The sequence below is a fragment of the Setaria viridis genome, chromosome 3, assembly GCF_005286985.2.
Source record: "Setaria viridis chromosome 3, Setaria_viridis_v4.0, whole genome shotgun sequence".
In the NCBI taxonomy this organism is placed as follows: domain Eukaryota; kingdom Viridiplantae; phylum Streptophyta; class Magnoliopsida; order Poales; family Poaceae; genus Setaria; species Setaria viridis.
In genome coordinates, this window is record NC_048265.2 from 44,132,755 (window position 1) to 44,197,392 (window position 64,638).

Consider the following 64,638-nt stretch of genomic DNA (forward strand, 5'->3'; position numbering starts at 1 on the left):
ATAATTAATCAATATTTGATAATAATTCATAAATACAAACGAAACGTTACAGTGTGCTACAGTGTTAGCACAGTGATTTTGACACCCAAAATCAAGCAACTAAACAAGCCTCAAACGAGCACGAGCCAGGACTCAGGAGACACGGACGACGATGCCGCACTCACTGCAACCGCGCCCCACTGCCAGTGGGCCCACCCATACAAGAAACACACGTGCGTACAAGGCTTGTCTTCCGACCCCACCGGTCTGTCTCACCGAGTCTCTCCCCTAGTCGGCTAGTCCCCTTCCTCCCCCTGCCCACCCGCGCCGCCCCGCCCCGCTGCCGCCGCCGCTCACTAGGGTTTAGGGTTCTCCCCGCCGCCAGCCGCCGCCCGCGATGGAGGCGCTCCGGGAGGCGGAGGCGGAGCTCACGGTGTACGTGCACCCCTCCAACGCCGCCGACGTCCACCGCGCCGTCCGCCGCCAGCTCAGCGCGCTCCTCTTCTCGTGCGTGCCCCCCTCTCTCCCTCCCCCTCCCTCACCCTCCGGTTCTTGCGGGAGCTCATTCTCTTGCTCCGGCACGTCCACCTAAGCCAGGACCCCGCTCTTTCGCAGCGTAGCAATGCCAATCCGCGTCGATTTTTTTTTGGTTGGTTGATGGGGGGGGGGGGGGGGGGGGGGGGGGGTACTAGCCTCCGTCGCTTGGGATGCTTACGAGCTTAAGCCCGGGGCAAATCGATAGGCGCCGCTACGATGCTAGATTACGCTATTGTCATGTCCGCGTATCCGTTCTGTAAGCGTAACAAGTTCGGAGGGAGATTACCATGAACTGCAGGGCCTGTCATCCACGGACCGTGCTTCTCTGTGCTTTCTTGCAATTTTTATTTTTCCCTTTCTGGGGTGGCAAGTCTCGGTATTCTGTGATCGATTTTGGATCATCCTCGTTACAACACAGGTACGAAGAGCGATTTGATGGCGTGTTGCTGGCTCATGAAACTCAATTAGTCGAGGTCGAGGAGTGTGAGGTGGAAGATGAAACTGTAGTCGAGGGTAAGAAGAAAACCAATATCGTAAAAGCCAAAATCCTGAATGGCTTGGTACCGTACTTCGGCCTCCGCGTGCATGCGAACCTGCTGCTCTTCTCTCCCCAGCCAGACATGATCCTGGGTAAGTTGGTTTATTTTGGGCACGCTTGGCTGTAAAAGTTCTTTTGTCGACCTGCCCAACTGCATTTTGCATCAGCTCATACCAGTAGCCAGAAATGTTGCTCTTGAGGATACCACATCATTTATAACTTTCTATCCTTATTTTAACATAGCTTATCAGTGCTTTTGCTAGCGGCTGATCTGCTTTCATATCTTGTGTGATGAAAATATAAATTAGCCTGGTACAAGTTTGAAAATGCTTACCTCTGATGTTTAATTGTTTGCTAACTTCAGAAGGGAAGGTTGAAATGCTCGGGAAGGAGTCAATTCATGCCATTGTGTTGGGGGTTTTCTCAGTGGCCATTATGTCTGACGATATTCATGAAAAGTTCAAATTCAAAAGGGTAAGATCAATTGTTCTCTTGATATGATGAAAACAAAAAACGCAATTTTGCCGTGATGGTTTCAAACTCCATTTTGTTCTGTTTCAACTTTATAGGTGAAGCTCTTTTAGTTTCAGTAATTTATTGTTGACAGTATCCGTGCCCTTTTTTATGCCTCATAAATTGTGTTCGATGAAACAAATGTCCATAAAAGTGGGAACAGAACTTGGAATTGTTTGTTATCATAAGACAGCAGCAACTCTGTTTATTCTTAATTTATTTTCTATTTCTAAATGTTAGCATTTGCTTGCATTCATTCATTGATACCTATTGCAAATATGTATTAGACTATGACGGCTATAGTTTGCATATTTGTCGTAGCTAGGCTTGTGACTTTGAGTGTTTTATTTATACAGTAGAGCTTTGAAGGTTTTGATGACTATATTAGGATCAGCCTTACTCTGTTCTGAAAAACTATGCTTGTGATCAGCTTGGATCACAATGGTTTCAGTAATTTATTGTTGATGTATCCATGTCCTCCTTTCTGCGCCTCATCATTTGTATCCAGTGAAACGATTATCGATGGAAATAGGAACAAAACATGGAATGCATGTTACCACAAGGTGTCAGCGACTTTGATTGTTCTTAATTTGTTTAACGCTTCCATATGTAAGCATTTGCTTGCATTTGTTCATTGACATCTATTGTAAATATGTATTAGACTATGATGCATTTGCTTGCATTTGTTGTAGCTGGACACTCTTGACTTCTGTCTGATTCTTTTTATGCAGTTTTAGAAGTTTTAATGACAACATTAGGACCGCTTTACTCTGTTATAAAAAAAATGCCCAATTCTGGAAAGAATTTGAAGCTAATTGATGGTGTTTTACAACTATCAAAAGTCAAAAGATTCTTCTGAACGTGCAATCCGAGTGAAGCTTGAATTTTTTTTATAAAAAACTTTCCTATACCTGTGTGTGCACAAATCCTTTGTACTTTTACATGTTTGTGATGTTCTTCAGACTATTGTGCGGATCTTCTTATACTCTGCATAACTGTTAATTTTCATCAAACCTAATCGGTCTCTTAAAAATTAGCCTAATTTTTTTAATATATTTTTAACTTCTGCACAGAGAGGTGATGGCGGAAGATTTGTCAGTCGCTCGGATAGAGAGCACATGATTAAAAAAGGAACAATGATAAGGTTTTCTGTCAAAAGGTATGGGCTGATCTTGTTCCTGTTTTGTCAGTCTAACATTGTTTTTATCAACCTTTATTTTATATAGATATAGATTTGAAACACATCATTTTTTTAGTTGTCAAATAACTGTAATTTTCTACATTTTGTATTTTTCGCCCCATGTTAGTTGGTTGTTTGCACCATATATATGTTGCTCTTGTTACAACAGCACAGGATAACATGCCAGGTACAAGATGGTAGCTTGTAGCTTTCTGAATTATCATGGTTCAGGAATCTAGCAAGATATTTTGCTCATTACATCATATACTTGAGATGCGCTTGAGTTCATACTTGCAATGTGTATATGAGAAGTGAAGGACATCATAGTTGCTGAAATGATTGGAATCGGTTCGTGGATGCTCCACATTCTGAGATTAAATTAAATTAATTAATTATGTTTCTTCTGATGTTCAATCACAGTGTGGATACAGAAATGAATTGTCATATTACTGGATCTTTGATCCCACCCCAGACTGGATCCATGCGTTGGCTGTCAGTACATGATGCTGAATATGCTTCACAAATCAACAGGTCTGGATATACACTCGCATGTTTTCATGATGCTATTAAAACTTTATTTTAAACCATTTAGCCTGTTCAAGCTTTGTGATAATAAGTGTGCTGCTCAAATCTTCAGTGGTAAAAGGAAGTCAAGGGATATCAGCATCAAAATTGAGCAGAATGAACAAGAACACAGAATACTCCAGAATGAAAATAGCATGGTAAAATCTGAACGGCCACACAAGTCCCGAAAGAGGAGCATTGAGGACCGATAATTCATTGAGGTTGTGAAGAATTTTGTTTGAATACAAGAATGTTGCTGAATAGTTGAGAAAACTAAGCAAAGGGTGATGAAGGCCAAGCACTTGTATGTGGAAGTAATGTTTTTCTTCAATGATTCTGCTGTCTTTTAATGCTTTTTTGGGGAGAAGATGCATCTCCAGTTCAAGGAGTGGTGCTTAGCCTATTCAGAACATGCTTCCCCAGTTGCTTTAGAGAAGTGTACGATGATGTAAAACAAATGATGATTGCATTTGTAAGAGATCCACTTTGCCCACCAAACAGTTACTGATCTCATCGAAGAAACTAATGTTTAATGGCAAACGAGGCTGCTTTTTTGTGGTATTTTTATTTGTATACAACTCCTTTTTTTCAAGACAAAATACTGTCATCAAGGCAACTCAAGTTGCACATGACTTTAAGAAAAACTTATTCCATAATCAAGCTGGGTGTTGTCTGTATTTGAAGTAAGCATAATTGAATGATTTGCCCACCCAATATATCCAATTTGAACCAAACAAAATCTGGAGTTCATACCCCAAGTTTCTAAGATGATGTACAGGACGCTCTTGCACCTTCTCACATATGCACAGCTAGAACACGAATGCTAAGAGTAACACCACCAACAAAATCAACATGATAATTATGCTTCTTGGATGCTGCTTATCTACTTCCCCCATGACCACGGTTTTAGGGAGAGGATGATGACAAGTACGATTATCAGGAGGATGATTATCGCTATGCAGGTCCATTTTCGTGTGTTCTTCTGCAGCTTCTTCGCTTTCTGGAGGAGGTTTGTTCCAGTCTGAATATGTTCAGCTGCACCTGTGACCTGAGCAGAGACATCATAAGTGAGAACAACCTGAATCTTGCAATAAGTATGGTACTGATAATTTCTTGCTGCACGTTCTCGAAAATAATAATATATCTGTGCCAAGCACCCATCACCATACCTGTGTCTCAATGTTGTCCAGCATCTCTCCTTGAGCTTCGACCAAGACAGCCAAGTCGAGGAAAATCTGCATTAAGAGCATTTTAATATGTCTGGTAAAAGTAGGAAGTCCTTGAAAGCTTAATGTTGAGAGATTGGCCATTCATTACCTGATGCAGATCAAGAAGCTTCTTCTCGATCTCTTTCACTGTATCATGTCGCTCCTGGATCTCCTGCAGTGTGTCCAGCACCTGCAAAAGCGAGAAATTTAGGTAAGACAATTTAGCTTTGTCAGCATCCAGGCTGCAATCTTTTTCAGTTACATAGATCAAAAGAATCAGTACCCGTCCCCGCCCTTGCTCCTGAATTGCTCTCTGAAAGATTTGCTCGCCATCGCCTGTTTCTATCAGCTTGTCAATTGTCTGAAATTTAACTCCATGTTAGAAACAATGCTGATGCAGATTTCGAAAACTGATAACTTGAAGTATAGGATTTATGAATTTTCTTACCTCTTCATCAGCACGCTCGCCAGTCACTGTTGATTTAGATGTTTGCACAACGAATGAATGAAATAATTCAGGCTAAAATGTAACTGTGAACAGCTGAACTGTGTTGAGAGTTTGAGAAAACATACCAGTGAAAACACGGCGCTCCACTACACCACGGTATTCCTTCTGGATTTCTTCTCTTAATGTCTGGACATATATCTCATATTAAATTCACATTCCCAATTACAAACAGATAGTTATAACCTTTAAGTAGCATAAACTGCCATTTTCAACTCCTTTTCAAGCTTCATAAGACTAAATGGTCTACAGCAAGAAAATGACTGAGCGCACAATTCTACTGTATTTTTAGCAACATTTTTAGTTAAGATTTAAGAAGCACATAAAAAACAAGTTCAGCATGTAGATTGTGCAGAAGACATAGAATTCAAAGTTAAAAGGATGTACCTGAAACTCCAATATACGTTCTCTCAACCTCTTTGTCAACGCACTGTGACAAGATTATGAAGCAATCGATCATATCAAGAATACCTCAAGAGGGCAAGGAACAAGCAAGAGAATGATCACGGGGCCTTACACAGTTGTTGTCGTCCGGGATCGGTCCACACCTGAGCCCTTGCCAAATCCTGGCTTTTGTCTGTTTGCAGCATTCTGGAGAAAGGAAATGAGCGCAAGATAACATGGATGGTGAAATCTATTAGCAAACATAAATAATTATCTGTGTAAGTTCGCATAAATTTGTAGAAAAGAAGTGTCAGGAAGGGTGCAAACTAACATCTTTGTTCAGTTCCTCTACTTTTGATTTTGCCAGCCGTGCAACCTTTGTCACTTCATTGACATCCTTCTCCATGCGCTTTTTTACCTCTACATTGCAAAGAAACCAAATACGCATTACTGATGTCATATTGGGGGGAAATAAAATGCTAATTGCAGAAAAGAACTGATATCCATGTGGTACCTTTCATCGCAGATGCCTTCGTGACAACTTTTGACTCCTCATTTGAGTTCTGCATAAAATTGGACCTTTTTAGATGAAGGCTAATATTGTTCGGTCAACAAGTGTGCAAACAACTTCTCAAACACATATACAAGATAGATCCTGAAGTACTGCTGTGATATGATATCCCCAGCTCATAACAGGAAGTGATATACTTGAATTCAAATGTATTTAGTGAAAAAAAAAACTCCAATATGGTGGTGGTAGTCACCTGAAGGTCCTTCAGTAACTTTGTCAACGTGCTGAGCAGATTTTCGATATCCTTGACCTGTATGTTATGATAGCACAAAGTATTAAGTTGTTGACCACTTCAGATGTTAGTAGCAGACATATCAACTCTTCCAAAAAGAAACATACGGACCTGTTCAAAAAAGCCCTCGAAACCAGGCTGCGCAGAACTTGTCAAGTCACCCTGCAGCCCGAGCTCGATGTCGACATTTCCAGGGGCCAGCTCCCTTTTGCCAAGCTCAAACGAGTCCTGTCAATTTGAGATAAAAAAAAATGAGATTGCAGAATACGCATCTAGTTTTCACAAAATCGCGGAGATAGAAGCCTCCTATACACGAAGTCAAATATGGACTCTGAATTAACACAAGCTTGGACTAGAAAAGTACTCCAGTGCCATTTTTCATATAAAAATATTGGAATTTTCAAACCATGATATTCTGTCAAGGGAAACAGAATGATCATGCCAAAGCTGGAACTGCCGCACGAACAGAGCATGCTCTGAACAATTCCAGATTACCACTGACAGCTACACGATGAAGCAATAGCATCAACTGGCACCGAATTTTTATCGAGAGAAAAAAAAGGATTATAATTCCAACTGAGCACGTTCTCAGCGTATCAGATTTTCCATAAATAACAACACGGGTAAGAACACCGGGTAAAGATCATCTGCTCCTGCCGAAGTTCACCAAGAACAAAAAAATGGCAACATCTCGAAATTTCCTTAAAGAGCAACACGAGCAAGAACATCAGGAACAAGATCATTGATGCTCATGCCAAAGCTCATGAACAATTAAAAAAGATAAATTAATTAACTGGGACACATGAACTGATCAAGGCCGATCCAGTCGTAAAACCACAACCGGAGCAACACGAGCCTCTGAAGAGTGAAAACCCTGACCGCCACGACTCCTCGCAGCAACCGCAACCCACGAACCCATTCTTTTTTGCGGCAAGGACATCCCACGAGCACAACACAACCAAGCGACGCGTGCAAGGACAGGGAAAGGCAAGAGGCGTTGGGAAATTCGCACCGTGAGAAGGTTCCGCATCGTGGCCACCGGCCGGCGGTGCGAGAGCGCGCGGGATCGGCGCCGGAAAACCGAGAAATTCTTCGCAGGCGCGCGTCGGGCGCGCTCCCGGCGGGCGGAACGGGGCGGGGAACAGAGGATTCAGTCGCGGATTCGTGGGTGGAGAGGAAGGAAGGGAAGGAGGCGAGGAACGGAGAGGCGCGTCAGAGGAGGTTTATTGACTGCAAAGCAGCCAGCATTCGGCAGCGGTCTCGTGGAAGACTTTCTAGAGGGTTTTTTTCCCCCTTTCCTTACGTGTGTGGGGTATGCTGAGAGTGATGTGTCTAGTTTAGCGAGAACGGAGTAGCACAATAAAACAAAATCGAACACTACTTTTTGTTTGCATCGAAAGGTCTCTAAATGTTCAACTTTTTAATATAACTAAAACATAGTATTAGTTACTCACTAGTTCTAAATTGTAGGTTGTTTTAACTTTTCTAAGTTTAGATAAGTCAAAACGACATACAATTTAGAATGGATGGAATATTTTATATTATTTTTACTTATCTGTACTACATACGGTTATATCTTTTGTACAAGCCTGCAAGCCATTTCTTTCCTTTCCCTCTTTCTCCTGAGCCTAGGATAAGGCTGGCTCCCTCTATATAAAATCATAGTCATTTAGTTTTATCGACTTTCTTTTGAAAAATAAAGCTTTGCATATATGATTTAAGTATTTAGGAGTGTTTATGTTTCAACCTTTTTTGTCCTCATTCATAATTAGCTCATCACTCACCTACATGTACTCGATCACTAGTCACTAATAATCTTTTTGGTACCAGACTTTTTAGTTATTGTTTGCACACCTAACAAGCTTTATAAGTTAAATTCGGGAGTAGCATTTCAGAGATGAGATGAGGCACGAAATAAAACCACATATACCCAATTTGTGTAACCATAACATTATTGTTTTGGAAAAAGAAACATAACACTATTGCGTCTTAGTAGATGAGATGAAAGAAACAAGAGAAGAGGCATGGTTCATCATTGCATTACGTTCCGCTCTTAGCCAGGAGTCCATTTAGCACATGCAAGGAGCCGGGAGAAAATTTCCAATGCAGGAAATTTTCTTAGCCACGAAGGAAGCACATCGATTTGGAAATAAAAATAAACAGCCGGAAGGGCTAACAACTACCATTCTCTCCCTCCTGCGATGTGTCAGTGTCACAGAGGTAGTTAGGGTCAAATTGTTAGAATAATCAGAATTTCTACGTACTCCTGTCACATGACTTTCCTTTGTTTATCTGCTGTTCCATCAATTAATTAGCATATTTGGTTTATGAAACTGAAGGTATCATTTTTGCCAAATAAATTTTATAGATATGGTGCTATGTTTGCAATTCTGCAGTAATTTTCCAATTATACGACCTTTTTTTCTGGAGGTGACAGTGACACACAGCAATGAAGATAGAGCCTGGAAGTTTGACGGCCTTATCAGCATTTCAGGCCCATCTTTCGGCTCCATGGGCTTGTTAGGTTTTTCTTTTTCTGAACCTATGGGCTTGTTTAGTTGGGTGCCAACTCTCAGAATGTCCAGCAAATGTGCTAAAAACTGGATATAAAACTTCCTATACCTAGCAAGATTTTGACAACTTTTAGTGAAATATAACTGGGTATGGAAATGGATAAAATTTTTCGGTGAAATAGTTGAGACAGACGGGTGGTCTTGCAGCAAGGGCGCGGAGGCTTGCAGAATGTTTCCACGTGAATCGCGTGTTGGGGAAATCACCTTCGGAATCCCCTTCTGAAGGGAGAAGTTCTCTCGTCACTAACTATGACGGCTTGGTTGTGGCGAACTCTGAGTGCAGGGAGGAGGAGAATGGAAAATGAGGGACCTTAGGAGTATGAGGAGCCTTTCGGGGCACGACGATGGTGGGACAACCCTCAGGACTCCATGAGTGGAAGCTGCTGCGATCGGCTCATCTTCGACGTGAGCTATCAGAGGAGCAGAGTGATACCTCGACCTCTAAAGCAAGGCGAATGTCGAATGTCGAAGGGCCATGCTGTCCGTCACGTGAGGTGAAGAAGCCGTACGAGGAGCCAACTGGAGAAGTCCATACGAGGACCGTATTTCCCGTTGTACCCTGAAATATTCTGGGAATCCGACTGTTGAGTAATGGTAAATTGTAATTGTGCTTTATGGTGGTTGATCACATGCACATTGAGGAAATGCACATTGAGAAATGGCATGTTAGTTATTGGGTCAGTGCAAAATGAGGGGAGGAAAGTCCAAATCCAGCAGAATAAAAATAGTAGGGGCATGTGCCCCACTTGGTCTCATGTGGGTCGACTCCTATGTCAGAGGAAACAAGCACATTTTTTTTAAAGATTGCAAATCGGTCTCAAGAATCTAGAAAATGCCATTAAGTGGTCAGACATCTTGAGTGGACAAGTTTAGCAAGGAACTACCTTATGTCTTGGAAACACCTCGTTCTGCCGGTTAGCTCCCTTATCAATTTCACCGGTCAACAGAGTGTTTTTGGAGAATCTTGAATATTTTAAGATACCTACATATATTGTTTGTATGTTACCAGCTTCAACATTACGACTATGCATTTCCAATCATCTATCGAGTACTTTCAATAACTATGTGTTATTCGAGAATACTGACAAAATACTCCCTGTGTCATCATTATTCATTAGTGGGTGTAGTTTGTCTATCAAAGCTGTAAATTATTTCTACAATATTTTATTAGTAGTTACAAAGTTATAAGCATTAGGTCGTGCTTTCAAATTTAGGGTCTGTTTGGCATGGCTCCACTCCAGAATTTCAGCAACTCCACCAAAAAATCCAGCCAAACACCTCAACTCCAAAACTTCATGGAGCAGCCAACTCCATGGAGCTGTAGTGCAAATGGAGGTGGAGTTTTGGAGCACCTCTTTTGCTGCTCCAAAACTCTCTATTTCGAACCTCCTTGTGGAGTAATTACCTACCATTGCCACTGATTACACAAAAAAAAGTTTCATTCTGTTCCTCCCGAGCTCCCACCCGTGCCTATTTCCCCACCCCCGTCACCTGTGGCCTACCACCTCCCCGCCGCCCGTTGCCGCCCCGCCTGCCGCCTCCCCGCCGCCCGTGGCCGCCCCGCCCCCGTCGCCGCTGTCGCCGGCCCCGTGGCCGCCTCCCCGCCGCCCTTCGTCGCCCCGCCCCGCCGCCCGTCGCCGTCCCGCCCCCGTGGCCGCCTCCTCGCCGCCCGTCGCCGGCCCCGTGGCCGCCTCCCCGTCGCCCGTCGCCGTCCCACCCTCGTCGCCGCCGAGCCCTGCCGCCCAAGCCCCGCCGGCCGACCCCGTCACCGCCTAGCCTGCTGCTTAAGCCCCGCAACAATGGCAAAAGAAGAACCTGGACAGCACTGAGCAGAACGTGGCAGGAGAAGAAGATGGGATAGAGAGGATGACAAGTGGGGCCTGAATTGGGGGCAACAATGGCAATCCATATTGAAATCGATCTTTTTTAGAGTTGAGAGCACCCATCTAGCCAAACACCCCATTTTTATTCTGGAGTTCTAGAGTGGAGCTGGCTCCACTTGAAGTTCTGGAGTGGAGCAGCTCTACTCGGAGTTGGAGCCATGCCAAACAGAACCTTAAATTCAATTATATCAACCTTAGGTGCATAGTTCACATGTTCCTAGACTAATTGTGGAGTAAAATGTGATTATAAAGGTGAAGTTAAATGGCACCACTAAAAACAAACGTAGGGAGTACTTCTTAGCAAAGTCGGTACTAGTTGAGCAGCTTTGTGACTGCACTGCTTGAAGAAGAGTTTGCGGTGACTATGTCATGCATCCACACGTAGACCACCAATGAATCACTTCTGAATTACACACATAAAGAATAAAGTTACTGGTGGATTTTTTTATAAAGAAACACGATTCTTTTTTTACATTGTTATATGTACACAGCCTTCGAGTTTATTACAATGTTATGATAAAAAAAACCAACACGACAACCCACACCACCGCTCACACACACTGCGGGCCCCCAGACTCAAAAGAAAACTAAACCATTGAAATTCGGCACCGAGCGACACGTATTTTAGTACTTCGGAAATGTGTCATTTCTTTCCAAATCCAAAATCGGTATTCCTTGGGAGATAAAAGCAAAATCTGATCAGAATCGCCAAACATTTTAATTTTTTTAAAAAGAATTTCGCACACAACTTTGGGAGCGCCGGAATCTTGGGCGCACGCGTACGCGCACCGCCTGACGCCGTCCCGTCACGCGGCGCGCACCACCACCATCACGGCACGCCTCCATCGACGCTCACTCCGCCGCCCCCCACCCCCCTCCCGCCGCCGCCGCCACGGGCCTCGACGGGGCCGGCCGGCCCGCCTCCCCAGCTCCGCTACGACCCGCCCCGCCGACGGCATGGCGTCGTCGGGCGGGGACGCGCCCCAACTCCCCGGTAAGCCCCTCGCCCCGCCCGCTCCCCCTCGGGTTCGCTCCTCGGCGGGCGGCCTGCTCTCCCTGACCGCCGAATTCGTCTGTAGCTGCGGGGACGGATTTGTCTGCTTGCTCCGGCTGTAGAGGGGGAGTAGCGCTGGTGGTGACCTAGCCCGTACGTCATCCATGGCTCATTGGCCCCATTCGCTGGCCGCTAGTATCACCTAGTACGGTTACCAGTATAGCTGGATGCTTTCTTCATTGCAATTACTTTCTCTGGCCTGGATTTCCTGCCACCAGCTCATCATGAGGAAACTGAGGAAGTCTTGCCACAATTTGCCCAATTCGATTTCGTCCGCGCCTCTCTAGAACTGGTGCGGTTAGGCGATTAATTGGGGTATTTTGTTAGGAGATGTTGCCCTTGCCCTGGAGATGGGGCGTGCCAACGGCCTCCCGAAGTGGAATCGATTGTTTTGTTCGTCTAGCCTTTTCATGCCAGCCCATATTGGATCCTCTTTCGCGATTCTTGCGGGTTTTCTTGTGTGATTTGTTGGATGTGTGTGTCCTTTTCATATCTCAGTTGGGAAACTACGGAAAGAGGGACTTTTCACGGCGAAATGTGGACACGATGTAGCATGCTTTTTTCTTTGATGTTTGGAAGGAAATTCGGAACTTCCAACCATGACAAATTGGTTTCGAGTTCATACTAGCATAAGCTTCTGTGTTTGATTTTGCAATAACGCAAAAAATAAATAAAGGACCAAATGATTATCCGTGCTAAAGATTTTCACTGGAGGGATGATTTGTGAACAAAGACTTGCATGAACATCTGTGAAATAATGTTCCCAGTTTATTGTGCGACAGCCCAAATCAAATTATTGTGAACCAAGTTTTGCACCGTAAGAGCTCCCAAAAGGTATTAGAATCTTAACACGCTCATGGATCCTAGATATTGGATATGTGGCCCTTGTTGGTTTAATGCCAAAAGTGTGGCAAGATTATATTTTCTTTGCCTCAACACTTTTGAAACCAAACCTGCTCAGCAAAATGGTGTAGTTGCCTGGATTTTGGTATGCCGAGGTTTGGATTGGTTGGAGTGGGTGGATTGGCATGAATTAAACAGCACCTAAATTGTGCACGGCAATACACTGCGATCAATTGTGTTTGCAAAATCTCTGTGGCCAAATTGATTGTGCATGCTGGCTCTAAAAACAAATCGAAAAACAGAAGAGAACAGACATGTTACCAGAATTTTAGCATCACATCAACGGCTAGTAAATCTGGCCGTAATTATTAAATTTCAGCAACGGAAAGTTTGGTGGGGTCAGATAAAACAGGACCTGGTGATAAATTTGATATCTGGCGGCCCCAAATGAACCGGTAGCGGCCCTTTAGAACTGCAGATGCTTGCTTTACTCCTTTCTTCCTACTTTTCAATCAAAAGGGGGTAGAGAAGAACCTCTCTTTGTGGGAGAAAATTCCTTATTTGTAATCGGAATTTACATCGCTTCCTTATTTGCCACTGAAAAAGTTTGCCTTCCTTATTTGCCATTGCTTCAAAATTGCATTCCCTATTTGCCATCAACGTAGTTGACACAAAAAGACGGTTTTACCCTTATAATATAGGGACATATTGTTGTAAAATTTAACCGGCTGCATATGCATGGCATCAACATATTTTTAAGAAACATTGGGCTGATATGGAGAATGCAAAACCAGTTGGATACAAATTTTACAATGGATGTGTCCCTTTGTCATGAGGGTAAAAATGTCTTTTCATGTCCAACTTAACACTGTTGATGGCATATAGGGAATAAATTTTGAGTCGATGGCAAATAAGACAAACTTTTTCGATGGCAAATAAGGAAGCGACATAAATTCCAATGGAAAATAAGGAATTTTCTCAATTTGTGGCTGTGCACCCCATCTTCGACTGGAGCGCACCTTCATAGCCACCTCCCTTACAGCAGCCATCCTTCTCTCTCACTCGGCAGCAGTTCCTCCCCCTGCCCCTCCCTCCCTCTGCCAGGATGGCGCTGAGTGGAGATCCGTTCAGATCTGCTGGTAAGCCCTAACTCTGTTGGATCGTTCGAATTTTCTGCATGGCCCCTCTTCTTTGCCATGAGCAATCAAACCTAAATCTTTCCTTCGCTTCAATCTGTCTAGTCATCTGCGAATGGATCTATCTATTGCTGCTGTGGATCACTAGCATAGCATATGCATCATCCATATGTAGTTTGATTTGGTTCTGGTTCTATTTCAGCACGGGGTCAATTTCACAGAGATCCTGTGCTGTGACGCCATGGTGCGGGTGAATCCAACTATGGGCATTGCTGTTGATAGATGCTTATTTTGTGATGCTTTCTTCTTAAGAATTATTCTCCCATGTCTAAATTTGCTCAATTTTGTTTTCTATAGGTTTCTGTAGCTCCACTGCTAGTAGGCAACTAATGTTACCTTTTGTTGAAAATGTTTCCTATGAAAACCCTAATGTCATCTATTTTAAAATGAAAACGAATGCTTTTGTAACAATATGTGTTTAAACTATGTTGGATTTAAGGGTGTGTAGCGTTGAAATAGCATATCATTCAATCAAGGTACTAACACCTTTCTTGAATTAATTTGCATGTGGAGCTAGGAAGGTATGTGGAATAGTTGAGCATTGCATATTTCAAATGTCTACAAGTTTAACCATATGATCTAGAATTAGTCCTATGTTGACTGATGCTTTGTGAAGTCAAATTGTATTCCTTGATTTCCATAGTATGGCTTCTGCAAAGTTGAGCTGATATTGTGAAGGCCCTTTTAGTCATGCAGATAGGGACAAATTTATAGAAACCATTCTTATTTTTGTTAGCATCAATCCTGTCATTTATTTTTAAATAATTTATTTACTATAAATATTATATGATTTTGTAATGCGTCATTAGTTATACGTTGTTTTGGCTTGTGTTGTGGATGGTGTTTAGGAAAGAGTATAAAGATCTACATATGGATATGACAAGTGTCATTAGGTGATGAATGCAACAGGCTGTTGGGATTAATCTGATACCATGCGCCGTACGGCTGCACATCAGTAGCTTGATAGTATTTTATCAAATTGCTCTCAGTTCATTGAAATGCCATTAAGCTTCTTTGTTTTCTTTTGTTAACACAACATGTGGCCTGAATTAGGTCCAATTCACATGCCTGAAGACACTTGATTTTTTCAGCACCTGAGTTACTTTGGATGGCATCATTTGTAGTTTATTATGCATATTTCCTTGGACGACTATTTTCTGAACTTGAATTCCCGTTTTGGCAGTGTTAACAAATGTTTCTAATGCTGCAAGTGCACCTGAAGAAAATACACCTGCTGGTGACAGCAACACCAGTTCAGAAAGTGCCCAGGATCTATTGAGTTCTTTTCGAGAACAAGAGTCAAATGATGCTAGTGATAACATAGAAAAGAAAGAACCTGGCATTTCAAAATGCAAATCAGTGGAAGAAATACCAAGAACAGTGACTGTAAAGAGGTGCAAGAACATTGATTCAAAGAAAGTCTTCTCAAATAACAATAATAATTCAAGCTTTACTGGTAGTCATACTCAGAAAAAGCAGCCAAGAAAGGGTGATCATCTTGTTCGACCATGTGAAAATGGAATATCTCAAGACACAAAGCCTCCTACCACAAGGATATGCATAAATTCAGCCTGCAAAGCTGTCATGAACTCAGATGATGAATTTTGTAAGAGGTGTTCGTGCTGTATTTGTCATGTTTTTGATGATAACAAAGATCCTAGCCTTTGGCTGGTCTGCTCATCAGAGACTGGTGATAGGGATTGCTGTGGGTTATCCTGTCATATTGAGTGTGCACTCCAGAACCGGAAGGCAGGATGCATAGAACTTGGACAATCTATACAGCTTGATGGTAACTACTGTTGTGCTGCATGCGGCAAGGTTATTGGAATACTTGGGTGAGTGATTTGCATCTACCTTGTACAGTAATATATATTTTTCAAATAGAACTCTTTAAGTACTGCTGGCCACTGTCGCTTCTAGATGTTCTTTTAGCTATCTGATCCAGATCTTCACATGATTGGTTTATTGGGTTTGAATTATTTGTTCTGGATGTTCCTTGATATTGGTGAACCTTTTGCACTCCAAATATTGGTTGAAGGATTCATCATAATGATATTTGTAGTTGCTTAGAGCATCATGTGCAGATGAGCTCTGCTATGCTTTACTGTATTCATGTTTTTTTTAAAAAAAATGCAAACATTATTTGTTGTCGGATCTAACGGCACCTTTAAACTATGTGGGCAGGTTCTGGAAGAGGCAGCTGGTAGTTGCTAAAGATGCTCGTCGAGTTGATATTCTCTGTTCACGCATATATCTGAGTCATAGACTTCTGGATGGCACGACTCGTTTTAAAGATCTGCATCAGATTGTAGAGGATGCAAAAGCAATGCTGGAAACTGAAGTTGGCCCCCTTGATGGTACATCGTCCAGGATGGCCCGTGGCATTGTTGGCCGGCTGCCTGTTGCTGCTGATGTGCAGAAACTTTGCTCTTTAGCAATTGAAAAGGCAGATGAGTGGCTGATGTCAAACAGTCCATCTGAAACAAAACAAATTGGTAAATTATTTCAGTCATGTAAAGTATACTACTTTCTAATTCTTTTGTGCAAGTGACAATTTTATGAACTTATTGAAATTTTCTTGCTGCAGATACACTTCCTGCTGCCTGCAGGTTCAAAATTGAAGATATTACAGCTTCATCGGTTGTGTTGGTTCTTAAGGAAGCTGTTTCCTCGCAGTACCATGCCATCAATGGCTATAAACTCTGGTACTGGAATAGCAGAGAACCGCCATACACAGGGGAGCCTGCTGTTTTCCCCAAAGACCAAAGAAGGATACTGATATCTAATCTGCAGCCCTGCACACAGTATTCCTTCCGTATTATTTCATTTACTGAGGATGGTGAACTGGGCCATTCTGAACACAAGATCTTTACCAAGAGTGTGGAGATCATTCGTAAGAACAAAGAGAATGGAGCAGAAGGTTGGTCATCTTCTGCCAAGAGAGCTGGTAAGAGTCAAAATGGTATGTCATCAGGCTTCCAGGTGCGCCAGCTGGGTAATGTCTTGCGGAAGGCTGATGAGAATGGTTACCCCAGTGCATTGTGTAAAGATGAGATTGAAGATTCATGCGACCTGAGTGATTCTGTGATACTAGAAAAGGACCAGGTTCCATGCTGTGCGTCCCGCAAGATCGATCTTAATGAGACCTCAGTCCCAGACCTAAATGCAGAGGTAGTCATGCCAACAGAATGCTGCCGGGATGAGAACGGATGCAGCTCAGGAAAGAATACACTGACAAAGTCGAATGGTTGTGGCGACTCTGAGACTTTTGCCGAGGGGCATGTAGGGGAGGCCCCGGTCATGGAATCCCAATCACAGAGTCGCAAACAGACATCTGACCTGGAGCAGGAAACTTGTGCGAATGACAGCAACTTGGCAGCCGCCTCAGCTAGGCTCTTCTCCCGTAGGTTAGGCCAGTTAGATGACAACTATGAGTACTGTGTGAAGGTTATACGATGGCTGGAATGTTCTGGACACATTGAAAAGGATTTCAGGATGAAATTCCTAACCTGGTTCAGCTTGAGATCAACAGAGCAGGAGCGTAGAGTTGTGATCACCTTCATCCGCACCCTCCTTGATGATCCCAGCAGTTTGGCCGGCCAGCTTCTGGATTCATTCCAGGAAATTGTTGCTAGTAAGAAGCCAAGAACTGGTTTCTGTACTAAGCTTTGGCACTAACCAGATTGACAAAAAAAAACTCAAAACTGCTACCGAGAATACTCTAATACTCTTACAATAGGGAGTAACTGGGGTCATAGTGTCATGCTATTTTACCTTCTGATATATTTGTATGTAGTTAGTTTGATGGTGCTGTGCTTGGATATTTGCCATGACTACATAATATATTGATGAATGTAGCAATGAAAGCTCTTATCAAGCTAACGGGGTTCGGTATTTTGCGATATGTTCGGATCCCTGTTTGGAATGGGATATTTTTCCCTAATTCTTGCTAGAATCGAACTGTTCCGTATCAAATTCCTGCAAAGTCCTTATGAAACTGGAACCTACGAACGATGTTCGTCCTACGGTTGCATGTTAAACAAGAAGGAAAAGCACTCCAAGATCACAAGAGAGTAGATGTAATCATGGACTCATGCTAAAATTAACCTGCACATAATGGTGATTTCCAAATATTGTCCCAAGGATACATATACCCACATTCAGGATCATACAGCAGTCACACATTCAACCAGGTGTTGACAAACGGATCCATTGGTCAGTAGTTCACAACATTAACCAGCGGCAAATACACAATTGCCATCATGCCATGGATTCCAAACCCTCTTCCTTCTGTAACCCCTTCACCACTGCTTTGTCCTCATCTTTCAGCTCAACATCCTCCATGGCCATCACCTCCAAGTTCATTTCACACTGTTCTCTTGCACTTTCCTTCGGTCTATCCGCTTCAATGTCGCGCTCCAGCCTATGCAGGAACCCTTCTTCGACCTCACTCAGATGATCATCGATTTCTTGCTCGCTGTCAAAACAGGTGTTGTACCGCACGAGGTAATCAGCATGTCGCCCTGACTTGCTGATCTGGCTGTGCATGTCACTCAGCTCACAGCTCCTATCCATGTCCCGCTCGCTGCTGTAACAGCATTCGGCCGCATCCTGCTGGATGGATGACGCTGGAGAGGAGTATGGAGTGTACTCTCCTCCAGTGGCTGCATCATCACGCTCCCGGAGCGTCCTCAAGATTAATGTCTTGAGAAAGTTCATGACTTGGACGGCATGCATCAGGGCCGTCAATGGATCTGACATCTAGCAATAGAACAGAAAGGTACTTTAGCTGCTAAAGTTATGACAATTTACAGATTGCTCCCGTTTTTGTTGTATGGGAACTACATGTACATGAATAGTGGAACAGAAATTACCTGTGTCATGTTGGGCGCAAACACCATGGCTATGTTCCTAGCATTCATTTTGTTGAGCTCCTCCTCTTCGACAACGTCAGACATTAGCTCAACAGCCCAATTGAGAAGTGCTGCCTGTGTGGGGCGCAAAAGCGTCACAAGCTGAAGGAACTCCCCTTCAGAATTGCACTGCAGCACTTGCTCAGGGGAGAGGCCGTCAAGCACACCTTCTGGAAGTTCCCTGAACCATGCCTGTCCAATTTACATGTACAGAAGTCTCAGTTATCTTATCCAATAAAACTGATGTTGAGTGTTATGTTCGAGATATGTTGGGTGTAGTAAAATGTAGCTGAAACATGGTTTCGTAGTTGTTTCGGGCTGATAGATGTCCTACCTTAATCAGGCTGGCCAAGCAGTGAACCTCAATGTCCTCTGGTACAACTCCTTTGTTTAGCTGGTCCCTCACTTGCTCCTCTTGGTCATTCTCTGGATTAATGCGAAATATCCCCTCAGCCTGAAAATGAAATATCAGTATGAGCAAGAGCAAGTCCAGCTTCATCCGTTCATGGCACATAAAAAAGAAACAGTCAGAAAGCTCGTTTATCATGGAAGATCACCTTCAGGCCCCCCTGGGCATACAGCCTCTCCTGCATGAGCAGCAATATGGTGGGGACCGAATTGCCCTTGCCATCATAGGTGCATTGCATTGATTCAGCCGAGACACCGAAAACACTGGCGCTGCAGAAAGCAAAGGTAAACAAGTTTTCTGGGTTACAGGTCGCGAGTTGATCGGTCCAAATGTTGAATCTTGGATAAAATCGTATAGCAAAACACAACTCAAACCTGTTACAGTATGTAGCTGATTGGATGAATGGTTCAGAAACTATAATTTCATTGGATGACTCTTTATGTTTTTGCAATTGAACAAAAGTACTTGTATAAGTTATCATACAATTGACCACAATCTTAAAATTCTGCTTAAAGCCATGCACACGAAACAGGAATCACATCAATGGAACTCGGTGAAAAGTTCACATTAAGCTTATGAAAATTCAAAATTGCTCCGGCACCGTGCAGATCCAGGGCATATAGCTGCAGCAACGGAAGTTGTTCTAGTTCTCTGAACTCTGAAGAAACTGCATCTTCAGGCAAGAGCTGCTTCGAATTGGGGTAGCACTTGGACTCACTAATCACCCTTTTGAATAGAAAATTCGAAACTGTCACCAAGATACTTGCTCCCCCGGGGCCTAGAGACTACCCGGAAGCTTCGATTTTGAAATCCCATGGTGACTGATGAAGGAAAGGGGAAGAGGAGGAGGAGGTGGCGGCGGTTGCTCACCTGGCGCTGGGCACGCGGCACGGCATCTCGTCCTCGAACTCGACGGGGAGGCCGAGGAACCCGTGGAATCTGTCGAAGGTGACGTGGGCGACGTGGCGGACGTCCGTGGGCCACCCGATCTCCATCTCCCCCAGCTCCGCCGCCGCCGCGTCCTCCTCCTCCCCTTCCCCCTCCCCCGCCGGCCACCCTGCCCCGGCGCCCCCGCGCTCCACCCGGCACGCCACCACGGACCGCCGCACGGCCGCGAGCAGCAGCTCCAGCACCGCGGCCCGCCGCCGCCGCTCCTCCTCCCCGCCTCCGCCGCCGGAGCTCCTCTTCCCCCCGCCGCCCTTGCACCCCGCGCTGGAGACCACCACCACCCCCGTCATCCCCCCTCCGCTTCTCCTCCTCCTACGACCGCCTCACGCAGCAACCGAGCTAGCAGACATGAACCTCGCCGGCTCGCCTGCCCGGCTTCTCTCCCTCCTCGGATGCCTCCAAAATCTCGCCGCCGACACGCAGATCGAAGCTCCTCTCCCTCTCCCTCTCTCTCTCTCCTTGTGCGTGCCGCGGGAGGAGTTCTTGGCGAGAACCGAAGCAAAAGCAACGGCTTTTTTTTCCTTTCTCTCTCTGGTTCTTGAAGGCAGCAGGAGCTGAGCGCCGTCAGCGAGGAGCAGAGCATTAATGAGGGGGTGCGGAGAGGACAAGCGGGGCCGAAACGCAAATACTTTCGAACGGGGAGGGGGCGGGGCGTAAAAAGGTGGCCGCGCCGGATTCAAACTCTGACCCACCCGACCGTGGCCTTTTCCGCCGCAGAGGCGCAGCAGAAGTGCAGAACAAAAGCGACTACGACAGCGACTGACTCGTTTCCGGGGGCCCTGTACCTTTTTTCCGCATATAAAAAAAAGCTGAACTGATCTGAGAAAACTATGGAGCGTGTCAATGACAAGTGGGACCAGGCCCCACCTGTCATTGGGCAGCAGCCCAATGGCACTCTGGCAAGGCATGCCTACTTCAGTCCTTCACTAGTGCTATTCTTTTGAATATTTAAATATCCAAATCAGGTTCCAAATTTAACAACATTTTCACAGAAAATGCTTGTAGTAGTGACTACAAAGAAGTCGGGACGAATTACAAAAATGTTGCCTAGAAGGCTATAACCCATACATAATCCTTCCGGTTTCGGTTTTAGATGTACGATGTTTTCTTTATGATGAAACCCATTTTAAGTCGTTAACCATGACATGGTAACCCTCAAAATACGCAAGCTTGCAAAGTCACAAGATACAAGTTATTGACCACCTGATTCATCATCGGTCATGGATATTGCACTGTCAACGGCAAACGGCATGAATGCTACGTGACGGCCTAGTTTATTTGATATCCATCTTGTTGCATTGCCAGTGTTCTGCACTCAATTTACTCAAAACACAATGTTCACTCTCAATCGTACTTGAATTTCTAATTTTATGAGGAACTTGTTCTTTTCTTTATGCTCGTGCTAAAGATAACTCGGCAACACACACTTGATTGCCGTCTGCCGAACAGACGATCCATGGATCCAACGATATGTAATGGAAAGCCAAGTTCTTCCGGTTCCTGGGGTCGGCTTCAAAGCGAGGTCAGTAGGGGGCGGAGCTCTGTATAGTTGTTGTGTGTGTGCGCGGGGCGGGGAGGGGGGGCATGACGTCCCCTGCCTGGTGAAATTTTTTATTGTATGAACAGTAAACCAGTTGCGGTTCATTATATTTTAGAGCAAATTTGTAAGGCTAGCCTCTTGATTAGTTACTCAAGCTCCACCGTTGGACAACTAGGATGGTTTGTATATCATTAATTATCATGCTATGTAGAAAATTTGGCTTACGTGTCACTATATTAAATAAGAAAGTGAATGGAAAGAGAGGAAGAAACTAGGTCTCATCTCATGCAAAACCTAATTTCAACACGAGAACAAATGCGCTGGACACCACCGAGTTTTGTATGGGAAAGTACAATGTCTTTATGATAGACGTAAAACAAATATGATGGTAGGGAGGAGAGATGATGAATTTACTGTGAATCTACGCTAAAAAATGATGTCTGACATCATGGACAGTGTTGGAGACTACTCATCAGCATTACGGGTTGGAACTGCCCCAAAGACCATCGGCAACATACTGCACCGCCATGATGTTGGGCCTCGCCATGTCCAGGTGAGGAGGGCCTGCGGCCTGCCTTTCAGTTTACGGCTTTACGCGTCGCTCTTGCTGCCTCCCGACCCCTCTGCTTTGCGATCTGCGAAAAATCCAGTGCAAGAGCTGATGAAGTGATGATGTTCAGGCTGCTTTGGCTGACCGGTCTCTTCTTGCTCGATGCGCACGTGTACCCCCGCATTCTCTGTACACGTAGGGTTAACACGTGGCACGCGGGCCGGCAGCCGGCCGCCGTAGCTGCCGCGTGGACGGACGCGTGGCATAGCCCGGAATAAAAAAGGGCAGGACACGGCTGTTGGAACCGAGGATCGACGGACGATCACAAGAGGCCCTGCAGCCACGAACGCCAGTATCTTGGCTTGTCTGTGTTTCAATGGACTCGGCTCGACCACCGAGCAGCGATTACAGGACCCATTTATAGTCTCGGCACCTGAGCAACTGCCTCCTGCGGCCCTCGCGCACGATCCGCAAGAGCCCCTCGCGACCCGGCATGCCTGGAACGTGAGCCACTCCCTCACGCGCATGAACCGCGAGCCATGCCCGGTGCTTCCAAGTCTAACGCCACAGCAGCTAACCTGCCTACACTACACACACGCATGCACTTGACGAACAACACGCATGCACACACGCACCAAGGCCTAAACAAACGTAACGCATGTGCAAGTAAGGATTAGTGCTAACAACGGCCACCGCCCACGCTCTCGCGTCGGCAGACGAACACGACGACGACGACGAGTGATCGACTCGAACTCGACCACCACCAGTATACACCATCACCATGGATGCGCAGGCGAAGGCAAGTAGCAAGGATCCGCGTCGTCCTCGCCGCGACGGCGGAGCGCGTGGAGGGCGGAGGCGACGGCGCCAGCCGGAGCACGGCGAGGCGGGAGGCCGAGCAGGCGGCGGCGGTGGAGTCGAAGGGCGCGAAACCGCTGCCGCACGAGCGGGTGCCGCAGCCGCGCGACGTGTACACCGAGCAGCTCGAGCGGCTCTGAATGTGACACGATGGGAGCTCTATCGATCGTCGACCGGCTGCGATGCAGAGTGCCTGTACTGTACATGTTTTGTCAGTTGCAGAGCATGAGGCCTATCACTAGCTGCCGCTGCCGCTGGCCCATGATGCGTATCTTGTCTGATCATTTGCCCTTGGCACATCAACCAGCAAGTACTTTGCTTAATCCTTTCGGTTTCTCTCTGTAATTCTACTCGCTCGTGCCGTCTCGTAAGGTGAACATAATTTGGCATGCCATCATCTCACCGGTACTTCCTCCATTTCAAATTGTATACCGTTCTGACTTTTTTAAATTCATAATTTTTACATTAACATAATAAAATTTACAAATTTAAACGTATCAAAATGGGATATGACCTACAATTTAGTACCAGATGACGGTAGTTTCTAGTAGCATCTTTCCCCCGGCTGTAAGAGGCTTGGTTTTTGACACTGCGTGGTACGGTGCCATTGCCTTGTATATACTCTTCGATGGCTACGGTCTACCGACTGCCACCAGCTGCGGAAGCCACCGTGTGTGTGCGAACGCGATGCGCAATCCGTTCTGAACGCTAATGATCCATCGGCCTTCAGTGACGACGATTCAGATGATGGTTCAGTTCTTCCTGTCCAAGGGTCGATCACTGTGCTGTGTGATGATGCTGTAGCTGTAGCACTAGTACTGACGTTTGGTTTGTCTCGATCTCGAGGACGAGGAATCACCTTCAATTTTATTATGGATGCATGGATCCATCAGCTAACGAACGTACGGTGCATGCACGGCCGCACGGATCGATACTGACCTGCCTCCGCTCGTAAACATACTGGACGCGAGTCGTGTCGTCGTCCTGAACCTAGGCGAGCACCGTGCAGGCTCGAGTTTGCTTTACATCATATATGTTCATATACCATATATGTATAGCGCGTAAATATTTCGAGCATGGCATGCGACAAGCATATAGTGTAGCGCTGGTATATTACAATTAGGTCCATGCACAACATTACTTTGTGTTGGAAAATTAGACAAATTCCGAACTAGATTTACCATGATAAGAACAAAACCTAGCGTGCAAATCTCTAACATACTAGCCAACATCAAACACACCAACATAATCTCAGAAAGTATGCTGAAATAGCAGATCGGATCACGGTGTACGTACTCAGCTGCGATGACAAGTGGTGCTGACGGAACGACGACGGTGTTGCAGACGGAGCGTAGCAGATGACGTCGAAGATGATGGCACGCCGCAACGCCGAACTTGGATGGAAGACGAGCCGTGGTGAAGATCCTGAGCAGTCGCGCGGAGCGCTTCCTAAAAACCTTATTTGCTCCCGGTGCAGGATCACAAGAGCAAGAGGTTCTGGAGACCTGCTCTTCCATTTTTCCGGTGCACGCCGGCGCTCGAGATGGAGTAGACTACGGGGGCGGCGCAACAGGGAGAAGAGGCAAAAACTCTAGTTCGATTAGATGTGTTTTCAATAGAGGCCAATAGGTCGTATATATAGGAGAACCCACAATCTCAAGTCACGATCGTGATCTAAACCGATTAGGCTTCCATATATTTCCCTAACTTGAAGACCAAGTAACTAAAAAAATAAAACGGCAAAAGGAAACCACGCTATCGCAAGGCTAGAGGCCGATTCACGCAAGTGTCGCATGCCTACGCCCTTCGCCCGCCCCGCGAGGCGAGGTGTGGTGTGGCGAGCGAGTGCGCGTGTCGAGCCTTCCTTCTCTCCCCACGCACATAGCTTGGAGGAGTGGAGACAACCTCCATATTTATGTTGGTCATCCTTCTCCTCCACTAGCAATGTGGGATTAAAGGTTTGCATCACTTCGACCACTTGCTCATACCCACATGGGCTTTTGAGATTTATTTGGAATTTCTGAAATTGCAATGGGCCAAGCCCATTATTTCATCACTCTGTACTCCCTACGTTCCAAATTGTAGGTCGTTTTGGTTTTTTAGTTCATAAATACTATTAACATGCATGCACTATATTTATGAATCTAGAAAAGTCAAAACGACCTGCAATTTGGAACGGAGAGAGTATATACATAAGTTTTGATTAAAAGTTGTTTCCTAGCTAGCACTCAACTTTGGGAGATGTTTATATACCAGTATTACTCTTAGTAGTTAATTACTCGTCAGGGTGTTGTGTGCAAATACTAGGCAGGGTCTGACGAGGCAATCACTAACCTATCACCTTTTGTAGAAATTAATCAAGGAGCAGGCTCAAGTTTGCTTTTGACCTGAATGGATAATATAGCTTCTTCTTCCGTCCAGTTTTCATGACACATGGCTTGCATGCATCATGCATTATTTGATTGCTACTAGTACTACTACTCCTTTTAGATGCGTGATTTTAGTACTAATAATATATGCTAAAAGCAGAGAGGATTGTTTGTATTGGAGTGATGTATAAATTGTGGCCCTATCTTTCTACGATTAGCTAATAGCTAGAGAGAAACCCCCAAACGGTACGGTTACAAGAACTTGTTTGAGCCGTATATATAGGAACTTCAACAGGAACTTTATAATTAAGTGGTCCAACACGACAGAGGGAACGATGGCTACGGTCTACCGACTACCACCAGCTGCGGAAGCCACCGTGTGTGTGAGAACGCGATGCGCAATCCGTTCTGAACGCTAATAATCCATCGGCCTTCAGTGACGACGATTCAGAGGATGGTTCAGTTCTTCCTATCCAAGCACTACCAGAAAACTATGTATTCAGCCTAAGATTTAGTACCGGTTGCATTTTACCTCAGTACTAATGTGAGCATTAGTACCGGGTCTAATAACTAGTTCACAATGAGATCCCCGTGAACCCTTTAGTACCAGGTGCTAATGTGAGCATTAGTGCCGAGCCTAACGGCTAGTCCCTGACGAGGCCCCCATGAACCCTTTTAGTACCGGGTGGAGCTTTCACCCGGTACTAAAGGTTGCATATTAGTACCGGTTAAAGCCTCCATCCGGTACTAATGTGCCCGAGGGCCTTTAGTACCGGGTGGAGGCTTCACCCGGTACTAATGTGCAACCTTTAGTACTAGGTGAAGCCTCCACCTGATACTAATTTGGACTTCACTAGATTGAAATCCACCGCACGCGTCCCCTCCTCACCGTCTTATCCGCACGCCTCCCTCCTCTCTCCCTTCTCCCCTCACGGCGGCCTCGCTTCTCTTCCTCCCGTTCTTCCAGGCGTGCCACTCCCTCCCCTCACGGCTACCCCTCCCCTCTCCCCTCCACACGCCCCTCACTGCGACACCGGTGAGGAGCAGCGGTGGGGCGAGGTGAGGCGACAACACGACGGTGGGGGAGCGCAGAGGCGCTACAGCGGGCGACGCGCGTGGGGAACTGCAGTGGGCGACAGCGCGTGGAGTAGTAGCGGGCGATGGCGCGTGAAGCAGCGGGATCTGTAGGCCGGCGCGGTGGGAGAGCGTGGAGGCGTGGCGGGGGGCAGCAGGATCTAAGGGTGGCGGCGCGGCAGGACGAGGTGCGTGAGCTCACCTCTCTCTCTTTCTCTCTCTTTGGGCGAGGGCGGCCGACAACGCGAGGGGGCTAGCAGAGCGCGTCGTGAGGGCGGGCAGCCGGGCGACGGGGCCGGCAGGGGGTCACTGGGGGAGGCGAGGCGGCGGGGATGAGGGCTGGGACTAGGCTCGGTCGATAGGAGGAAGGACGGCGGGCAGTGAGAAGTCGGAAGGGTGGCTCTCTCTCTTCAGTGTGGGCTCAGGTGCTGTGTGGTTGGGGCTGCAGCGCTTGGGCGGACGTCGGCGGGGTGCGGCGGGGATCCGATCAGCGGATTTCTTTTTTTTAATTTTTTAATACCCCTTTAGTATCCAGGACCCTTCAGTATCGATATAGCAGTACCGGTTGCAACCTAAAAGAATCACCTTCAATTATACTATGGATGCATGGATTCATCAGCTAACGAACGGTGCATGCGCGGCCGCACGGATCGATACTGACCTGCCTCCGCTCGTAAACATACTGGACGCGAGACGTGTCGTCGTCCTGAACCTAGGCGAGCACCGTGCAGTCAAAGTTAGCTAGCTATCTCGTTAACTACTCACTCCATCTCAAACAAATAATTGATCGTCCTAAGTTCAATTTTCTATGACTTTGACCAAATTCGTTATAAAAAAAATAAATTCCACGTACCAAACTAACACTATCAATATAAACGCAGCTTGTGTACACATCCAAATACTACACTGTACCGTATTGTCTATGTTCAAAAAATATATAAACGCATCTACTTTGATTTTTCTTGTTACTTTTTTCCTTATAAATTTAGTTAAAGTTAGGTAATTTTTTTATACAACCAAGTTAAATTGACCAATAATTTAGAACGAAGTGAGTGGTGCTTACAGTCCATACAACTTTTTTCTTTTTAAAAAAGATATATGAAAATATTACTATGTTCCTAGCTAATATGCTGCAAGATATTGTCATTTCCATGGCAAGATTGTTCGTTGCATTCTAGTGGTGGTTGACACAATTAGAGGGCGCTATAGCTAATAACCAAACTAATAAGATGACCTTAATTAGGTACCTTAATCATTGTTGGTAGGTAAATGAATACTCGCCTTGCCAATCTTTTCAGCTTGGCATTCAGAGAGAGAGAGAGAGGGGGGGGGGGGGGGGGGGGGGGGCGCGCTCAACATTTGTGTGTTTATGCGGTTGGGCCAACCGTATCTCTCTAGCTCACTCGCTCAAATCCGAGAGCAGAGCATCTTTTTTTTTTTTGTTCTCTCTCATTGCGTTTTATTAAATAGTTCGTGTAATAAGGTGGAGGGCTAATTTGGCTGCACATTTGTGTGCACACCAAACAGTACGCACCTACATAGGCTCGTGATGATCTTGCATAAATCTGGTGCAAGGCACCAGTTTTGGTGGAATCATAGAAATCATTTCGAAATTAAACGCATGGCTATAAGTTTTTTTTGTTATTTTAGAAAACTACACGTATAGATTGATTTGATGGTAAGCATTTCGTATTTGAAAAATTCATTCGGTCGTTACCTTTGTGTTAATCCTGATAAATAATGTTAATGCTGATTTTTTTTTGGGTCCCCTCTTCGTTGTTCCTCAATTGGATACATTTTCTGGCAGAAAAAGGAGCGTTTTAATGCCTTTGCAAATAAAAAGTGTAGTAAATAAACTAGGAAAAACACCTTAGCCTGTTCCCTTAAAACTACTCATGATAACTCGTTGAGCAAGTCCATGAACAACTTTGTTACTGTGCCTTCTTATTTCCTAATCTCTAGACAGGTCACCAATAGAGCTTCCTCTCTCGCTTGTTGTTTTCCTAATGCGATGGCTCTTAATGTTCACATTGAATAGGGGTACATTGTAGCTTTGCTGAAAAATAAACAATTTTCATTTAAAAAACATTTTGATGTTTGAACATGTTGGAAATTGCTGTACGAGGTTCGGATTATTGTTAATCGAAACAAGTTGTTTTAATCATTGATGAAAAAATACCCGCAAAAAAATCATTAATGAAAAATAGAATTATAGATGCCATGACTTTTCTTAATTCATACAGTATATAACATGTTTTGGGCCGGCCGTGCGTGTGGCCCCGTTGATTAATCAATTAATTAATGCCTAGTACACGTGGACTGACTGATCCTGGCGCTAACAAATCGCCCTCAACGCAGTTATATAACCTACTAGGCTTCCATTCCATCACTCCACACATCCACTCACTATCCCCCTCAGTGTGTCTCACTCACGTCACGGCTCACAAGTCGCCGTCGATACGGCTCGGAGCTGCAGCAGCATGATGAGGCCGACGACGTCGTCATCGTGGATGCCGTCGGTGTCGTCGGCCGCGCTCTTTGCGGCGACGCTGGTGCTGCTCGCTGGCGCCGGCTGCGACGGCGCGCTGCTGAAGGCGCACTTCTACCGCCACAGCTGCCCGGCGGCGGAGGCCGTGGTGCGCGACATCGTGGCGGCCCGCGTCGCCGCCGACCCCGCCGCGCTCCCCGCCAAGCTCCTCCGCCTCTTCTTCCACGACTGCTTCGTCAGGGTAACTAAGCAGCTAGCGACCGTCGTCGTCTCCGACGGAGGATGAGCTGACGAAGCATTCACCCATCTAATAACTAACGAAATCGGCTGCCCTGCAGGGCTGCGACGCGTCGGTGCTGCTCGACTCGGCGGCGGTCGGCGGCGCGGCGGAGAAGGACGCGGCGCCGAACGCGTCGCTAGGCGGGTACGACGTGATCGACACGGCGAAGGCGGTGCTGGAGGCGGTGTGCCCCGGCACGGTGTCGTGCGCGGACATCGTGGCGCTGGCTGCCCGGGACGCCGTGTCGCTGCAGTTCGGGCGGGACCTGTGGGACGTGCAGCTGGGGCGGCGGGACGGCGTGGCGTCGCGCGCGTCGGAGGCGCTGGCGGGCCTCCCCTCGCCGTCGGACAACTTCACCGCCCTCGAGGCCAACTTCGGCGCCAAGGGACTCGACGTCAAGGACCTCGTCATCCTCTCAGGTGCGTCACAGTGTAGGTGATCAGGCACGCTCTGCTCATAGCCTCATACCTATGCACACACACCAGTGGCGGCCCGGAGTTCGACGACGCACAAGATGCCAAACTCTGCAGTTGCTTTGCCGCGCCGTGCCGTACGCGCGTGTCGACGACGGCACTTGGCACGGATCGCATTAAAATGTTGATGATAAAAAAAAGAGAGAAATGATCATCAGTACACAGCAGACACATGCATATGAGCGGATGAGTGGTCGGCACTGCATAGTAGTAGAGGGGATGGCCGGTCGCGGCCGCGAGAGCACGAGCACATGCGCCGCGACGGCGACGGCGGCCGACCGCCCGGCCGGACGACGACGCGACGGCTGCTGCTGATGGAGAGGGAGTGCGTGGAGAGACCATGCACGCACGCGCACGCATGTGTAGTGTAGGGGGTGATGTGCGCTGGTGATAGCTACGCAGCTTTGCTATTGCTTGCGTCCACTCCAGGTGGGATGCCAATGCCATGGCATTGCCATGAGGCCGCGGAGTGTTGGCGCGCGGCCGCGACAAGGACGGGGCAACCACCACGCGCACAACCAGTACCACGGGCATGCGGCTCGTGATGCGTGTCGGTGGACGAACCGGCCGGCCGCCCGCCGCTCCTGCGCTCTGATGCAACCCGTGGCCGTCCGTTCTTGATAAGCTAGCTACCTCACAGTCGCTACCAGCTACTCCTTCCGTCCCAAATTATTATTCGTTTTGACTTTTCTAAATACATAACTTTTGATATACACCTAGATGTATATTAATATCAAGATACATAACAAAAGTAATGTATCTAGAAAAATCAAAACAAATTGTAATTTGGGACGAAGGGAGCAATAGTCTACACTCTCTACGCTACTCTCCCATGGATGCTGGATTATTCTAGTTCTAGTATATAATTAGGATGGTGGATTATAAGTGTGTTTAGACCAGGTGGTCACATCATTCTCTCGAACCATTTCATTGGCATCCGACAAAATCACGCAGTACTATTGCAAAGCTATATGCATGGCAGTTGGATTTCAATGAACTTGTTGTCACAAGATGGGAATCTTTAGCTAATTTGCTGAGTGTATGGAACGAAATAGAAAATAAAGTTCGTTCCGTCTATCAAACAAGTTCCTGTAACCGCACCGTTTGGGGGTTTCTCTCTAGCTATTAGCTAATCATAGAAAGATAGGGCCACAATCCTATCTGCTTTTAGCATGTATTATTAGTACTAAAATCACGCATCTAAAAGGAGTAGTAGTACTAGTAGCAATCAAATAATGCATCATGCATGCAGGCCATGTGTTATGAAAACTGGACGGAAGAAGAAGCTATATTATCCATTCAGGTCAAAAGCAAACTCGAGCCTGCTCCTTGATTAATTTCTACAAAAGGTGATAAGTTAGTGATTGCCTCGTCAGACCCTGCTTAATTAACTACACTAAGAGTAATACTGGTATATAAACATCTCCCAAAGTTGAGTGCTAGCTAGGAAACAACTTTTAATCAAAACTTATGTATATACTCCCTTTGTTTCAAATTGTAGGTCGTTTTGACTTTTCTAGATTCATAAACTTTATTATGCATCTAGATATAGTGCATGCATGTCTAAAGGCATAATAGTATTTATGAATATAAAAGCCAAAACGACTTACAATTGGGAACGGAGGGAGTACAAAGTAATGTTGTGCGTGGATCTAATTGTAATATACCAGCGCTACACTATATGCTTGTCATGTGCCATGCTCGAAATAATCAAAGAAGAATTGAAGCTAAGCTCTACAGACTGTAGCCACCACTGAAGAGGATCATTGGAACGGCTAGAATTGCCTCATCGTGCATGGGATCATCATCACCATCACTATACCAACCAGTAGCAAGTTTAGCAACGTACCAAAGGAGACGGCTAGCTGGGCCTGCTTTATATCTGTACTACCAGTGCACACTACCAGCGGTGGTTGGAGAATGGATATCACTCGGAATCTCTAACCTCTCCCTGCAACCTGTCAAACGGCCGGTAACTAACTGCCAACAGATGCTAGTGGCCGCCACTCCTAACTAACATCCATCCATCCGTGCCCGTTCTTGCCCAGGCATTATCCGTCTATCATAGCAGCTGGCTGCACTGCCCTGCCGTGCTACCAAGGGATGGATTATTGGGGGTTCACTGCTGAGGCCTGAGCTAGCTAGCTATTGTTCATGTCTCCAATATGCTGATTTGATTGAGGCTACGACAGGACATGCATGCATATCCACAATAGTAAGCACCACATATAACAACCAAGGGGGCCTCCACAATGTATGTGCACACCAGTTCAATTCTTTTTTTTAAAAAAACTAATCCCTACAGTTTGCAAAAAAATAACTCAAGAGATGACTCGACCGCACGATGAACTAGATCCCCCTCACCTACTTGTATTAGTACAGATTGTGAGATCCCAGATTGTACCTGGCATCGCTGTAGTGCCAATGTTTGGCCGCACCTGCCGGTATGCAGTGGTTGGATTGCACGAAACAGCGGCCGAACCACCACCGAATCCAGTTAGTGTAGGCCTGTTTGGTTTCAGCCTGAGCGGAGCTGCCAGGCAGCTCGATCCAGCTCCAGGCGCTCGAAATCGAACGCCTGAGATTGCTGCCTGGTTCAGGCAGGTTTGCCAAGACCTCAACCAAAGAAACCTGTGCGCGGTCTCAAGCTACCGCAACATGCTCCGTGTCATCAACCATCTTGTACTTGCTGGACGCACTCGCTCGCAGTCGCAGGTAGCCTTCAATTAATCCCCTGCACTTGCTGTACCGAGACGCCTATCATATATAGCTGACGCAACGTTTTACCATCCTGTTCGGCAGCCAAATTACTTGCTTATTACTGTTAACCGAGGTAAAGAAAATTTGCCTGGAATAAAGCAAGATGACTTCAGCTTAGGGCCTGTTTGGATACACCCTCATAAACTTTAGGACACTCATAAAGTTTAGGAGCTAGAAATTAGTAGTCCTAAAATCTATAAGTGGACTGTTTGGATGGAATCATAATCTTTAGGATATTAGAGGGAAAATGACTTTTGTACCCCTAATTACTCCACCCCTGCTCCGTTTCTAGCGCCGTGGAGAGAGAAGGGGAGGGGCAAGAGGGGTAAATGATGGGTTGGGGACCACTTTTAGGAGAAAAATGATCCATTATGATGGTTTGGTCCTCCTAATGAAAAGAGCACTCCTAAACATTATGAATGCACTTTTACGAGATATGTTTGGATGCACAAGTCCTAAAAGTGGACTAAAAGTGACTTTAAAAATTATGAGTGTGTATCAAACAGGCCCTTAGTATTGTGTACTTGCAGGCGCGCACACGATCGGCGTCGCCCACTGCAACACCTTCGCGGCGCGGCTCTCCTCCGGCTCCGGCCCCAACTCCGGCGGCGCCGACCCGACGCTGAACGCGGCGTACGCGGCGCAGCTGCGGGCGCGGTGCGGGCCGGCGCCCGCGGCCGCGTCCAACAACGCCACCGCGGTGGCCATGGACCCCGGCAGCCCCGCCCGGTTCGACGCGCACTACTTCGTCAACCTCAAGCTGGGGCGGGGCCTGTTCACCTCCGACGCCGCGCTGCTCACCGACCGCCGCGCCGCCGGGATGATCCACCGCCTCACGAAGCAGGGGTACTTCCTCCAGGAATTCAGGAACGCCGTCCGCAAGATGGGCCGCGTCGGCGTGCTCACCGGCGAGCAAGGGGAGATCCGCCGGAACTGCAGGGCCGTCAATACCTGATCCCACGCGTACTACGTACCTTGCTGGAAGCAGGTGATGCGTTCAGTGTTCGCGTAGTTTTTGGCTCGTCGGTTGCAGGGGAACGGTAGCCATTAATACATGTAATTTTGGGTGATTTGTTTTTTTCTCCTTTTCTTTTGTTGCATCTCACTCGTACATATGTGGTGTCCATCATGTGGAAGCACATTTGGCGCCTTGGTGGAGTTGATATGGATATATTGGCAATAAAACCTGTATTAGCCCAAATCACTCCCATGAGAAAATTGTGGACCTTGTAAAAAATCATGTAGGAACACAAAGAACAATAATGCTTGGAGCAAAAAAGAAAGAAAGAAAGAGATAAAACAAATGTTGAGATGGAAAGTGGAAACCCAACCCATACGGGCCGTGGCAGCGGCAACTGGGATCCAGCCCATTAACTTCCACTTACACAAACTGTCAAGCTGACCCACTGCGGAAAAGCAGGCCTAGCCCAGCTCGCGCGTGCCCCCCCCCAATTCCCCAAACAAACAAATATTACGCGCGCTCTAATTGCCGCGCAAACCAAAGCGCTCCCCCCCCCCCCCCCCCCCCCCCCCCCCTAAAAAAAAAAAAAACCAAAGCGCTCCCCCGAATTCCGGCCTCCCTCCCTCCCCCTCCCGCCGCGCCAACCCGAACCCGCCCAAAAAGTTTTCCGCTCCCCCGCCGCTCGTGCGCGCCAAGAAATCCTGGCCGTCCAGCCCCGCGCGCACGCTGCCCGATCCGACGCCCCGTCCACGTCAGCGATCCGCTCCCCCCCGCCTCCGCCAATCGCGCGCCGCCGCGGCCCCTACATAACCCCGCCTCGCCGCCTCCGCCACCTCCCACTTCTCCATCCCGCATTCCCCACGTCCCCACCGCATCGATTCCGGCGATCTCGAAGGCCTACCTCGATCCTCGGAGGACCCTCGCAAGGAAGGGAGGAGAAGATGAGTTCCAGCGGCGGCAGGGGCAAGCCCAAGGGCACCAAGGCGGTGTCGCGGTCGTCCAAGGCCGGCCTGCAGTTCCCCGTCGGCCGCGTCGCGCGCTACCTCAAGACGGGCAAGTACGCCGAGCGCGTCGGCGGGGGAGCCCCCGTCTACCTCTCCGCCGTCCTAGAGTACCTCGCCGCCGAGGTACGTCTTCTCCCTCACTCCATTCCTCCCTCCCCCCATTCCCCATCTCTCTCCTCGTTACTGTTCCCCCGCCCTTCCTCGGTGGATCCGTAGGGACTGCTGTTTCTGATGGATCCGGTTTTCTTGCCATTTCGCAGGTGCTGGAGCTCGCCGGCAACGCGGCGCGCGACAACAAGAAGAACCGGATCGTGCCGCGCCACATCCAGCTCGCCGTGCGCAACGACGAGGAGCTCAGCAAGCTGCTGGGGGCCGTCACCATCGCCGCCGGAGGGGTGCTGCCAAACATCCACCAGACGCTGCTGCCCAAGAAGGCCGGCGGCAAGGGCAAGGCCGACATCGGATCTGCCTCCCAGGAGTTCTAGACGGCGGATGACTCCTCCGGTCGGAAACCCAACTTCAATCGGAGCCGCTGTTTTGGCTTCTTGGTTCGTCAGTAGGAATAGTAGTACTTCCAGTATCTTGTCTATCTAGGTTAGGTTAGGTTTTGCAATGGTGGTTTATCAGGGGAAGTTTGTGATGGATGGATGAAAGTTTGCTGTATCTATCAATCAATCTTGGGATGGATGAAATGGTCGGTTATGTTGCTTGCTATGATTCTTGAATGTGAATCCCGAATCTGTGTCCTGCGGATGCTCCATTTGTGTATGGATTTCCTGAATGTTTCCATTCTGAATGTGTTGTAATTTTCAGAGGAATTTACCTGCTTTGGTGATCTATGCTGATGCTGGTTTCAGACTTTCAGTTGGGGCATGTGGTTTCGGTGAGCCTGCTGAATTTGGTTATTTTCATTTTCATTTGAATGTTTCCTTGTATAACAGAACAGGCTATTGTTTGGATCGTTTAATCTGCATTTGTTGGTGGAGCTAACATTCGCTTTGGGTGAATCGTATCCGAATTGCTTGGTTTGGCAAAGTGAATTTGGAAAGGAAAGACTGAGTTTACTGTATGAGGCTCCAGTTCATTCTCATGTTAGGAGAATCCTGCATCTCTGAAACTGAAGCACTTTGTGCTACCAGCCAACTCCTGTCAGACATTGCTAGGGATACATTGGTGCAGCTATTTCCTTTAAACACTCTTTGAAGTTTGAACATATTAGAGGCTATGCAGCAGTACAATCTTGGAGGTGAAACCACAAAAAGTGATCTTGCCGCTTCGTGGTAACATGGTTTTGGTCACTCATCTTACCATCACAACATCCTTTGTTTCTCATCAATTCTAAAATCAGGTAAGCTCTTACGGAGGTTCAGAACTCAAACAGAATACATGCAAATTCCTGCAGGTAAAGTTATTAATGATCTCAAACCAACTAGCCGACCAATATACGTATAAACACTACATGCCAACTACACCTGTTTCCGTACAAAAAGGGTACCTACATAATAACCAGGACACACCTGAATCTTATACCAACATCCAAGCAGGTCAAAAACGACACTAAAAACACACATTCTGCACTTTCTCAAGTGGTGCTTTAGGAAACAAGAACCCTCACAACATAATGCCCAGGCTCTATTTTCCCATCGTTGTTACCTGTTTTCTTTGTGTATTATAAGAAACATGTTTCTGTATGCACTTACCTACATGATGATAGATGTTATAGGATATAAAGATAATTGTGCGTGCATTTCTTTAATAAATTCTTATTGCGTATTTTGTGTTCATATCAAGCTTTAACAATATAACCCACTATTACCTTTAAGGCCATGCCATCTAAAGACAAGACTAAATATAGCCAATAGATTGAATTGTCTCTTATAATGCCCCCCCTCTCATTGTGCAATGTAAGAGGGCTATAAGTCTTTTATTGTACTCCCTTAGTTTCTTTTTATAAGGCATATTAGGATTTGGAAATAAATCTTTAGAAATACACTTAGTCGAGTATCAATTTCTCTTAACTTTAGCATCAACTGCTTCAAAAATTGAAATCATACTAAAAAGATTTGTGAAATAAAAATCTATTGCTACAACATTTGTACACTAAAAATATGCATATAGTTTGAATAATTATTTGGAAAACTGTTATGAAGTTTGCACTAATGTGCCCTACAAAAAGTAACAGAGCGCTTGTTCTCAATCTTGTCATTTGCTCATGTTTCAGGGATAATGCAGCTTGATGATCTTATGACCATGGAATATGATCCATAAAAAAGGCATAGAAACGAACAAAATCATGCCATATGTGGAAATATGCTTGCAACGTAACGTAGAGATGATGTAATAAAGGTCAAACATATGAACAATGTAAATTTGTAACTACCTTGCATTACATAACTATTTTTCTGTTGCATCATCTAATTACGACCATTATTTAAGGGTGCATAGCTATGTTGAGTAACGATCCTTAAGATGTCACTTTTTTTACTGAAGTGTTGAATACATGGGGCATCACAAAAATGCATCCAAATGAACACAACAAGAACACATCACATATCACAAAGGAAGCGGAAGTTCCATTTTATTGCATATAACCAACTGATCTTATTACATACTAATACTTCTTCACAATCTAATTATTTTTAGATTCACATGATAAATAATTTCCTTGCGATGACAAATTAGCTCCAAATGCCACTGCGAGATGTAGTAGCACAATGTCCTTGCCTTGCCACCCCCTCTTTTCCATCCAATATTTTGCCATCAGTTTCCCAATCTCACCGTCCTTTACATCATCATAATTTTCAAGTGCCTCCATTTTTTACTTCAGCTTGCATGCTTCAACCTTCTCTTGGTGTTTTCTATGATAAAAATTTCACATCATTTCACCAAATCCTTGATGGTTTGGAGTTCCTTCTTTTTGAGATAGGCTAGGATTCCTCTTGAGGTCCTGTAATCTCTTCACGTTTTAATCCTTCTCACTATGAAATTCTGTTGCCAAGTAACTCCTTTGCCTATTCCAATGCATCCATTTTGAGCCTCTCAACCTCTGTCTTAGATGTGCCATGTTATTGTTCAGTTGTCAAAACCTCTAACCTAAGCTTATCATTTTCACCCCTCACAAAATCTTTAATGGCATAGACTTCCACTTTCCTCTTGAGGTCATTGGATTCCTTCATGTTTTCTTCCTTCTGAACATCAAATGCATCCGCAACTGCCTCCTTCCCCACCAATGCACCCAGTTCCATTTTGAGCCTCTCAACCTCTACTTCAAAGAGGCTATGTTGTTGCTCTATTACAAAAACCTATGAAAGCTTTTTCATTTTCACCATTTGTCTTGAGGTCCTCTGGCACCTTTATGATTTCTGCCTTCTCAGCATCAAATTCTTTCAAAACTGCCTCCATTATCTCTTCCATCTTGAGCCTCTCAACCTCTGCTTCAGATAGGACATATTTTTGTTCTACCGTCAAAACCTCTGTCCCAAGCTTATCATTTTCAACCTTCACCAAATCATATTCCATCTTCTTCACAATGACACCAGCCTCCAATTCTCGATTCTTGGCTAGAGCAATCTCGAGCTCCAGCTCCAAAGATTGTACCCTCTCATCCATCTCCACATTCTGGGCTCGTAGCACCTTCAATTCCTCCACCTTTGCCTTAATTTGCTTCTCCGCTTCTTCTTGGTAAGCATCTGCGGCATCCATGAACACTAGAACTGCTTTCCTTGTTCCCTCCAATTCCTCAACCTTTGCTTTGATTTGTTTCTCCGCTTCTTCTTGGTACATATCGGCAGCATCCATAAACACAAGACCTGCCTTCCTGGTATCCTCCAATTCCTCCGCCTTTGCCTTAACTTGCTTCTCCGCTTCTTCTTGGTAAGCATCAGCGGCATCCATGAATAACACGGCTGCCTTCCTCGTGTCCCCCAATTCCATCTCCCTTGCCTTAATTTGCTTCTCTGCAACTTCTTCGTATGAATCCGCAGCGCTCATGAACATCAGGCCCGCCTTCCTGGTGTCATCCAGTTCCTCCACCTTCGCCTTAATCTGCCGCTCTGCTACTTCCTGGTATAAACCCGCAGCGTCCATGAACACCAAACCAGCCTTCCTCGTGTCCTCCAATTGCTGCACTAGCTCATTGCATTGCTCGGCGTTTCTGCGCTCCAGCTCCTGCAACCTGTGCTTCATCGTGGAGACCTGGTTTGAGAGCACATGAGCGGCCTTCGTCTTCTCCTCCAGGTTCTTCTCCAGCTTACCCTTGTCACCGGACAGCTCGGTGTTCTTGCGCTCCAGGTCCTGCACCCTGCGCTCCAGCGTGGTGACCTGGTTTGAGAGCTCCCGAGCCACTCTGCTCACCTCTTCCAATTGCCACCCCTGCGACTGCGAGGAGGACTCACGGGATTGCTCTCCCCCCATGTTGTCACGCACCCGTCGGAGGTGGGAGGCGCCTCGCTCGCTGTCGTCGTCGTGCCCCAGCTGCCTCAGGGTGAATATGTACAAGGAAATTAAGAGGGAGGGAGAGGATGGAGTGCCGGTGATGAGGAAGAGTGAAGAAGCAGAGGAGACAAGGGATGGAGTGTTGGGTGAGAAGAGGAGGGAATCAGAGGATGGATTGCCGCCCAAGTGAGACCCGCCTCCTCGATTCTGCATTCTTTGGCAAATGTGATGACGGCAATCTGAAATTCCTGAATGTTCTGACAGTATGACTGCATTGCAACGTTCAGGGGAATTCACCTGCGCCTTGGTGGCATGCTGTTGCTGGTGGAGTTTGTGGTGAACCTGCACCTTCGATTGTAAATTTAGACCCGCAGATAATTGGTACTTTCTTGAGAATTTACCGTTTACCACTTAAGCAGCAAAGTGACCTTATCACTTCGTGTGGTAATGCGGTTTTCACTTTGGATTCCACAAGTAGCTTAGTCAGTTGGTCTCACGTACTCATTCACCATCACAGGATCCTTAGTGTTGTTTCTTAAGTTCCAGCATCAGATAAGCTCTTCCAGAGGTTCAGAACTCAAAAACATAACATGCAAATTCTTGCAAGCGCAAGTTGCTGAATAATCTCAAATCAACACGCAAGACAGTATGTTATTCAGCTTGCACTACGCCCTACTTGGTCTATCATCACGTAATGTTTTTGCTTGAAACTTTGAACTATCATCTGCAACCGTTCTATAACTAGTACACGCACAATGACCAATAAGATACCCAAATATTGTATCAATACCCAAGCAGAAGGCATATGTTCTGCACGAATTCTGACGATTCTCAAGTCTCAAGTGGTTCATCAAGAAATAAGAACCCTCACAATATCACGGCCGAGCACTATTCTTTTCCCTCTTTATTACCTGTTTTTCTTCGTATTAATAAATTGTTTATGTGATCGTTTACCTACATGATGATGGAAGGAGATATTATAGGATGAGCTTTTTTATAGTGATTCAAAAGTAACCATCGGTACTTGTTGGTACTTCCTTTATTTCCACCGTCTGATCGGAAAAACAATTAAAAAAATAAATTTAAGGACTATTTTTGATAGTTAGTCCCACCAATTTGGTACTTCTCTTTAGGTACTTATAGGTACTTCCTTTGTTTTTACCGTTAGATTTCTCGAGATGGACGGATCTTATTTTTTCCAATCATTCTAAAATTTCTATATATATATATATATAGGACAGGTAATTGCGCATGCATTTCTTTAATTAATGCATGTTTACTTTGTACTTGTACACATGTAAGGTCGTAATAATAGAACCCACTTTTTGCTCCTGCCATGTCATATAAAGGTAATTTTCAAGACAATCAATACGTTGGGTTAACTCATTCCAATTGCCCTTATTTACCTTCTCTCTATCTCTCTTTTCTCATGTAGTCTATCTTACTACGGTGTGTAGAGCTGAGTTCTTGCACAAGAAGGCATTCTTTTCGTTTTCTTTTGTCTCTGTTTTTCTACATGTGCAAAAGTGCCATGTAAGAGGGCTTCAGGGCTATAAGCCCTTTATTGTACTAGCTCTCACCATTTTTATCAGTTCCTCCGACATGGAAAAGGCAACTAGAGTGATCTTTTATGCAGCATATGATCTCTACTACAAAGACGTAGCAAAGGAGGACATGATACTTTAAAACATGCCTAGAAGCTTATAGATGATGTAAAAAACGTCAAACCATGGGACAATAGAAAAGCCTTCCCCGTATCAGTCCTGTAGGCAGCAGGAGCTTCCCCTCGCCACCTCACCACCATGGCTCCTCCCTCCTCGTCGTCACCCGAGCGGGTGGCCGAAAGTCCAGAACCCGCATGAGGGCGGAGATGGGGCGATTCGACCAGCCGGTGAGGGCATGTCATACGGGCGATGGCTCTCTCTCTCTCGGATAAGGTTGGGTTCTAATCTAACACTTTGGTGCAGTGACGGAGCTAGCGGAGAAATTGAGAGCGGGGCAATACCAGAGGATAATAGCATGCATAGAATGTTTAAGTAGTCAAATTAGCTATTTCTTTAACAAATTTAGGAGCTTGGGGGTGGTGGTGGTGGGGGGGGGGGGGGGCATGGCCCCCCTTAGCTCCGCCAGTGCTCTGGTGGCCAGATTCATGGTCCCATTTTCCTTACACAACGTATGATCCGGCAATGGTGAAAATACACGTCATTGTATTCCCAGTTGTATCTTGCCAGATATCATGTTGGCTTGGAGTTAGGCATGTATTACACATGGTGTAACATCCTACTTTTAAGAGCATTTAAAAATATGAACTTTTCAGAATTTTTCTTTAAACTAAACATATTTTGTTTTTTTCCAAATATTCAAACCCTTTTACAAATCAATCTTGCACGAAATACCAAGGTGTGTTGTATTTGGTTGCTCTAGTAACCCTTCGTAGACGTAAGCCTAAATCCTTTTCCTCCAACCCTAAAAATGTTTCCACGATAATACCATTATTTTCCAAAAACCTTAGAGATAATATTTGAATTTTATTCAAGTATTAACTCCATCAACACCCTATGCTAAAATCCCTTTGAATATTATTCAAATCTGATACTCAAATCCTTGATTCCACCTATGATTAATCCTTTAAACCTCCATATGTAAAACTTATCAAAAATTGAATTCCATTCAAATTCAATCCCAAGTCTTTGGCAGATAATCCCAACTCTTTTTTTTCAAAAGCCCCAAAGATATTTCTTCCTAAATCTAAACCCCCAAAATCGTAGAAACAATATTCCTAAAAATACGACCTTTTTTTAAAACCTTGGGACTATTATTCAAATTTAATTTGAATATTAATTCCATTCCAAACTTTAGGAAATCACCATACAATCCTAAATAAATTCAAACATCTTAAACTTCAAACCTCTTCAAAAAGCCTCATTTCCATGTCCAATCCAAGCCCACACCTCAAATTCAATTCAAATTTGAAATCCATTTCAAAATTGAATTCAAACTTATCCTTAAACAAATGGAAAACCAATCGAAAATATCAAATGGGCCGCAACCTCCCTTTCCACCTGGTCTTTCTTTTGGCCTGGCTTACCCCGCCTTTTCTTGCGCCCACCCCAGCACAGCTCCCCTCACCCGGCCCAATGCGCACTCGCGCTGGCCCAGCACGAGCCGGCCCACGCGATCGCTCGCCAGCACTGTTGCCGCCCGACAAGCAATTCTCGACCGCCGCCACATCCTCTACCACGCTGCCCTGCTTTGCCGCGCCACGCGCTGCCACACCGGTGCCTCCTCCTCGCCCGCCTTCACCCCCAAGAAAGCTATCTCCTCTCACTCACCCTTATCCCCGCCCTGACAGGCCACACTGTCACACCGCCACCTACCGCTGTGCCTTTTGCCCTCGTCGTGCGTCCCTCTTTCCCCCTTCCTTCACGACGAAGCCACCTCGTCCTTATCCCCGGCGAAGCCGTCCTGTATGCCTTCTCCCCACCTATAAAAGGGACATCACCCTCCTTGCCCTTTGCCTAGAGCCGCCACGCCCGACTCAAACTCCAGCCCTCCACGGCCACACCCCTTCTAGTTCCTGCCTCACCTACCCGACCCCTAGAGTGAGTTCGCCATGTCGTTCGCTCTCTTTTAACGTTGGTTGCAAGCCCGGCGGCGACACAAAGTGCCGATCCGGCAAAAATCTAGCGAGTTCTGGGGTGGTGGCAATGCTGTTGCGGTGGTGCTGCTCGCCTCTTAGGAGAAGTGGTACACCATCCGCTGCCATTGCCCCTTCGTCCCTCCCTCTCTCACTACCAGCCAGACCCGACCATTGATGCCGTCACCCCTCCATCACCCCCCTCTTCCGTCCCGCGTTCCCGCGCCCAATCTATGTGGAACGCATGCCCTTGGGCACCGTGGTCCATCGGCCCACGGGTGCGGCACACAACACAGTGTGCCGGGTGGCCCCCACCCCTCGCGTCAACCTTTATAAAATTTCTAGGTGCACCCAATAAGTGTACATAAATCCTTAACTTAGAGCCCTTCCGCTATTCCAAAAATTCCCCAAGATTCACCAAAAATACTAGGAAATATACTAAACCTATCCATGCCTTCCTTACCCATTGTTCATCACATTCAAACCCTTTTCCAAAATATCTAGCTCTCATATAATAGAAAAACCCTATTACGTGTACGTGAAAAATTGCTTTTACATCCAATTCAATTCTAAAAATCCTAGGGAAATTTCTAAAAATATCTTAGGGCCATCTAAACCTATTCCAACCCTTACTTCCGCATTTGCATCTCATATGATCCCTTGGATAGCCTGTCGTCGATGTTACCTTTCTTGCCGTAGACGTCCGCCACCCGGGAAAGCTCTGCATAATGGCTACGGACTAGTCAAGCTACTCTTTTAACCAGGTTACATCCGAGTCACTATCAATCCTCTCCTTTCGTAGGTGCAAGCCTGGGAGATGAGCTTGAGAAGACAAGATTGTAATCTAAGCCCTCCTTGATGCCTTATCTTGCCCGGCTCCGCCTGTCGCTATGTAACTTTCTCATAGCACCGGGTCAGGTCGAAGAGAGTCCGTCATGCAAGCTCTCAGATTTTCATTCCACTTGATCTTGCTCAGCCCCACCTGTCACCGTGTGACTATCCCCTAGCACCGGGTCAGGTCAAAGTAGTGTCCATCGTGCAAGCTCTCAAGCCCTAAAACCTAGTGCCATAGCGGCACCCAGTGAGTCACTCTGCGCAAACCTATTTCCAAGGAAACTTTCCCAGCTCCACTCGTCGTAGGGTTGAGCCCCAAGTCAAAGCCGAGACTCTCGTGCAAGTTTCCTAGTCTTGAATCCAATCCTCGCCAGTCAGCACCCAAATCCTCTTTAGGATCTATCCAAAACCCTAGTTGTAACATCCCGCTTTTTAGAGCATATAAAAATACGTACTTTTAAAATTTTTCTTAATACAAACTAAACTCCTTTTTCCAAAATATTTAAAACCTAATTTGTAAATCAAAATATGCATTTAACTTGCATGTGTGATGCATTTGGTTTCTCTAGGAGTCCCTCTTAAATTTTCCTTCTCAAACTAAGAAACATCTCCAAAAACCTTGGAAACAATATTTGAATTTTATTCAAACATTAAAACCATTCACTAAAATCCTAATATTTGAAACCTCTAATCCAACATTTACACTTCAAATTCTCATTTTTTTGAAATCCATTTCCAATCCTTGCCCAAACTTCATTCAAACAAAAGATAAAACCTTAAACAGTCACGGGCCGAGACAACCTCCATTCCGGCCCACTCCGTCCTTCCGCTCAGCCTGCCTCCTCCCTTGCCACCACAAGCTTGCGCACGCACGTGGCCTAGCACAGCCTCCCCTACAGCCTAGCTCGCCCGACCCACCGCCCACACGCAGCCCAGCACCACGCTGCGACCCACTCGGCCCAGGCTGCCACTCCCTCCACTAGTCGTCCACAGCGCAGCCGTCACTCCAGCGAGCTCCTTCCCTGGCGCCGTCGCGTCATGCCACCGCACCACGCCGTCGGTGAACTGGTACACCACCGTCCCCTCCATCTCCCCCCACCGTCTGTCCTTCTCTCACCCCATTAACCTGACGAGTGGGCCGTCTGCCCCTCCCTCCCCCACTTACGTGCACCTGGTGCACGAAGGCTGCAGACTCCAAGCACCCCCTGGTCCACCAGCCCATGCGCCAGGTCCACAACACAGTATTGAGGCCAGCCCTGGTGCTTGTGCCGGTAGAAAGAAAATTGCTACACGTACCCAGTTTAGTACACCCCAAAACTTACTTCAGGCCCTTAACCACCTCCAAAAATCCTCCAAAAACCCAAAAATACTAGAAAATAATCCAAACCCATCCATGTAGTCCTTTGCCACTGTTCATCTCAAATTTGTAATATTCAAATATCTCTTCCTTTCCTTTAATAGAAAATCCTTTTTCGTGTATGCAAAAATTCACGGTCGGGCCATACTTCTTCCAGAAATTCTTAGAAAATTCCTAAAAATACTAAAAATCCATTCAATTCTATTAATACCTTTCTTTTCAATAGTTCACCTCATATGGGTCCCTCTTCTATCTTTTACTATGATCTTAGAGCCCAACTTTATTGGAAAAGATGCCGCACCGCCTCCATCCGCCGTAAGGCCGAAGGCTTAGGGTCGAAGCTGAGTGCGTCGTGCGGCCTTTAGCCACTATTACCCGTGACTGCAACAGCACCCAGCCAGCTGTTCCTTGCTATCCTATCATCACCACTAACCCCTATCGCTACCACGCACCTGCTTGATCTTGCCCAAGCCCCACCTGTCGCCAAGTGACTATCACCAGGTCAGGTCGAAGTGGTGTTCGTTAAGCAAGCTTTCAAGTTCTATTCCTAAAAGAAACTTTCCGAACTCCACCCACCATAGGGCCGAGCCCTGGGACAAAGCCGAGTTCATCGTGCAAGTTTCTACACCCACCACCCAGCACCCAAATCATATCTAAGGTCCATTCCAACCGAAATGCTGCCCGACTACAACCCTGATCCTTAAACCAACCCATATGTCATGCTACCCAATCAAAATCCCAAATATCATTCCAGCATTGCCATTATTCTGCCCAATCTAAAACTTGAAATACCAACCCACCTAAGCCGTTATGTCGCCCGATCAAAATATCAATTATCGTCCAAACCTAGCCGTTGCGCTGCACAATCAAAACCACCCTAGGGAATTAATCATTAAATTCGCTAGAATTTCCTAAAAATCTAGCCACCCAACCCATTAATTATTTAGAAACCCATTTCTAAATAATGAATGAATTATCCTTCGAATAACCTGGAATTCACCTTTAAATATAAGGTAATTCCCAGAATACTCATTGTTTTTCTTTTGTTTTATTTTTTAAGAGTTGATTGGTGTATTATTTTATTGATTGTTATTTTATGCACTTTTATCAGCCGGTAGACAATCAGGCTCCACCCCAAAGCCAAGGATCCAGAAGACCCGAAGCCAAGAACCCTGGCCGCCCTAGAAGACATTAAGGATTTTCAATGAAGGCAAGTCCCAACTCCTAGCGCATCTTTTATTCCATTGAGTTTGAGAGTAATAACATGACCAACTTAAATGGATTGCATTAATTTCTAAATTGTTCCTCTAGGATACGTGCTAGACTTTCCCCTTTTTGATATTGAAATGCCACATGCCAAACCACCCTAGGAAAACTACTTTTCCCTCCAACCCTCCCTATAATAGATATGCTAGGCAAGTTGAGTCACACCCTAAAAATAGAAATAAAACTTGGTTGGATTCGCTACGAGGATCTAACACCCCACCATAAATGTTTATGTTCTTATAAAAGACTTAGGAAGGGTTTTTCCTTTAGGAATGCTTGAGTTAACTACAAAATGATAGTAATTGAACCCCTAGGGTGTATATTGGACCTACGGATAAGAGGACAACAACTGTGGAGGACATACTACCCTGACGCTTATCCTGATCATGTAAGGACCGGTTCATTGGGCGAGTCTTTCTTGTGACACGTACTGCCATACGTGCCAAAACAGCCTTCGGGGGTGCTTGTCCATGTGAGGCCTTGATTCAAACATTGCAAGCTGAACCTAGTCATCCATCCCAAGGGGCCAAGGTGAGAAACGGGTATGCTGGAGCAGGACCTTCTCATAGTCCCAGGTCCAGTCGGCATGGGTTGACTGTTTGGAGGGTCAGAGGCCCTGCTTTATATATTTGTGCACGTTTGCTGAGATTGGATCCACGTAGCGGATGGTTAGTGACCCTTGTTTAGACCCTAGTATATCTGTAGATGGACCTAGGGAATGCTGTCTAGAGCTAGACGCGGGTGGGCATGGATCTCGTAGGTTAGTACCACCTAGGAACAAGGTATAGGCTAATCGAACATATGGATGTGTACACCTCTGTGTAGAGTTTTGATCTATCGATAGGCAAGGGTCATGGTTACGAGCCTACTTTGTTAAAGCCCCCATGATTAATCTTTGGGTGGGAATTAGTGTGACAAAAATGCCGAATGAAGGTCGTGGACCAGATTCCAGAATTAAAAAATGGGGACTGATAAGGGAGTGTTGATGCTCGTTATCTACACACTTTTAGTGTTGTTTAACTAGTTTTTTCATGCTTATTCTTACACTAAGTCACCACTTGGTATGTGAAATAACCCCATTATTGCATACACATTGTATTTTGGAGCATGTTGTGTTTTGGCAGGAAATGTGACATAGTGAAGGGGGGTTTCACAAGGAGGTAAATGAATATTTGGACATGGGTCATTGAGGGGAGCCAGCATGAGGAAGGAGAGGACCAGGAGGGCCAGAAAGGGCCCAGGCTGATCGGCCTAGGACCCTCTAGGCCGATCGGCCTAGCCCAATCCTAGGCCCAATCGAGCCCCCGTTTCTTCAGCGTGACGTCCACGACATCCTCTAGGGTTTTTTCACGGACATTGACCCAGAGCCACCACCTACAAGGGACTATAAATACAAACCCATTGGATCAAGGAAGAGAGAAATGGAGGGAGGGAGGAGATCACCATGAAAGTACCACCCACCACCGCCACAAGTAGGAAAAATGAAGAAAAGATTGGATCAAGAGGAGACCACACAAAGAGGAGCACTAGGGGAGGTGAAAACCCCCTGAGCCGATCGGCTCAGAGGTGCCCAGGCCGATCGGCCTGGGTCTGTCCTACCCCCGTTCATTGTCATCTTTGGTCTAGTTGATCTACAGGGCATCCTTTACCCTAAAATTCATCAACATGTATAAGATCATCGGGGTAAAGTCTCTGTTTGTCTTTGGGGTTGTATGGAGATCTTGATTTATAATCACGAACCTCTTTATGAGATCAATCTGTTATCTTTCATATCTTGATGATGTACTTTCATGAATGGCTAGCCAGCGCTACTTTGGGTTGCATCTTTGCTTTCCTAGAACAATCATCTTGCCGTGTTCTTTGTTTGATAGTTGAGTACCCCTGTGTAGTGACTAGTATGCGGGAGGGAAAGTGTTGGGATGAGTTCACATCCACTAATGATAACACTTAGATATGTTTTGTTAACTATTGGTGATTGCATCTGCAAGTGATCCTAGATCCCTAGGACAAACGTTTTATCTATCTTGTGCACACCTTTACTCTCTCTACCTGCTTTGATCTAGATTGCTTAGATTAGTTAGGTCAATCTCATGCAAGTGCTTTTGGTTACTTAGATTAATACCTAGTTAAGTGTGCAAATCCACTTGTTCCATGGATTGATAAACCTTGGGGGAGTACTTTGAGGGAAGAGCTACAACTGATATGTGCGCTTGTGGTTCACAAATTAGCGTGCGAACTGCCGTCAACAGGGAGGCAGTTTCCCCCTCCAAGATCACAACTTTCATTATATAATATAATATAATAATAACCTCTTAGAGAGTCTTTATAAAACTCACCTTTTTAAATGCACTTTGCATATGCAAGATGCTTTAGGCATAGGTTTTGCCCCTCAACCATACTCTTTGGCCACCTCCCATATTGCATATAATATACTAGTTAAGGTTGGGATTTGCTGAGTACCAACCATAAGTGTACTCAGCCTTGCTTTCATCATATAGGTGTCCAGGTGTTTTACACCATCTTATTAGTGGATGGGCACCTGCGCTTCCCTTCGCTGTGCTAAGGTGAAAACCTTTCTTTTCTTAAATTATACGCCTTTTATTGCTTAAAATACTAAACTGTGGTGGTAACTGTATTAGCCTACTGATCTAGGGACAAATACAGGTGATCAGCGGGACTCCCGGTGGGAGGTCCCCTCACTAGTCTACCCCAAAACCCAAAACCCGGCGGGACTCCATTTTTAATTTCTTAGAATTCTCTTAGAAATTCAACTATCCTATCCATTGGTTATTTAGAAATATTTCTAAATAATTAATGAATCGTTCACCAATGATCCGGGAGCTATCATTTAGAAATCATATAGTTCCCAAAATGCCCATCATCGATTTTCCTTCAATTTCCTTAATTATTGATTACTAGAATTGATTGTATGTTTGTACGCTTGTTCAAATCGAGGATCCAACCAAGATCTGGCTGGAAGCCTGTTGACGCTTATTATTGACACACTTTTAGTGCTTTTTAACTAGTGTTTTCATGCTTAATCTCATACTAGCCCACCACTTGGCACCTAAAATAACCCCATTATTGTGTATGTGTTGTATTCAGGAGTATATTGCATTATGATAGGAAATACGACATAATTAAGGGGGTTTGCATAAAGAGCTTAATGGATATTTGAACATGGATCGTCAAGGGAAGCCAGCATGATGAAGGAGAGGACTAGACGGGCCAGGAAGGGCCAAGGACAATCAACCTGGGACCCTCTGGGCCAATCAGCCTAGCCCGTTACAGGGCCCGATCAACCTCCCATTTCTTCAGCGTGGAGTCTACGATAATGTCTAGGGTTTTTTCACCGACATTGACTTAGAGACACCGCCTATGGGAGACTATAAATACTGCCTCATGAACTTCATGGAAGAAAGAGTTAGAGAGAGAGAGAGAGAGAGAGAGGAGAAAATACCACGTAAACACCATCCACCGTTGCCACAAGGAGAAAAAATGGAGAGAAGATTGGATCTATGAGAAGTCACGTGAAGTGGAGCACCAGAGGAGGAAGCAACCTCCTAAGACGATCAGCTTGGAGGTGCCTAGGCCAATCGGCCTGGGGCTTTTCTGCTCATGTTCGTCATTATTTTCAGTCTAGTTGATCGACAGGGTGATCTTTACCCATAATTTTGTCAACATGTGTAAGATCACGGGGTAAAGTTTCTGTTTGTCCTCGGGGTTGTATGGAGATCTTGATTTGTAATTGCTGAACCTCTTGTTTAAGATCTATTTGTTATTTATCATATCTTGATGATGCTCTTTCATGTACTGGCTAGCCAACGCTACTTTAGGTTGTTTATTTGCTTACCTAGAATGAGCATCAAGCCATGTTCTTATCGTTCAATATTTGAGTACCCTCATGTAGGGACAACGTGTGATATGGAAAGTGTTGGGCATGGTTCACATCCACTTACAATAACACTTAGATCCAGTTCTTTCATGCATGGTGATTACATCTACAAGTGATCCTAGATCCCTAGGACAAGCATTTTATCTATCTTGTTTACATTCATACTCTCTATATGCTTTAATCTAAGTTACTAGTTCTTTTGTTAGATCAATCTTATCATATAAAAAGAACCTTCGGTTACATAGATTAGTGCTTAGTTAAGCGTGTAAATCCACTTGTTCCACGGATTGATAAACCTTGGAAGATTACTCTAAGGGAAGAGCTACAATTGATCCGTGCGCTTGTGATTTATAAATTGATGTGCTAATTGCTGTCAACAAAGCCAAGGATCCAGAAGGAATAAAGCTAAAGGTCTGACCATTCAGAAGACCTAAGTCATGTTAGCCTGACTAGGCTCTAACGAAAAGTTGAAGATCTAGAAGGCGAGAAACCAAGGCCTTGGTCAACCTAGGAAGCTTATAAGGATCATCGATGAAGGCAAGTCCTAGCACCAACCTTCTTGATCATATTTTGTCCTGTTTTTCTAATGATTAAAATAAACCAAGAATATAACCTGACATCCATGCTTTTCAAAAACCCTAAGGGCAACCCACCTCTATTTCTTATTCTTTCCTTGACTTGAAGCCATTTCTAACCAGAAATCCTAACTAGATCGATGATCATGAGTCATTTAGAAATAGAGTTCTTAGGAACATTACAAATACAATGGTTTTTATGGAAAACCCCAAAATGAACCAACTAAAGAGTTAGTAACCATTAAGAATAGGACATGGAAGTAAGGGGGCAGCCTCGGTGGAGGTTTCTATCCCAAAGCTTACTTCTGTCACATAAAGACTAGTTCACAGACAAGTCTTTCTAGTGAAACGTGTAACCATGCGTGCCAAAAAGGTAAGCCTTCAGGAGTGCCTGTTTATGTGAGGTCTTGATTTACACCCAGCTAGCTGAACCTAGAAATCCATCCCAAGGGGCCACGCGGGGCAACAGGTATGCTGGAGTAGGACCTTCGCATAGTGCCATGTATGGTCAACACGGGTTGACTATGAGAGGGTCGGAGACCATGTTTGGTGATATATTTGCATTGTGCGCACTTTCCCAAGATGATATCCGCATGGCGGATGAAAGTAGCGCTTGTTTAGATCCCAATATATCCGTAGATGGACCTAGGGAGTGTCGTCTAGAGATAGATGCGAGCGGGTATGAATCTCGTAGGTTAGTACCGCCTAAAGCTAAGGTCTGGGATGATCGAACGCATGGGTAAAGTGTACAAACTCTACAGAGTCATTAATCTATCTAGATAGCTGAGGCTCATGGTCACGAGCTCACATTGTTAAAGCTCCCGTCGATTAGCAATCATGTGTTTTCATAACTTGGGTATTGGTGAGGAAGGGCCGAGGCCATAAGAGAGTTATTTGATAATGAGGTGTAAGCCAGCCTAGGAGGACCCTAGCGGTCTCTGGTTCTCTTTAAAACATGGGAACTGGTAGGGGATGTAGCATCCCCCTTCCAGGGCCAACAACTTCATAAAAGTGCTTTCTTTCTTTTCCTTTTCCAAACCTCACCTCAACTTGCATAAAGTGAATTTCTTAATAAAACCAAACCCCGTATCCTTTTCTTTGATCATCCCTGCATTTTATATAATTTCAATGCTAGGATTTGCTGAGTACCTGCCATAAGTGTACTCGGACTTGCTTTAATTGTACAAGTTTGAAGTTTTATTCTAAATTCATTGTACCTATGGAGTGGGCGACTGTGCTACACCCCGCTATGTAGAGGTGAAAAATCATTTTTCCATAATTTAATGCTTATTTTGTTGTTTTGATGCTAATATGTGATGAGGACTATATCAGCTACTGATCCTAGGATTGATACAGGTAATCAACAGAATTTCCAGAGGGAGGTCCCCACACATGGTATGTTCTTGCATTACTGTTTAGATGAATGATAGAGTATTGGTCAATGGCCAAAGTTCAAAATTTGGTCATTGGAATTTTCTACACACCATATCATCTGTGATGGCGATATGGAGCATGGTAGATCTTCTAGCATATGCATTCGCAGGAGTAACAGCTATTCCAAGTGATTGGACTATATATATCATCCTCACTCGCTCATTTGGAGTTGCTGGAGTGCGCTGAAGTCCAAGGAGTCCAAGATACATTGAAGACACATCCAAGCCACAAAATTTTAAGTTTACCATCCACGGTGATTAGCACATACTTAGAGATAAGTTAGTGCTAGATTAGGTCTAGAGAGTGAGAGAGCAATGTGTTGCTACCTTGTGCTTGGTTTTTTGGAGTGAACCGATCTTTTAAGATTGGTGCGCCGGCACCTTGGAGCCTTGGTGTTTCACCGACAAGATATCAACCCTTCAGCTTGGTGTGGAGTGCCAACAATGATGATTGTGTGTGTGTGTGTGGGGGGGGGGGGGAGGATGAGGAGACCCCTTCCTTCCTAGAGAAACCGTGTGGAGTGGTGAGCCTTGCCTTTGTGGAAAGCTTCTCATCTAGCCTGGCGGAAACCTTTCTGATGAGCCCAAGACCTTGACTAGTACTCCGGTAGAGACTTGGTGACCGAGAGTATATCCTTGATGGAGCTGCAACTTGGACTGGTGGTTGTCCTTGTCTAACAATACCAGGAGATAAATCGGTATGTCGAGTTTACATCCTCTCTAACCCACTCCTTTGCGTTTTCATATTTAATACTTGCAACTTGAGTGACTTTGTATTGTTAGAGTAGTTCTTGCTAGGATTGGATTTAGATAGCAAAACTCTTCGTGGGTGGGTGCCAACACTAGTTGAGCTATAGTTGCACAATTATATAGCATGATCTAGTTTATGCCTTGTGCAAAGTAGTGAAGGCCATACATTAAGGTTTTAAGTTTGCCTAATTCATCCCCCCTATTAGGCTACAGGGGCATCAATTCATCTTAGGCCATGGTAGCTGGTGCATGTGAAGGGGTGGTGGTGGCCGATGACTCTGGTGGCATTGGGGCTCTCTATGGCTAGGTGCTTGTAGCAGACAAGGGTGTGTGGAAGCACTGGTTGTGGGGAGCACAATAGTTCCACCGCACATTATTGGCGCCTGCAGCAGGTGACGTGACTGCTCCTGCTACCACTACCGGAAACAATAGCTGGCACTCGGCAAAGCATAAAAAACACTCAGCAAAGCCTTTGCCGAGTATTACACTCAGCAAACAAAGACTCGGCAAAGCTATCTTTGTCGAGTGTTTTTTGTCGCACGCTCGGCAAAAACCTTTGCCAAGTGTTAGAACCGACACTCGGCAAAGATTTTTCAAAAAATATAAAAAAACCCCACTGCCGCCCGCCGCCACCACCACACCGCCGCCGCCACCACCACACCCGCGGCCACCACCACGCTACCACCACCACCACGCCACCGCTGCCGCCACCACGCCCGCCGCCACCACCACTTGTGCAAAAAAAAGCAGGAGAGGGAGGGGAGGGGGCGGCGTCGGGAGAGGGTGTCGGTAGGTGCCGGAGGCCGACAGCGCGGGAGGGAGGCCGGCGGAGGGGCGAGGGCACGGGAGGGAGGCTGGCGGTGTGTGCGTGTGTGCGGGTGAGGGAGGGTAGCGCCGGTGTATATGAAGGGGTGTTTGCCGAGTGTCCCAGATCTGACACTTGGCAAACTCCAGCTTTGCCGAGTGCCAGATCGGGGGCACTTGGCAAATCCGTCTGTTTTTCATTTTCCTTCTTTTTCATAACGTATTTTTCTAAATTTGTTCCGATGTACTTTGAAAGTACCTTGTTAAATTGACTCAACAAAATATATATATATATATATATATATATGATTTTTCTACGAATATTATTCCATTATTTTATGTAGTTACAGCTCAAATTTGAAGGTCAGAAGAGGAAAAAAGTGAAATTATTTGCCGAGTGCCAAATAATTATACTCGGCAAACAAATATAATAATTACACTAGGCAAACATATTTTTTGCCGAGTGCCAAACTTTGCTGAGTGTTTTTTAGCTCTTTTGCCGGGTGCAATTATTTTGCCGAGTATTTTTTTGGCCGCACTCGGCAAAGACCTGATGGAATGCACTCGGCAAACACCCGGTTTCTGGTAGTGTACGTGTGTCGCGGCAGCCGCAGGCTTGTGGCTGCGTCTGTCACGGGTGGTGTAGCTTAGCGTGCAGCTGCTATGCATGGTTTAGGAGTGGTGGCATGTTTGCGTAGATGGTGAGGCCGGTGGCTGCCAGATGGCGTGGAGTGCCCACCACGGTTTGTTACAATTGGCAGGGTGGATGTGGAGGGGATGCCTGTGGTGCCCGCAGCGAGCATAGTGGGATACTTGTGGTGCATGTGGCGGTGCTTGGTGCTGGAGGGGACACTCGCGGTGTGTCACCAGTGACTAACATCTTTGTGTGGCGGCAATGGCGCATGATGTCGGCATGCTACAACTGTGTGGGTGAAGTCTTCTGGGTGAAATTCCTGTCCGTATTGGACGGGTGACAACATAGATGCGTCATGCCCCTCCTTGGAGGCATCACCATTGAAGTTCCTCTTCACCTCTTCAGGTCATTTTTTGCTGCTCCCTAGCTTCTTTTGGTGGTTGGCGCTGCTTGCTCGCGATGTGTGGCTAGATCAGCATTGGTGGCCGACTCTAGCGTTGTTTGTGTTCCTTGTTTGGAGGTGCGGGTGTCTACGACGGCAGATGGCGGTCAAGAAGATGGTGTTGTCACAGTGATCGGAGGGCATGGCTTCTGTTTGGCAATTGAGGGCGGCAGTTTGGTGTGCTGTGTGCCAGTGGTAACCACGGAGTTTGCAAGGAGGCCGACGTGGGGAGAGGTCCAGTAGAGCAGACCATGACAGCTAGCTCTGCTTGGCAGGTGCTACTCTAGTGTGCGACAACGTCTAGAGATGATGCAAGAGGATCTGATGGCGTGATGGCTACACAACTTTCAGTGGTCTACGATGCTAGCGCTACAATGTAGTAGCTGGCTCTGTGTGTTTGATTGTTGGCAACAATGGGGCAAGTTGTAATGATGGCTTTCGGCTTGATGGCTTTGTCCTCCGATGATGGTTGTGTAGTTGGCAGCCGGCTGTAGCGATGTGTTGTTTGTGGAGTGGCGGGGTAGTGTCGTGTGGGCGTGCAGCATGCGCTATTTGTTGAGTTGGTTCACGTCATGGTGTTAGTTTGTTGTATCCATTATTGTTTTCTCCCGTTAGTTGTTTTGTCCAGTCTTGTCTCCATCATCCTTTTAATAGACCTTAAGAGTTGGTATTATGGCTTCGAACGCGAGCTGGCATTGGGTGGTGGTTTCAATGACCCCCCCCCCCCCCCCCCCCACACACACACACAAAAAAAAAAAAGAAAGAAAAAAGAAAAAAAGGTGTTGAAAACAATCAGCATCATAGAAATGCGCATTCAAATGAATAGAACAAGAACACATCACATATCACAAAGGAAGCTTATAGTTTATTTTATTTCATAGTACCAACTGATCTGATCAACATCACGTGCTTACAGAGAGCAAATTAGTGCGAAATGCCAGATGTTTTCTTCCTTTGCACCTCAGCTAGTATGAGAGATGCAATAGCTCAATGTCCTTTCTGATGAGGGCATAGATCTAACCCCCTCCAATGGCACCTTCAATTTCCCAATCTCACCATCCTTTTCAGCATTGTAGTCCTCCAGTGCCTCATATTTTTGGCTTTGGCTTCAGCCTGCATGCTTTAGCCTTCTCAGTATCTTGTGCTTCCTGGACTGAATTCTTCTCATCGTTCATATCTGAGAGCATGACATCAAGTTCATCATAGGGCCCTTGCAGCTGCAACATAGAAACATGTAGCACCTTTGACTCAAACCTCAGCTTTATCAGCCTGAGCATACCTGATGGCATGAATTTCCTCCAATTCCTTCTTGATTTTTGCCTCGTTAACATTAAACCCCATTGCAGCTGCCTCCTTTGCCTCCATCAACACATTCAACTGCATCTCGGTACTCTCAACCTCTACTTCATATATATCATATTTCTGAGCAGCTATAGAATCCTCCAACCAAAGTGTTTCATTTTGATGCATCACAAAACCCTTTATGGTCTTGATTTCCTCCACTTTGCTCTTGAGGTCCTTCGGTTCCTTCATGACATCTTCCATATCTGCCTCAAATGCATTTTCAGCTGCCTCCTTCGCCTCTACCAACGCACCCAATTCCATCTTGAGCCTCTGTGTCTCAACCGCTGCTTCAAATAGGTTAAGTTTAGGTTTAGGCTCTGTTGCCAAAACCTCTGACTGAAGCATATCATTTTCACCCTTTACCAAATCACATTCCCTCTTTTTCACAGTGGCATCAACCTCCATTTCCTGGTTGTTAGCTAGAGTTGCATTGAACTCTGACTCCAAAGATTCTACCCTCATTGCCTCTTGGCCCCCTAGCACCTCTAGTGTTTGTACTGTTGCCTTAATTTGCTTCTCTGCTGCTTCTTGGTACGTATCAGCAGCGTCCACAAACACCATCCTCATGTCCTCCAATTCCTCCACCTTTGATTTGATTTGTTTTTCTGCTGCCTCTTGATATGTATCGGCAGCGTCCATGAACACCAGAGCTGCCTTCCTCGTATTCTCCAATTCCTCCGTCCGCGCCTTAATTTTTCTCTCTGTTTCTTCTTGGTACGTATCAGCAGCTTCCATGAATACCAGAGCCGCCTTCGTCGTGTCCTCCAATTCCTCTACCTTTGCCTTGATTTGCTTCTCTGTTGCTTCTTGGTATGCATCAGCAGCGTCTATGAGCACTAGGGCTGCCTTTTTCGTGTACTCCAATTGCTTCTCTAGTTCAGCCTTCTCACTGGACAGCTCAATGTTTTTGCGCTCCAACTGCTTGTTCTCTAGTTTGTACTCTAGCACTTCCTTAAGGTCTTTCATCACCTTCTCCGATTGCTTCTTCAGCTCTTCCTTCGACGCCTCCAAATTCTCCTGCAGTTCTTTCTTCGTCGCCGTCACCAATTGGTTGCTGAGCTCTTTCTTCGTCGCCTCCGATTGCTTCTGCAGCTCTCCCTTCGTCGCCTTCAAATGCTCCTGCAGCTCTTTCTTTGTTGCAGCCACCAATTGATTCATGAGCTCTTTCTTCATCACCTCCAATTCCTCTTGCAGATCGTTCCGTACCTGGAAGACCTCCTTAGATTTGGCGATCGATGGGTCGGTCGATGTGTTGTTCCCCATATTGTCTCACAGTGGAAGACACCTTGCTGTCTTGTTTCTGCCCTCGCAGAAGCTGTCTCGGGTGAATATATACAAGATAAGGGGGGAGGATGAAGTGTCGACGAGGAAGGTTGAGGAAGAAGGGGAGAGAAGGGATGGAGTGTCGGTGCAGAAGAGGGATGGAGTGTCGGTGCAGAAGAGGGATGGAGGAGCTGAGGACGGAGGATGAAGTGTCGGTGGGAAGAGGGATGAAGGAACAGCTCGTTTGTACTTGCTGTGGCTTTGTTGCCGGCGATGGATGATTCCATGTACTTGCTCGAATAGATGAACAGCTCGTTTGCAGTGGTCCCTTGCTGCCATCTTTTTCGCCATCTCTATCGTTCCTGTTCTGGCTGTGATCCGCAATCTTATGTTTGGAAAATTAGTGCTAACCGCTGCAATCCAAAACTGTCCTGCTAGTCAAGTGTCCCTCTCTGCAGCATGTGTGGGTATACATAGGGTTCGCAACTCCATGCACTCATCAGCTAGCAGCCTATCATGAGTGCGCTAGGATGTTCTGTCAGTCTGAACGTACTGCAATTTCTAGTGGAATTCATCTGCTTTCTCCTTTCTGGTGGCATGCCAGTGCGGATTTCTGAATTTTGATATGAATGATCAAAATTGCTGGATACGGGTTTGCCGTTACAAGGCCCTTTGCTTAGTCTAGTGTTCAGAAAATTCACCATTGCAGAACACACGCACTGATGACCATTTCAGCGCAAAAGCTTAATCTGATAGAGAAATATGTGCAATTTACTTATATTTCAACGCTCACCATCATACGCACGCTCCATCAGGCCTCAAACGTGTCAACCAGGACTTGTGCTTCAATACTCACACTCGAGGCCTCAAACATGGAACTAAGTGCCATCCATCCTGATGTTAATTGCTGCGTCCTCCCCCCGGAGTGACGGGTGGGAGATTTATACCTTTGTGTCGTTTTCATTTTTTTTATTTACAGCAACACTGTAACTTTGTACATTTTTAGCTTGTCAAGGTCTTCATCCTCTTTTTAATATAACAGGCAGCTCTCTTGCCAGTTCTTTCAAAAAAAAGAGTCAGCTGTAATATTTTATTTAATCGCATCTGAAACCTCAAACGTGAAATTAGGACTTATGTTTCAATACCCCTCAACTGCAATTATTTTATTTAATTACACCTACTAGAATTTGAAATCAAAACTCTAAAAGATTAAATCAGTAAGAAAATGTGAGCAATTTAGTTATACTTCAATACTTGTACAACACTAAAGTAAAGTTTTCGCTGGGAAATACAATAATTTTGATATGTGTTTTTTTGTTTCCCCTTGTTATTAATTAAATGCTTTATAAATATTTCCACTTAATTATATTTTTCTTATAATTTGTTATACTTGGCATCGGCTGACATGCCCAATAAAACACGTGAACCTTTTTGTCATATGTTTACTATTCTCAACTCTTGTGCCCTAAACTATTTTGAAACCCGTGTAGCCCTGTTGTAATGCATATGGACTGGGAATCATGTTCTGGTCACTCTGAAAAATGCTCGTGTGGTAGGCAATGCTCATGCTAGTACCGTGACACTGCCAGAGAATGATCTTAGGGCTCGTTGGGCACAGCTATGGCTTCTTCTTATTTTTATAATTAATAGAAGAGATCAAATATCCATTGTGCCGTTACTTAGTTTTCTTTCTTTTTTCCCCACATTTTTCCTTCTTTTTTCTCTTTTCTTACTATTTCTTTCTTTTCTCTTCCCATTCTTTTTCTTCCTTTCTTTTCTCTTTTGTAACATCCTAATTTTAAAACTTCTGTGAATTAATAAAATTTGCTAGAATTTTCTAGATTTTATTTGAGCTTGTTTAGGGATTTAAGAATTTTCTAAGGTTGCATTTAATTTCTTAGGCATTTAAATCTTTTCTAAAATACATGAATGAATCATAGGAGATCATTGTTGCATTCATACGGGTGCATTGATTTTGGTTATTTGAATTTAAATTTGTATTTAAATTCATTTGTTTGATCCCTTTTAAATAATAGGAAAAATCCATCTTTCTGGCTCTCTTCTTCTTCTTCTTTCAGCCCAGTCTTTCTTTTGACCCAGCTCCCCAGTGTATGTTAGCCTAGTAGGCCGGCCCAGCACCGCCTCCTCCGCGCTGACCCGCTTCCCGGCCAGCTCTCCGCCTCACTCGCCTGTCATCCCCCTCCTCCCGCTCGCGCCACAGCTGCGCCCGACTCGAACTTGAGTCCGAGCTGGCATTGCCCCCGCGTTGTGGTGCGCATGCCGAGGCTGCCCCCCCGGGGCTTTATAAACGGCACCGCCGCCTCGCCCTGAAGCCCCTCACCAAACCCTAAGCCCTGCACCCGAGCTCCTGTGCCGCCACTGTCAGGCATGCATCCCAGGCCCACGAGTAGGCCCTGTACGGCCCACTAAGGGGCGTACTCGGACATGATCAAGACAAGGGGGCTACGCGGCAAGAGGCGTATCCCACTCAGACTAGTTAGGAGTGCATATGGAAACTACTAGGACTACACCGAGTAGAACTCTGTAATCGTACCTGACTAGGATTCAAACTTGTAACCCTGCCCTCCCGAGTATATAAGGGCGGGCAGGGACCCCCCTCAAAAACAACAACTCCAACTCATCCAAGATCAATACAACCAACTCATAGGATGTAGGGTATTACACGATCTAGCGGCTCGAACCTGTCTAAATCGTGTTCCTTGCGTCACCATTGACTCCTTGATTCTCGACAGCCCTTACCGCACAAAAGACCACCTGGGGTACCCCCTAGGCGGGTTGCCGGTCTAAAAAACCGACAGCTGGCGCGCCAGGTAGGGGCAGTCGTCGAGTTTCTCTGCGCGAGCTCAATGGCACCTGTCATTATCAAGCCTGTTTTCACCTTCGAGGCAGGTGCAACTTTCGTTTTCGGATCTTGGCTCTGTATCGCCAACGACGCTGGATCGTTTCAGCGTCAAATCATCGACATCCAGGAGAAGAGATCGCTCAACAAAAGCCCTTTTCAGCCAAAAACGGAGGGTTCGGTTAGGAAAAACCAAAATTTCAAAGTCAACAAACCCGAGTTCGACTACGCTGCGGACTTGACCCCAGTTCGGACTAGTCGGTCACTTCACAAATCGACTTCAACTCCAAAACGGTTCCCATACGGACTCCGCAATACAGCCGAAGTCTACCAAGATCTCCTCACTCGAACCCAACTCGAACACGGGGAAGACAAAGGCGATGACTCCGACTCGGACTACCTCCTGGAGATCCCGCTGTCAGGACCAGCCCAAGGTCTGGTAATAACTTCAACATCACAAGGCAGATTTGTTCACTGGCCAGGAATGAGATCATCCCTCCTCGCCCGCGACTACGAGTCACGCCTCGTCGCTCATATAGACAACCTCCCGTACCAGGAAGGCGTCCCACTCACTTCAAGCCGCGAAGAAAGTTCCACAGAAATCACAACATCAAGCTCTAGAAGCTACTACCCACACAGAGAAGTGTTTGTTATTACTCAAAATAACAATGCGGGTACTAGCCAACAGAGAACCCCTCGATGGATAGCACAACTCGACAACGTCTCAGAGGACGAGTCATCAGCTAACGCCCCACAAGATGAAACTTCCAATCAAAGAAACCAAAGAAGGATGCGCAATGTTACTCGGGCTGAACGCCGACAAGTGCTGGCCACAAACATCCCCATCACAAATCTTGAGAGAGCATTCGATGCAGTACAGGCTCAAGAACACAACACTCCACTCGCAGCAATTCCCTCGATCAACCTTATATCAACTCTCATACCTCAAGACAGAGACAACGAAGTAACAGCTCAACTTGCGCAGCGGGGCAACAGACTAATTGCACAACTCGCAGAACAAACTTACAAGCTACTCGATAAGGAATCACCAATCCCATCTGTTCCTCGCATCACAGCTTTCCTGCTTTCACAACTCGGATAATGAGGACAAGATTACCCGAGAAATTCAAACCAATAGGGATCACTAAGTATGACGGCAAGCAAGACCCAATTCAATGGCTCCGATGTTACTCGTTGGTAGTCTAGGCAGCCGGAGGCAACAACAACACTAAAGTCATCCATTTTCCCATATGCATGGAACCCGCGCCTCTGACATGGCTCGAATCACTCAAGCCTAGATCAATCGACTCTTGGGAAGACTTGACAAAAGCTTTCACCAACAACTATGCCAGCTCCATGACTAGACCGGGTAACAAGATCGACCTAAGTCAAGTAAAACAAAAGAAGGCGAAACCCTGCGCGACTACTTGCGACAATTCTTCGAAAAGAAGGCCACTATAGTCGACATTTCACAAACAGACATCATCGAGTGCTTCCAAAATGGCCTCTATGATCGACGAACATACCAAGACTTCAGCAGACGACGACCAACCAATGTCAAGGACCTCAAATTCATGGTGCAACAATGGGCAGATGAAGAAGACAAAGAGCGAGAATGTTTCGGCTCTCATCGCAACCGCGGATGCGACAATAATAACCATGACCAGGATAGAAACAGACACAGCGATGCCCGAAACAACTTTTCGAGTAATCAAAATCGCAAACAAAAACCTGACAACACCATTGCTTCCATGACTAACTCAGGGAAGAAGGGACCCCGCAAAAATGATGATGTGCCAAGCTTCACCGAACTACTCAATAAACAGTGCCCATGGCATCCGACTAGCAAACACTCAGCAATAGACTGTTACAGCATGCGCCGAGTAATGCAAGATTTACCCGCACCACCACCTCCCGAGGAGTACAACAAGAAAAAAGATAAAGGCAAAAACAAGGTCCACAATGACAAAGAAGGAGAGGGCGACTTCCAGACTGCCTCCAAAACAGTCAACGTCATTTTCGGACGGAATCCTAGGCACCACATCCAAGCGATCCAGCAAACTGGTACTTAGGGAAATCATGGCCATTGAACCAATAGATCCAACACCGCTAAAATGGTTAGAGGTACCCATAACTTTTAGCAGAAAGGACCAGTGGATAAAATTCTCAGAACCAGGCCGATTTCCTCTAGTACTCGATCCCGTCGTCGCAGGATCAAAACTGACAAAAGTACTAATTGATGGCGGAAGCGGACTCAACGTCATTTTCGCCAAAACACTAAGAAAATGTGTCTTGACGTCACGGAAATGCTCACTCAACCAGACTCACCCTTCTACAGAATCGTACCAGGGAATGCAGCCATACCACTAGGACAAGTCGTCCTGCCAGTTACTTTCGGAACTAAGGAACATTATCGAACCGAGTACATTAGATTTGAAGTCGCCAACTTTGAGACATCTTACCACGCCATACTCGGAAGACCAGCTCTGGCCAAGTTTATGGCCATACCACACTACGTTTACTTGGTACTCAAAATACCAGGGCCCAAGGGAGAACTAACGCTACGAGGAGACTTACGGCGATCTTACGAGTGCAACACCGAAGCCGTGGAGATTGCCACAACCTATCAAACACCTAGCCCTATGCAACAAGTTTTCACAGCTTCAAAGAAACTTCACCCAACAGAACTCGAGATCCCAGAAAACAAGTCGGGATCCACAAAAGTGAAACCATCAAGCAAGAAAGACTTGAAACCAGTTGATCTCCAGACCGACGACTCTTCTAAGACAGCTCTGATTGGAACAGGGCTAGACCCTAAATAGGAAACCGCGCTCAATCAGTTTTTTTCGAGCTAACCATGCCGCAACACTAACCGACCGCCGCCGCCTTCAATCCGTGCCGACACCACCTTCCCGTCGACAAGATCATCGCCTGAAGCACTCCCGCACCTTCTTTCATGCGCACGGGCTCACCGGAGTTGCCGCCGCCGCGCCGAGCCGCTTCTTTGAGCCACGTGCCGCCGTCACCACCTAAACCATCACAGGGACACCCTAGATGCGGTCGCAAGCTCCTTAGCAACCAGGGCCTCACCGCATCGCAATCCGAGTTTTGTAGCTAGAGATCAAGCTCGCTCTAGCAAGATCGCCACGGGCCCCTGCCGTCTACACCGCCCGCTTTCTCCTGACCAACCGCAGCTGATCAGGCGCTAACGGCCCAAATCTAATATGACCAAAGTCAATACCAGTCAAACTATGTCGCCCGTGCCACTTTTGCTAAAAAGCCCATATTTGATTAAGATCTACCGTAGTAAGGCCCACAAAACAAATAGTTATTCGACCTCATGCTCTACTTTGTCTATCATTACTTGTTGCCTTTGAGGGGGCACTTAATAAGGAATTTACAAGCTAAATTATGTAACTTAGACTAAAAAGATGACATGATAAAGACTAAATCTTATGAACAATGTAAAGTCTAACTATTTTTTAGCATCACTCTGATTAGGGTCATTTCTAAAAAGACATAGCTTTTTGTTTAGCAATACCTTAAGGTCGTACTAGCTTTACCGAAGTATTGAAAATGGGGTATCACAAAATCAATCCAAATGAATAGAACAAGAAGACATCGGATAAAGGAAGCGAAGGTTTTATTTCATTCCCTAGTACCAACTGACCATCATTACATCGTAATAGAATAGGTTAACAACTCGATCATTTCGGGATACATGACGACAAGAATGTCCTTCCTGATGCCAAATTAGCCCGAATGCTACACTTTTTCTTCCTTTTTTCCTCATTCATTGCTTGATGTAGCAGCTCAATGTCCTTGCTCAGGACATCGATCTGCCCCATCTTTTCCTCCTTTTCTGCTTTCAATTTCCCAATCTCACCGTCCTTTTCAGTATTGTTGTTCTCAAGTGCCTCAATTTTTGACTTCATGATTGCTGCTTCATCCTTCATAGCATCAAGTGCTTTCTGGACTGAATTCTTCTCATCATTTAGGCGCAACCGCTTGGCGTCAATTTCATTATAAGATGCTTGCAGCTGTGACATAGAAACATGGAGCTCCTCCACTTCAGCCCTCAACTTATCGGCTTGAGCAACCTTGTCATGCAATGCTTCCTCAGCCTGCTTCCTAGCTTGGCTTTCCTCCACCCTCCTCTTAAGACCCTCCGATTCCTTCATGATTTGCGCTTTCTCAGCATCAAATACTTTTGCAGCTGCCTCCTTCGCCTCTGCCAATACACCCAGTTCCATCTTGAGTCTCTCAACCTCTTCTTGAGAATGGCTAAGTTTCTGTTCAAGTGTCAAAACCTCATAACGGAGCTTATTATTTTCATCCTTCTCCAAATCTTTGCTGGCTTCGATTTCCTCCACTTTCCTCTTGAGGCCTTCCAATTCCTTCATTACTTCTAACTTCTCAACATCAAATGCCTCGGCAGCTGCCTCCTTCGCCTCCACTAGCGCATCCAATTCCTTCCTAAGCCTCTCAACTTCTGCTTCAAACATGCTATGTTTCTGCTCTATGGTTAGAACTTCCGACCGAAGTTTATCATTTTCACCTATCACCAAATCCTTGCTAGCCTGGATTTCCTCCAACATGCTCTTTAGGTTCTCCATTTCCTTCATAATTTCCGCCTTTTGAGCATCAAATGCCTTGGCAGCCGCCTCCTCTGCCTCCGCTCGTGCACTTAGCTCCATCTTCAACCTCTCAACCTCGGCTTCAG

General features: G+C 45.9%; 9 protein-coding genes across 10 annotated transcripts in view; 4 read left to right on the forward strand and 5 right to left on the reverse strand.

The window, feature by feature from the left end:
* Positions 1-292: 292 nt before the first annotated feature.
* On the forward strand, positions 293-3,872 carry LOC117850297 (uncharacterized). Its single transcript, XM_034732122.2, has 6 exons — positions 293-486; positions 935-1,146; positions 1,419-1,528; positions 2,641-2,726; positions 3,168-3,278; positions 3,385-3,872. Exons 1-6 carry the CDS (start codon positions 377-379, stop codon positions 3,521-3,523), a joined length of 768 nt encoding a protein of 255 aa, XP_034588013.1. The 5' UTR covers positions 293-376; the 3' UTR covers positions 3,524-3,872.
* A 41-nt stretch (positions 3,873-3,913) lies between these two features.
* LOC117850296 (syntaxin-132) lies at positions 3,914-7,454 on the reverse strand. Its single transcript, XM_034732121.2, has 13 exons — positions 7,224-7,454; positions 6,323-6,439; positions 6,173-6,229; positions 5,923-5,971; positions 5,740-5,828; positions 5,542-5,615; positions 5,412-5,454; positions 5,093-5,153; positions 4,968-4,993; positions 4,803-4,880; positions 4,629-4,709; positions 4,481-4,546; positions 3,914-4,359 (listed from the first exon to the last, which is right to left on the reverse strand). Exons 1-13 carry the CDS (start codon positions 7,239-7,241, stop codon positions 4,195-4,197), a joined length of 924 nt encoding a protein of 307 aa, XP_034588012.1. The 5' UTR covers positions 7,242-7,454; the 3' UTR covers positions 3,914-4,194.
* A 4,054-nt stretch (positions 7,455-11,508) lies between these two features.
* Positions 11,509-17,642, forward strand: LOC117848274 (VIN3-like protein 1). 2 transcript variants are annotated; one of them, XM_034729613.2, is made up of 4 exons: positions 11,509-11,661; positions 14,944-15,595; positions 15,945-16,255; positions 16,348-17,642. In XM_034729613.2, the coding sequence occupies exons 1-4, from the start codon at positions 11,625-11,627 to the stop codon at positions 17,436-17,438; spliced, it is 2,091 nt and encodes a 696-aa protein (XP_034585504.1). In that variant the 5' UTR covers positions 11,509-11,624; the 3' UTR covers positions 17,439-17,642. The 2 variants fall into 2 exon arrangements, with proteins under 2 accessions (XP_034585504.1, XP_034585505.1); XM_034729614.2 differs by lacking the exon at positions 11,509-11,661 and adding an exon at positions 11,675-13,703.
* A 215-nt stretch (positions 17,643-17,857) lies between these two features.
* LOC117848275 (rho GTPase-activating protein 5) lies at positions 17,858-20,598 on the reverse strand. Its single transcript, XM_034729615.2, has 5 exons — positions 19,953-20,598; positions 19,231-19,351; positions 19,008-19,127; positions 18,635-18,865; positions 17,858-18,521 (listed from the first exon to the last, which is right to left on the reverse strand). Exons 1-5 carry the CDS (start codon positions 20,318-20,320, stop codon positions 18,021-18,023), a joined length of 1,341 nt encoding a protein of 446 aa, XP_034585506.1. The 5' UTR covers positions 20,321-20,598; the 3' UTR covers positions 17,858-18,020.
* Positions 20,599-28,811: 8,213 nt separating this feature from the next.
* LOC117849978 (peroxidase 24) lies at positions 28,812-33,623 on the forward strand. The gene is made up of 3 exons (XM_034731741.2): positions 28,812-29,150; positions 29,248-29,608; positions 32,953-33,623. The coding sequence occupies exons 1-3, from the start codon at positions 28,902-28,904 to the stop codon at positions 33,375-33,377; spliced, it is 1,035 nt and encodes a 344-aa protein (XP_034587632.1). The 5' UTR covers positions 28,812-28,901; the 3' UTR covers positions 33,378-33,623.
* A 599-nt stretch (positions 33,624-34,222) lies between these two features.
* Positions 34,223-35,101, forward strand: LOC117849979 (probable histone H2AXb). Its single transcript, XM_034731742.2, has 2 exons — positions 34,223-34,510; positions 34,648-35,101. Exons 1-2 carry the CDS (start codon positions 34,325-34,327, stop codon positions 34,870-34,872), a joined length of 411 nt encoding a protein of 136 aa, XP_034587633.1. The 5' UTR covers positions 34,223-34,324; the 3' UTR covers positions 34,873-35,101.
* A 1,858-nt stretch (positions 35,102-36,959) lies between these two features.
* LOC117849977 (uncharacterized) lies at positions 36,960-39,010 on the reverse strand. The gene has a single exon (XM_034731740.2). The coding sequence runs from the start codon at positions 38,798-38,800 to the stop codon at positions 37,664-37,666; it is 1,137 nt and encodes a 378-aa protein (XP_034587631.1). The 5' UTR covers positions 38,801-39,010; the 3' UTR covers positions 36,960-37,663.
* Positions 39,011-55,293: 16,283 nt separating this feature from the next.
* On the reverse strand, positions 55,294-57,419 carry LOC117847799 (uncharacterized). Its single transcript, XM_034729085.2, has 2 exons — positions 55,728-57,419; positions 55,294-55,625 (listed from the first exon to the last, which is right to left on the reverse strand). Exons 1-2 carry the CDS (start codon positions 57,053-57,055, stop codon positions 55,613-55,615), a joined length of 1,341 nt encoding a protein of 446 aa, XP_034584976.1. The 5' UTR covers positions 57,056-57,419; the 3' UTR covers positions 55,294-55,612.
* Positions 57,420-63,242: 5,823 nt separating this feature from the next.
* LOC117848112 (uncharacterized) overlaps positions 63,243-64,638 on the reverse strand; it is a 2,786-nt gene continuing 1,390 nt past the window's right edge. The window contains exon 2 of the mRNA XM_034729430.2: positions 63,243-64,638. This exon is cut by the window's right edge and continues 918 nt beyond it. Coding sequence (XP_034585321.1) covers positions 63,623-64,638 — 1,016 coding nt within the window. The 3' untranslated portion in view covers positions 63,243-63,622.

What these genes read in the sequence shown, in the direction of transcription:
- LOC117849979 (XM_034731742.2), top strand. Translation starts at nt 34,325, where the DNA reads ATGAGTTCCAGCGGCGGCAGGGGCAAGCCCAAGGGCACCAAGGCGGTG. An exon ending in TAGAGTACCTCGCCGCCGAG is followed by an intron (nt 34,511 to 34,647) that starts GTACGTCTTCTC and finishes GCCATTTCGCAG; the next exon opens with GTGCTGGAGCTCGCCGGCAA.
- LOC117849977 (XM_034731740.2), bottom strand. Translation starts at nt 38,800, where the DNA reads ATGGGGGGAGAGCAATCCCGTGAGTCCTCCTCGCAGTCGCAGGGGTGG.
- LOC117848275 (XM_034729615.2), bottom strand. Translation starts at nt 20,320, where the DNA reads ATGACGGGGGTGGTGGTGGTCTCCAGCGCGGGGTGCAAGGGCGGCGGG. An exon ending in TGCCGCGTGCCCAGCGCCAG is followed by an intron (nt 19,352 to 19,952) that starts GTGAGCAACCGC and finishes TGCTTTCTGCAG; the next exon opens with CGCCAGTGTTTTCGGTGTCT. An exon ending in GCTTGGCCAGCCTGATTAAG is followed by an intron (nt 18,866 to 19,007) that starts GTAGGACATCTA and finishes TAAATTGGACAG; the next exon opens with GCATGGTTCAGGGAACTTCC.
- LOC117850296 (XM_034732121.2), bottom strand. An exon ending in GCGAGCGTGCTGATGAAGAG is followed by an intron (nt 4,881 to 4,967) that starts GTAAGAAAATTC and finishes GTTAAATTTCAG; the next exon opens with ACAATTGACAAGCTGATAGA. An exon ending in TGGACAACATTGAGACACAG is followed by an intron (nt 4,360 to 4,480) that starts GTATGGTGATGG and finishes GTCTCTGCTCAG; the next exon opens with GTCACAGGTGCAGCTGAACA.
- LOC117849978 (XM_034731741.2), top strand. Translation starts at nt 28,902, where the DNA reads ATGATGAGGCCGACGACGTCGTCATCGTGGATGCCGTCGGTGTCGTCG. An exon ending in TCCACGACTGCTTCGTCAGG is followed by an intron (nt 29,151 to 29,247) that starts GTAACTAAGCAG and finishes GCTGCCCTGCAG; the next exon opens with GGCTGCGACGCGTCGGTGCT. An exon ending in GGACCTCGTCATCCTCTCAG is followed by an intron (nt 29,609 to 32,952) that starts GTGCGTCACAGT and finishes GTGTACTTGCAG; the next exon opens with GCGCGCACACGATCGGCGTC.
- LOC117848274 (XM_034729613.2), top strand. Translation starts at nt 11,625, where the DNA reads ATGGCGTCGTCGGGCGGGGACGCGCCCCAACTCCCCG. An exon ending in AAGGTTATTGGAATACTTGG is followed by an intron (nt 15,596 to 15,944) that starts GTGAGTGATTTG and finishes CTATGTGGGCAG; the next exon opens with GTTCTGGAAGAGGCAGCTGG. An exon ending in ATCTGAAACAAAACAAATTG is followed by an intron (nt 16,256 to 16,347) that starts GTAAATTATTTC and finishes TTCTTGCTGCAG; the next exon opens with ATACACTTCCTGCTGCCTGC.
- LOC117850297 (XM_034732122.2), top strand. Translation starts at nt 377, where the DNA reads ATGGAGGCGCTCCGGGAGGCGGAGGCGGAGCTCACGGTGTACGTGCAC. An exon ending in CTCAGCGCGCTCCTCTTCTC is followed by an intron (nt 487 to 934) that starts GTGCGTGCCCCC and finishes GTTACAACACAG; the next exon opens with GTACGAAGAGCGATTTGATG. An exon ending in AAAAGTTCAAATTCAAAAGG is followed by an intron (nt 1,529 to 2,640) that starts GTAAGATCAATT and finishes ACTTCTGCACAG; the next exon opens with AGAGGTGATGGCGGAAGATT.
- LOC117847799 (XM_034729085.2), bottom strand. Translation starts at nt 57,055, where the DNA reads ATGGGGAACAACACATCGACCGACCCATCGATCGCCAAATCTAAGGAG.